The sequence below is a fragment of the Neomonachus schauinslandi genome, chromosome 4 (assembly GCF_002201575.2).
Source record: "Neomonachus schauinslandi chromosome 4, ASM220157v2, whole genome shotgun sequence".
Lineage (NCBI taxonomy): Eukaryota > Metazoa > Chordata > Mammalia > Carnivora > Phocidae > Neomonachus > Neomonachus schauinslandi.
In genome coordinates, this window is record NC_058406.1 from 15,291,195 (window position 1) to 15,360,979 (window position 69,785).

Genomic DNA, 69,785 nt, shown 5'->3' on the forward strand with positions numbered 1-69,785 from the left:
TCCACAGAGTTGAAGGTGGGGCTGGAGGGAGCACTGAGAGGCAAGTGGCTGAAACTTTGGTCATGCCTGGGCTTGAAATAAAATGATCCTTTGAATACAAGGGTCAAAACAGTCAAAGCGTTTCCTAACACCACCCTTTAAATATCTTCCTAGACTTCAGGCCGGGTTTCCCCAGCCCCGGGTCAAAGCCGACTCCTCACCGCCCGCCCCCCACCCAAAACAGACCTGAGTTTCGTCTCTTCTCTCTCTGTTCTTTCTCCTTCCTCCCTCTCCACCATGGCCCGACCCACGTATGCCCTCCATCATAGCATTTCCCACTGCAGGAGGCTCCCCAGGGGCAGTGGAAATGAGAATTAACTCTGGGCCTCCTTGCCTTCTCACCTCAAACTTGGCTTTTTTTTTTTTTAAAGATTTTATTTATTTATTTGACACAGAGAGAGAGAGAGAGAGATTGAGAGAACAAGCAGGGGGAGCAGCAGAGAGAGAGAGAAGCAGGCTCCCCGCTGAGCCCGATGAGGGGCTCAATCCCAGGGTCCTGGGATCGAGCCCTGCATTGGGCTCCCTGCTCAATGGGAAGCCTGCTTCTCCCTCTCCCACTCCCCCTGCTTGTGTTCCCTCTCTCGCTGTGTCTCTCTCTGTCAAAAAAATAAATAAAATCTTTAAAAATAAATAAATAAATAAAAATCTTTAAAAAAAAAAGGCAGGGAGCTCATAGCATGTTCTTAATAGATATGGAATAAATGAATGAGTAGAAAAAAGTAGAAAAAACCCAGCTTTGATCCTGACCTTTAGGTAAATAACATCTTTGGCCTTCAGTTTCCTCATCTCTTGTGGGGATTATTAATACCTGCCCTGTCCACCAAATAAAACTGTTGTCAAGGGGCACCTCGATGGCTCGGTGGGTTGAACTTCCGACTCTCGATTTCGGCTCAGATCATGATCTCAGGGTCCTGAGATCCAGCCCCGCATCAGGCTCCAAGCTCAGCAAGGAGTCTGCTTGAGATTCTCTCCCTCTGCCCCTCCCCTTGCTCGAGCTCCCTCTTTTTCATTCTCTCTTGCTCGATCTAAAATAAATAAGTCTTTTAAAAAAAATAAAACTGTTGTGAAGATCATTAGTTCTTAGAGCAAAGAGAGCTTGGAGGTCAAACAGTCCAATTTGCTTATTTTTCCAACAAGGAAGCAGAGCCCCAGAAACAGGGTATGTATAGCTGTAGAAAGACCTAATGTAATAATTGCTTTCTACCAGCCGAGTAGTCCTGGAATCCTGGACTCTCAGCAGGATTTAGAGATTGTCAGTCCAACCAGCCAGAGGGCATGTGAACCTAGGCAAGGAGAGTGGCTTTCTCAGCTCTCCCAGAAAACTAGGGCAGAGCTGGAGGGTGGGGTTCCTAGTTTCCCATCCAGGCCTCCTTCCTGCTAGGCTGACAGAACCAGGAGGGGAGGTACCCAGGGAGCGGGGGCAATAATGGCTGCTGGGTGTCCCCTGCCCCCCCCCCCGGTGGAAATTTCCCTGTGGGACAAAGCCCAGGAGCAGGACAGGAGAGGCAGGGGAGGAAGGTGTCAGGGCTGCCCAGGCAGCGGTTTCTCTTGTTGATAACCCATCAAAGGACTCCCAAGGGGGGGTGGTACCTTGGGGAAAATCACCCAGACACAGAGGCCTCAGTGCTGGCCATGTGCAACCAGAAGAGCTATCACCATAGCTTTCGGGAGATCGGAAGGCAGGGGCAGGTGCTGGGGGCTCTTGATAGGTGGGATGTGCTTCACCCAACTTCCTGCTGGCTCAGCCTCCCAGCTCTGCCCAGGCTGCGATGGGCAGACTTTCCATGCCCGCAGCTTTGCCCCTGGCTCACTGATGATGACACGATCTCAAGCCTCCTGGTATCACTAAACCCTTCCTTGGCGTTTGTAAGCAGTGACAGAGCCCCTCCCAGATGCTGGGCTCAGTTCTGGACGTTTTTCACCCACAGCGTTTTATGCAAAAGTGTTGTATTTCCTAAACTTCATTCATTTACCACCTCAATGATTTTCACCATAATAACCTAACCCATTAAATACATAAATAAATACTATTTACTCAATGTTTTGATTAACTTTTTAAAAAACATAAACTTATGTCAAAAAGGAAACTTTGTATCATTCCTGTAAATAAAGAAATAGTATCAATTTCTAAAACTAGAGGAAGAAAAACAAATACAAAGACATTCTTGGTTTCTGGTGCCAGACCCCAGTTTTGGCTCCAATCTTATTGATAAGTCATATGCTCTTTCTGGGCCTCTCTTTTCTCTTATGTAAAATGAGATTGTTGGGAGATATGATATGCAAGATGCCAGGTCCTGAGCTGCCGTGGAGCAGATAAGAGACTTCTGGGTTGGTATTGGTTCTGCTGGTGCTGACATGGTCTCCCCTCTGCTCTGGACTCGATCCCCACCTCACCTTCAGGAAAAGGTGGCTGCAGGAAGATTGGGGCTTAGATACTGAGGATGGCAGGGATCTGGGGGACCGAAGATCACTGCCTTCAAATCTCTGGCTATTGTGGGTTAAGACACAAATTACTCCAGGCAGCCCTAAGGGCCACTAAAAATACCCTTTTCTTGGGAGGCAATGAGTTCTTTGTCACTGGAGGCGTTCAAACAGAGTTTGGGGGCTTGGAAGAAGATGGTCAGAATTCAAACTCAGTCTGGTTCTCAGGGAAAGGGAGCAAGTCCTTCCCCCACCCGCCCATGGGGGCTGGTCCCTGGGGAGTAGGGATGGGGCCCATAGCATTCAGCATCTGCTGCTGTCCACCCCCCTCACATTTATCTAGAATTTTAGAGTTTCCTGTATGCTTTTCAACCACTGTTTCATATGACTCTCCCAGCACGTGGTGAGGGAAGCCAGGGGAGACAGCGTCTGCCTGCTAAGCAGGAGCAGGCAGATCCACAGGGGCCAAGTGACTTATCCAAGGTCACCAGGGTGGAGTTTTAAACCCGGGCTGTCTGACTCCATTGCCTAGGAAGTGTGGCTTCCTCCTCTGTCACCCAGGAGGCTTGTGGCTGGGACTCAGGCTGGGACAAGTCAGCATGATCCCTGCTGGCCCCTTCCCTCTCAGAAGAAAAGAGGTAACAGCCCCTGTCCAGCGGAAGCTCCGCTCCGGAAGCCACCCCTCCTAGGTCATCCTCTGCTTCCTTTGGCCCTAGCCAAGGAGACAGTCCAAGGGCAGGGAGGAGAGCTAGCAGAGAAGAGTGCTAGCAGTCCGGTCTGAAGTGGGAGGAGAGAGGGCAGGGAGAGTCAGACACACAGGTGGACAGTAACAGAGGACACGTGGATAAAGATGGTTAGAGATATGGAGAGATCCGAAGAAAGCCAGGTAGACAGACACAGACAGACACACAGAGAGGGGCACACAAGACCGAGGGCAGGAGGAAGACCAGAAAGAGACACAGAACGAAGTTGGAGCCAAAGATAAAGACGGCTGGGATACGCACGCAGAGACCGGATTCCGTCCGACCTCGCAGAGAGGGAGGGACAGAGGGTCCCCGCGGGAAGCCGGGAGGTGGAGAGCGCCCGGGAGCGCGGGGGACGGGGAAAGCGCAGGCAGCTGCCGGGTGTGGGGGGCGGGCGATCGGCCCGCTTCCCGGCAGGGGGCGCCCTGGCCGCGTGGCCCGGTCTGCCGGCGGAGCTCCGGCGGGGGCGGGGCGGGGGCGGGGAGGGCTGGGGCCCCGGCCTGGGCCGGCGGCGGGGGCGGGGTGCCCCGGCTGCTCTTCGGGCCCCTCGGCCGCCTTTATAAGCCCGCGGGGGAGGTGGCCCCGGCAGCGTCGCGCTCCCGCCACTCCGCGCCGTCGGTCTCAGCGCTCCGACCCCACGTCGCTTGTGCCAGGAGACCCTCGCCCACGAACTCTGCTCAGGTAAGGACTTGGTGCCGTCCTCGGCTCTCCGGGACCCCCAGGGACGGGGTCGATCCCGGCCCCTCCTACATCCTCCGCTCGTCCGGGGGTGGCGGCGAGGATGGATGTAAATGTCAGGGCGCGGATCTCCGCACCTCCTCACCACCCAGGGCAGCCCATTCGGGACCCTCAGGCACCTGTCGCGTTCCCGTTCTCGCGCGCATCCGGGGCTCTCGGCAGCGCGCGGGGCCGGGCTGGAGGTTGGACGTGGCGCCCGCGGGGACCGCGAGCTAAGGGGACCGTGCTCGGGACCGCTGCTGTAGTCCTGGGGTCTCCTGCCTCCCGGGTCTCTGCCCGGGACTTACACCTTCCATCTACGCGCCTCTACCGGGTGTCCCGTGACTGAGCAGCCCCGATGATACCCCCTTGGTGGGAGATCAAGAGACTCAGGCTGCCAACCCCAGCACCCAACCTGGTGCCCTGCCATGCCTCCCACCTGGAAACCTCTAGCTCGCGCCACTGCCTCCTGGGGAGGAGGCTGGTGTGTCCATGTGGGGTCCAAAGTAGTTTGGGCCAGAGCTGGGATGAGTAGAGGGAGAGAGGCGCTAGGGTGTCCCAGAGCCACATGGGGTGGGGAGAGGGGACCTCTGGTGAGTGGTTGTTTGTCTGGGAGTTGGGGTGGGCACAGTTGGTGGGGGCAAAGCTCTGGAGCCCTCGAAGCCAAGGGAGCCTATGACTCACCTCTGGCAGTGCTCAGGTGAGTGGGTCACCCAGAGTTGGTTCCCATGCCCAGTTTAAATAAAAAACAGTTCAGTGCCTGGTGACAATGATGGGGTGGAAGCTGAGAAAAGGCCCATCACTGTCCCTTCTGACCCTTTTCCAACATCATGGGGTAGGGGCCTTTACAAAGGCCTCTGGCTGGCGGAGGAAAAAGCTGGAGATCGAAAGAGGGGGCCATTCTCAGGCCAGAGGGGGCTTTGGGCCCCAGGGAAAACTGTAGGTGCGCAGGCTTCCCAGGGAGGCCAGGGTTGGTTCCCACACTAGCCGGGATGAGAGCTGTTCACTGAGTGCTTGCTGTGTGCCGGGTCTGCTCCAACACTTTACATGCATCATCTATCTGGTTTACAGATGGGGAAACTGAGGCTTACAGACATTAACAAGTGATGAGACTAGGATTCGAACCCGGACTCTAACCCACACAACCTTGGCTTCCTGATTCCATTCTCCCGCCCAAGAGCTGAAGGAGCAGACCCTCAGTTCTGGGCTCCATTCCTGCCCACCCTCCAAACTTGCTTTCTCCAGGGGTTCAGCCCTCCCCACCTGCCCATCTTGGCCCTCTGTCCCTTTTTTTCTTCCTGAACTTCATGCCTCTGAATTCACTAAGCAGAAGAGGCCCCTGAACACAGCTCCCCAACTTGCCCGCCCCTAGAGTGAGACCGGAGTGAGTGTCCATGTCCGCGGCACCATCTGTAAATGGGGAGTGTGCCTCTTGCGTAAGACTCTTGTGGGGAATAAAACTGAACTGAGGCCAGAAACAAAATACTATCTTTATTCAACAAATGTGGAGCTTTGCGCCAAGCCCTGTTCTAGGTGCTGGCCAAGGAGCAGTGAAGAGAACGGAGTGATATTTGGACACTCGCATAGAATTGGAATCAAGGAATTCACAAGGGAGGAGATTAAAATGCAATAACACGTGTAAGATTGGTCGGCCAACATTTTGTTCTCACTAATAGAGCAGGCAACCTAGCTGTGTGACCTGGGATGAGTTCTGTCCACTGTTGTGCTTCAGTGTCTTCCTTTAAGCTGAGGACATCAATAAACTACCTACCGGTGGTGAGTTCTGGGTATGACTAATGCGTGCAAGGTGTTTAGCTGGTGTCTGTGCTTAAGAAAATATCGGCTACAGGCGGCTCTAATCTCAGCAAAAAATGCAGCCCTAATCCTGGGTGTACGGTTATGTCACTCAGTGCCCCTGAGCCCTGGTCACCCACCTTCACCCGGGCTCTGCCCAATCTGTGATGGGTTGCCCTAGAGGGTGGCACGGTGCCTTTGCCCATACTCAGAAGCCACCTCCTATCATCCTAGACGCAGCCTTGGTCAGGAGCCTGGAGCTCTGTGCTGGGCACAGGTTTGGGGCTGTTATCTCTGCAGGACCTCATGCCCCCTCTGCCTGTTCTTCTGTCTCACTGTGTCCCAGCTTGGAAATGGAGTGAAAGAGCACTCAAGCCCTGCCTGTCCAGGGGCTTACATATCCGACATTCCCTGTAAGCTAGATGCTGTCCTCGCCTTATGTTTCCTAGGAGGAAACTGGTCTTAGGGGAAGGGATTTGCACGAGGACACACAGATGCTACAGGCGGAGCTGGGGTGAGGGACCAGATGATGAGAATTCCAAGTCTGGTGATCTCTATGTTCTACCCATCCCTGGGGATGAGGTCCTCTTCATCCAGGAGCAGGATCCAGCAGCACAGCCCAGAGTTTTCACCTTGAAATAGGCCCGACTGAAGTTATCGATACAAACCCCAGAGCTGGAAGAGAGCATTTCGGGGAGAGTGAGCAAGCTGGGTTGAGAACCAGCGCTCAGAAATCTGCACGTGGCCGCAGGAATGCTGACTCAGCTTTCCCAAGGCAACGTAGTCGCAGGCAGGCTGGAGCTAGGCTGGGCCGTATGGCTTCATTTTTTTTTTCCTTCTAGAGGTATCCTGACTTTTAGAGGACAGGGGGCAGTAGCTTGCTGGGGGCAGTAGATTGGAGGTTCATTCCCAGCATTCCTATGTGACCCTGAACGAGTCACTTTCCCTCTGAGCCTCAGAAGAGGAAATCATCTGTAATGTGGGTTAATAATGTGTACTTTGCAGCTGCTACAAGGGGCCAGCAAGATCATAAATGGTTTTCCAACACTGGGATGAACCAGTGTTCCCGGGGTATTTTCCTTCACCACTAGCAGGCGATCCATAGGGCCCGAGAGAGGCCCTGTTTAGGTTAAAGGGCCCGGACAGCCTGGGAAATCCTGGCTTCGGGGTGGGCATCTTGGGTTCCAGTCCTTGCTGTGTGACCTGAGACAAATCACTTGGCCTCTCTGAGTGTTGTGTTCACAGTAGGCCCTTAGCAACTTCGGCTTAGAATGTTCAGTGTCCAAAGAACATTCAAGAACAGTCTCTATATTTTCTACCTCCCCATACCACCCCCCAACATTTCATGATTGCTTCCAGAAAAAGTTCATGCTTCAAGTTTTCCATGCTGAAATTCTCAACCTCACTGTGGCATGAAATCAATTGTTTGCATTTAATTTGACTTCTCAAATTAAGGGGTAAAATTTGAGATGAGGGTAGGGGGTTGGGGGAGGAGATGAGGAAAACGAAGTTAAACCAGATGTGTTTTTGTTTAACTGTCGGATGGTGGTTAAACTGCCTGAGTATTACCATGGTTCTTTCTGGATTCCAGTAACCGGGAGTCAGGTTTCACTAAAAATTGTAGTGTTCCTTCCCAGCAAATGTGGGCTTGCCCTCCCCATTATTATTATTATTATTCTTTTATATTCATGTGCAGCCACAAAGTACTACGCAGTGAGAATACCTCACAGATGCCTGGGATTTCAGAGCTGGAAGGTGTTTAGCAGCTGACTTGGTCAGCTGGCTGCTTTGCAGACCAGGGAGACTGAGGCCCAGAGAGGGGAAGGAGCTTGCCCAGGGTCACTCAGCTGCTTAGGGCAGAGTTGGACTGGGAATTCAGTCTCTCAGCTCTAAGGTCCATGACTTTCCTAAAAGTAACCACTGTCTTGAATTTGGTGTGTCTCATTTCCATAGTACATCCATAGTATATCTATCTTTTGAAAAGAAAAGTTGTTCAGGGAGGATGCAGACAGTGTGGACTCGTAGGAAAAGGATCTTCAACTCAGGAGAGCAGGGTTTGAGTCCTGAGCTGTTGATACACTACCCATATGACCCTGGGCAAGTCACTTCCCCTCTCTGAGCCTCGGTGTCCTTGTTGGTAAGCCCAAATACCTGACATCCTCAAGACTAGGAATGGCTCTAATTCGGTCAATTGGCTTTCCCATATTTATGGCCTAGGTTATGGCAGGTCTGTCACAGACTGCCCTCCAAATGGGGCAGGGGACAGCTGTGGCCGATTGTTGACTCCTGCAGTGATTTAAAAACATTGATTTCGTTGTTGCTGTTATTCAGCCAAGTGATTTCATTTTACTTCTTTAGAAAGATCAGAAGACGTGGCCACACTGGGCCGCGTCCCAGCCTGGCCACCATGGCTGGAGCCGATTAGCAGCTGCTCTGTCCACTTGACCGCAGTCCCCACGGCTCCCTTCTCCCTCATGCTCACTTACCTCATGGACGCGATCTGCCTGCCTTCTGAATTTGCAGTTTCTGGGTGAGGTGCTGTGAGGCCTTGGAAGGAGGGCTCAAATCTCATCTGAAGGACGGCATGAGGCTTGGGCCAGCCCTCGGGGGGCTCACGGTAGGAATGTGGGACACATGGACCCTAAGTCCCTCTTCTGTGGCTACATAGAGGGAGCTTTCTTCCTGCTCTGGTGGTCCCCGGGAAGAGTCTAAGGGCTCTAGAGGTCTAGGGGTGACGGCAGCAGCCTGTCAGGACTTAGAGAGCTGGGCCCGGGGCCGACCCAGTTGGGGACAGGCAGCTGTGGGAGCTTCAGGGTACAGGTACACAGCTCCCTCAGGGAAGGGACTCCCTAGACTAGGAGCAGCTCACCTAAATGCTCCCAACAGCCCTGCGTGCTGTTGTCACTCACTTCCGAGACAGGAAACGCCGTCTTGCGCTCTGAACCCAGGGCTCTGTTGGGCCCCCTTTGCTGAGTGCCAAGCCCTAGCCATGACGGGGCAGGCGTCATGGTGGCAACACAGACCTCCAAGTCACTGTGACTGAGCTTGAGGGCAGTGTGGCAGGCCATGAAGCCTCATGGTCAAATACAGGGGGTCTGGAAGCAGCTGCCTGGACGTGAGATTCTAGAAGGTCTCCACAACTGTTCTGGGCGTACAAGATGAACAAGGAGGTCAGTTACCCCACCAGACAACCTGATAGTAACCACAGCCGCGGCCCGCCCCCTCCGCCTTGCACTTGTGGAGGAGCTCAGAAATGTGCCCCGTGTGGGTTTGCATTTTCTAAGTACTTGCCAGGGACCAGGCACCTTCAACATTATCTCTGATCCCTTACCTCCTCCCCATGTCCTGCCCTTTTGCAGATGAGACTGAGGTTCAGAGGGTAGACATGCCGGGTTCAAACCCTTCCCCAGTTCTTCTGACCCAGGGAAGGGAGGGGATGGGAGGGGAGGCTATTTCTGGGAAAAAGACCTCCATGACACCCCCCCCCCAGCCCCGCCGGGTTCCATAGCAGTATCTTCATTCTCCCAGACCTCAGTTTGTGGTTCGGGTGCATGAACTTCACCAGGTCAGGTATGCAGGCTGCCAGGCAAAGCTCAGCAAACATTTTATGTTCTTTAAAAAAGTGTTTAGGTGGCTTTTATTTGAAAAGCCATAAATCCAACCTTTAAAAGGATCTGCCATGTGACTTTTTGTTAAGTCAATCTCTTGCCTTCTTCGATCCACCTTTTCACTTTGTCTGGGAAACAACAAGGTGGGTGTCCTCTCCCAGGCTGAGGCTCCCAGTTCTCTGTCCTGTAAGCCCCCAGGCCTCTTGTAGGCTGTCACTGAACTGTGTCAGGCTTGGCCTTTCTGAGTATTATTTGTCAGTTTCTCCTTCCACCTGTCCCCACATTGACTTACCACCGGCTTCTTAACATAACATACAGGAGTTAATAACTTACCCATCTGCCACCGTTTTGGGCAGAAAGTGTTTCAGCAGATTCTGAGTCTTCCTCCCCTCCCTCACTCCTACTTAGCACTGCTGTAGCTGCTGTTTTTTCTGCCTCCTTAAGTGAGCGCTCCCCCCCCCCCCCGCCTCCGCCAACATGTACCAATGCTAACTAATACCTGCTAATATTACCAGGCCAGGGGTGACCTGCAATTGCTCATTGGTCTTAACAGCAGCCCTGTGTGGTCAGTGCCATTTTCCCCACGTTACAGAGGAGGAAACTGAGGCACGAAGTCACCCAGTTGGGAAGTGGGAAGCAAACACGTTTGTCCCCTACCATTGCCAGTCCACCCACTCAGGGCTGCTTCCTTTTCTGTGACATAAATGATACAATCCATTTTCCTAGAAGAATCTGGTTCCTGGGACGCCTGGGTGGCTCAGTCGGTTAAGTGGCTGCCTTCGGCTCGGGTCATGATCCCGGGGTCCTGGGATCGAGTCCCGCGTGGGGCTCTCTGCTCAGTAGGGAGCCTGCTTCTCCCTCTTCCTCTCCCCCTGCCTGTACTCGCTCTCTCTCTGACAAATAAATAAAATCTTTAAAAAAAAAAAAAAAGAATCTGGTTCCTTATTTATTTGAAATCATCAGATTTGGTAATTCATGTTTCAGTTCAGTTAGCCAGATAGCAAAGATGAACAGGGCTCCTCTCAACAGCCAGTCCAAACCCTTGCCTGAATCACCTGGATTTGTGTGTGTGTGAAAATGATGTGGGTTTTTTTTTTCCTCCTTTAACCTAATCCTGATAATTAACATCTAAGGGCTTCCTCTGCGTCAGGAACACAGAGCTAATCACTTTGAACGGTTGTACTGTATTTTTGTCCTCTTCATTTTACAGAGGAGCAAACTGAAGCTCAGAGAAACTCTGTAACCTTTCCCACGCCACACAGCTGGAAAGGGGCAAGAGAACCAAATCCAGGTCTTGTGCTGTCTTGCTTAATCAGATTAGCATCTGAATTCAAATCTTTGTTTGTATACAAGCCCTCAGGGGATGGTGCTGTCTGCATTTGTTTTCACTGGAACCATCTGCCTCTGGGGTTTGGGAAGTGTGGTAGGAGGCCTGAGGGGTGGGGGTGGGGAGCCAAGTAGGCAGTCCTGTTTGGGCAGCAGCTCCTGTTTTCAGTGGGTCTCAATGGGTCTGGACACCGTCTCTTATAGTCCAGAGGAAGGATGTGACAGTCCTGGCAGGAAGCACCCTCAGAAAGCCAGAGGAGCCTGAGTTTGAATCCCAGCCCTGCCCTTTTTTATGCTGTGTGACCTTGGGCAAGTCCCTTTCCCTCTTGGCTTTCAGTTACCCCACAACCAGGGCTGTATTGAGGCAAGGCCTTCAGGCTTTTCTAGTTCATGTATGGCAAGTAGTCACACTCATCAGGTATCACTAATCAACCACTGCTCTTTTTCCCTCTGAACTTCAGGGCCTTCTAAATGCAGTCCTCCAGGCAGCCCTTATCAACAAATTAAAGTTGGTACACAAGACTGAAAGATACCCCAGATCCAAATTAGATGTTGTCATTGTGTGGAGGGTGGAGAAGGGACAGGCCCAGGGTACCCCTCAGGTCAGTGTCCCCCTGCTCCTTAGTCTCCTTTCCCTTGTACAGGAAAGCAGGAGGCGCTCAGAGCTAGACTGGGCCAGAACTTCCCTCTGGTGCCGGGTGGGGACCTGTCCTGGGGCACACAGTGGTGCACATGTTTAGTCCTCAAGGCGGGGGGGGGGGGGCAGTGCTGGCTTTTGGGGCTGGTGACGACCCAGGCTTTATAGTGAGAGTAGAAAGAGGCTGGTTGCACATAGTCCTGGAGAGTTAGGCTCACCCCTCCCCCACCCTCTATAATAGTATTAATAGTATTAATTAATAATGGTAGAGTAATAATAATAGAGTTATTAACGTTAGGGACGCCTGGGTGGCTCAGTAGGTTAACTGTCTTTGGCTCAGGTCATGATCCCGGGGTCCTGGGATCGAGTCCCACATCAGGCTCCCTGCTGAGCAGGGAGCCTGCTTCTCCCTCTGCCACTCCCCCTGCTTGTGTGCTCTCTCTCTCTCTCAAATAAAAAAATTTAAAATTTTAATTTAAAAAGAATTAATGACTTTTTCGGCTATATTTTGAATATTTCGAATATTTTATTAATATTTATTATGCACCAAGCCATTCTGCTAAGTGCTTTATATATATATATACACTTTTAATCCTTCTAGCAACCCATTCTTGAAGTGAAGGCGATGACTCAGAGGTGAAGCAATTTGCCTGAGTTGCCCGGGCTGGTGAACTCAGTGGGGCTGCCCAGATTTTAATACACGTTTGTGCAACCCTGCAGCTGGCTCCCTCCCTGGCTCTGTGCTCTTTCCCAGCTCAACATCCTCACTTCTCCTTTGTGACCGTGCCACCCCTTTACCTGTGGAGCGTGCTCTTCCCCGTGTGGCACCTCCTACAGACCGATGGGGACGGCACAGCAAATGGCATCTCCGCTTTGGCAGGTTAGAAAATTGGGCCTGGAGTCCCAAGGGAAGAAATGGTAATCCCTGATCCAGGAGATTTAGTGTTCTACCTGTTCCCTGGGCCTTGCTGAACCGATGGCCCCAGGGAGCAAGGGCGGGAGGCGGGAACTCAGGAACAGTGCAGCTGCCTGAGGTGGGGCAGGGCTTGGCCTTCCTAGCTCCTGTTCTAATCAGCCATATGACCGTGGATGAGTCACTATGATACTCCCAACCTCAGTTTACAGGCTCCTATCATACTTTTCCATTTTTAAAGCCCATTCATTTATTTGTTTGAAATCTCTATATCTAACATGGGGCTCGAACCCCTGACCCTGAGTTCAAGAGTCGCATGCTCCTGGGCACCTGACTGGCTCAGTCGGTGGAGCATGCCACTCTTGATCTTGAGGTTCTGAGTTCGAGGCCCCACATTGGGTATAGAGATTACTTTAAAAAAAAGTCACATGCTCCACCAACTGAGCCAGCCAGGTGTACTTTTGAAGCCCTTTTTTTATTCATGAACTAACTGAATCCTTAAAACAGCCCCCCAAAAATATTGTCTTCATTTTGCAAAAGGGGAAACTGAGGCTCAGGTCAAACCGATGGCAAAATCAGTCCTCAAATTCAGATCAGGATCCCAGGCTAATGGTCCTTCCCCAGATGTGTTCCCCAGACTCTTGCAATCTGATTATCTATGGAGTGTCTGCCTCGGAGTATGAATTCCTGGAGGGTAAGAGCACCATCCGAATCCTTGGTGAATTCCAGTGTGTGGCAAGGTGCCTGCCTTCAGCAAGTTCATGTCATCCTTGGGTTAACGAAAGGCTGTCACACCTGGCAAGGCTTTCCCCAGCCCAGCTGGACTCTGTTACGATGGGGAAACCTGTGGAGGCTGTCCTGCTGGGTTTGACACCTAAGCCACCCCAGGATGAGCCCGGCTGCCCTGCCTACATGTCCATTGGCGTCTTCACGTCTCCGCCGATGACACTGACTCATGGTTTGGTGGTGATTTGGTGGTTTGGTGGACAAGCCAGTTTCCTTACTGACAGCTCAGGCCCTTAGTCAGGTATGAGTTCTCCCAACGATTATCTCCGACCAGTCTTTTCATCCGTTTTGTTCAGAGATGTACCCTCAGCGCCAAACAACCTTAATTTCCTTAGTAGGAACGGCCGTCATGCCGCATCGATGTGTAACCATGCTTTTCGGCACATGGTGCACACTTAATGCATATTTGGTGAATGAATGAATACTTGCACATCACACCCTGAGGCAGGGCCTAAACAGAGGTTTCCAGGAAGGGAAACCAACCTGTCACCTCCCCGCTGCCTGGGATAGCCCCAGCGTGTCAGCTCCCTAATTGCCCAGCACTGTCCACAGCCGACAGAAACGGAGACTAGCACCTCTCCAGGTGAGGAAGGACAGTGACCGCTCCGAGGGAGGTACTGCTGTGATCTAGAGCCCGCAGGCAGCAGGGAGGCTCAGTGCAGTGAAATAACTTGCCCAGGGTCACAGAGCCGGTCGGTCGGTGGTGGAGCTGGGATTTAGACCCAGAGCCTGGGGTCTTTCCTCTTTCCCTCCCAGTCGGCTGAGCAGATTGGTTTTGGCTCTGGTGTGTCTTTCTGAAGATGTCTGCTCCAGAGTTCCAGGCCTGGCTCCAATCAACCTCAGTGTATTTAATGATGACAGTAAGAGTGGCCTTTCACCGCGTGCCTATTGCAGTGGGCCCCTGCCAAGCGTTTGACACACCCTTCTCTGTTTGGGCGTCTTAGCCTCCTCACGGAGTTGGTACCCCACGGAGTAGGTACCCCACGGAGTAGATACTAGAATCCCTGGTTTTAAAGGTAAAGAATAGAAGCACAGAAAGGGACTCAAGATCCTGCAGCTCATAAGCAGTTAAGCCAGAATTTGAACCTCCAGAGTATGGGCCCGTAATCATTTAATACTAGATAAATCTCTGGAGGCCAAATGTGTAAACTCCTGAACCTCCTGGTTCTTCTGGAGCCAGACTTGGGGAGGAGGTGAAAGGCAGGAACAGACTGCATGACGCTTCCCGGCCCCCTGAGCTGAGGAGTGCAAAGTTTATCGATCCCCTGTGTGATTCCTGGGGGCAGGGAGAAATGGGGGTGAGGGGCACAGCAGGGCAGTCCCGGTGTTTCTGGGAACCAGGGTCAGGGGGAGGCCAGGGCAATTAGCCTGGCTGAAGCCACTGCTAACTCAGAAATGTCAGTGGGAGATTGGCCCCAGCCTCCGTCTGGATCTGGCCTCAGGCCTGACCTTCCTGGGTTTCTTCAATCCCAGCCTTCCAAGGTCTTCCTGGGTTGGGAAATGTCAGAGCACTGGCTTATCTGAGAACTTGGCATTGAAATTTCCTCCAACACCGAATCCCTGGGCTGGGCTGGCCTGCCTGTCCCACTTCCCCCTTTTGGAGGAAGTGGAACCTTACGTGATTTGAATAAGTGAGTGTTTCCCAACTGGCACCTGGCCACGGATTGCTCAGCTGTGCAAGGCTCCAGCTCAGGCTCTGAGGCAGGCCCACCAACCTCCTCAGCCAGTCATGGAGGGTGAAATATGGGGAGAACGCCTGTCTTGTTGGTTTGGCCAGGGCAGGCCCGAGAGGATTCCTGTGAGACGCAGTGCTGGCCTTCAGCTTTGTCCCCTCGCGGCCCAAAGTGGCTCCTGGGCAAGGGGGGAAGAAAGGGGCTTCCCCTACTTCAGGGTATTCCTGCTGGAGTGGCCTTGCTCATCAACTCACCTGGGTGTCAACTTCTTAGCACCTGTCAGGGTGGAGAAAGGAAGAAGCAGAGTCAGGAAGGGGGGAAAAGATGAATGTGGAGGACACTCACTCATTCATTCATTCATTCTACAAACATTTTCTTAGTCCACCTGCCTGCTGGACCCAGAGCTAGGTGCTGGAATTCATGCATGAATCTGGTCTAGTTTTTGCCTTCAGAGAACATCCAGTGTTTGGGGGAGATGCTTATGTAAACAGACCCCTTCCCAGGTGGTGTAGGATTAGGGAAAGTTCGAGAGCCATGGGACCAGAGGAGGCCTCCCCAGCAAGCCTGGGGCAGAATGACCATAAGGGATCTCTGGAGGAGGTGGCGTTAGGTGTTTTATCTTTTTACCCCTCCAACAAATATTTACTGAGCATCTTCTATAGGCAGGTGTGGTTCTAGGTGCTGAGCATACAGCAGCGACCACCACCAAGTCCTCTAGGAGCTCCATGGTACTGGAAGAGACACACCATAAAGTAATCAAGTTAATTTCAGACAGTGGGAGTGCTGGGAAGAAAATAGGAATGTGAAATAGTGGGGGACTGGGCAGGAGTGGGGGCCTCTTCACCCGGAGGGGCAGGGAAGGAAAGGATGCATGGCCTTTGACCTGAAGGAGGAGTGAGCCCAGCATAGTCTTGGAGGAAGGGCCTTCCAGGCAGAGGATGGGCCAGTGCAAAAGCCCCGAGGGGGGAAAGCAGGGCAGAGAAGGTGTGAGCGGCGAGTGGTGTGGGCTGGGGGCCAGGAGGTGATGTCAGAAAAGTGGGCAGGACCCAGACTTGTAGACCTCTCACCAGCTGTGGAAGAATGAGGGGAGCCAGCCAGGACAAATAAGGGATTGGGTGACCTCCCATTTGCTGGGTGGCCCCGTAGAAAATTTGAGTAGGAATGGCCTTTGGGACTTGACATTGTAGCCTTCTCCAAACACAAATGGGTGGCTGAGGCCCAGAGAGGGAAAGTGACCCTCCCGAGGTCATAAAGGGAGGTGGCGGGACTAGATCTAGGTCCCCTAGCCATCAACCAGTTTTTTGCCAATATGCCCACACAGCCCCTCTGAATTAAGGTGGGCATTTATTAAGCACTTAGTGTTTGCCAAGAAAGTTATGTACGTTGCCTAGTCTGACAGGAGGAAGGTGAGGCTCAAGAGCTGTACAGGGACCCGGTGAAGGGTTATTCAGACCTGGCTTCCATATAATTGGCCCTGGCCAAGTGACTGAGCCTCAGTTTACTCATAAAATAGGGACAGTAATGGTTTCTAGCTCATAGACTGTTGAGGATGCAATGAGATAGTATATGTCCAGCACGGAGCATTTTTTGTTTTCATTTAAGTGATTCTATGGACCCTGGGATCTTTCAATGGCCTAATCGTGATCCTTGTATCAGGCAATCTCATCACTGGTCCACAATGGCCCTCTGTCTATTTTATTATTATTTTTTTTTTTATTTTTTTTTTTTAAAGATTTTATTTATTTATTTGAGAGAGAGAGAATGAGAGACAGAGAGCATGAGAGGGAAGAGGGTCAGAGGGAGAAGCAGACCCCCTGCTGAGCAGGGAGCCCGATGTGGGACTCGATCCCGGGACTCCAGGATCATGACCTGAGCCGAAGGCAGTCACTTAACCGACTGAGCCACCCAGGCACCCTGTCTATTTTATTATTAAAAGTAAATTTAAGCCTGGGTGGTTCAGTCGGTTAAGCATTTGACTCTTGATTTCAGCTCAGGTCATGATCTCAGGGTCGTGGGATCAAGCCCCACGCGCTCAGCAGGGGGGCTGCTTTGACATTCTTTCTCTCTGCTCCTCCCCCACCAGCACTCTCCAATCAATCAATCTTTAAAATAAATAAAAAAGTAAATCGATTTAAAGCCCCTATGAACTATGATCCACTACCAGGACTAGAATATTGACAGTAATTTACATCTTTCTCTGAGCTCCTTCAACCTCCTCCCACTAACTGTCTTCATGTGGGGTAATCTCTCCTGAATCTAGGGTTTCTCATTCCCAGTCTTAAATTTTTATTTTTATTTATTTATTTATTTTTAAAGGTGTTATTTATCTGAGGGAGAGAGACAGTCAGGGAGAAGCAGACTCCCCGCTGAGTGCAGAGCCTGCCCCAATTCCAGGACCCTGAGATCATGACTTGACCCCAAGTCAGATGCTTAATTGACTGAGCCACCCAGGCACCCCTATATATACTTTACAAAGGTGTACCATCCTTTATATAATCTCCTTGGACTTGGTTTTCTCACTGAATCTTATATTGCTGAAATTGATCCAATTGTTGCATGTAGCTGTAATTCTTTTTTCGCTGGTTGTTTAAGTAGGCTCCACGCTGGAGCCAGACGCAGGGCTTGAACTCACAACCCTGAGATCAAGACCTGAGCTGAGATCAAGAGTTAGCTGCTTAAACAACTGAGCCACTCAGGCGCTTCAGTAGTTCCTTTTTTTTAAAAAATTAATTTATTATTTATTATTATTTTTTTAAGATTTGATTTATTTGACACAGAGAGAGAGAGCACAAGCGGGGGGGAGTGGCAGGCAGAGGGAGAGGGAGAAGCAGGCTCCCCGCTGGGCAGGGAACCTGACATGGGGCTCGATCCCAAGACCCTGAGATCATGACCTGAGCCGAAGGCAGGCGCTTGACCATCTGAGCCACCCAGGTGCCCATTTTTTTTTTTTTTTTTTAAACTGCTTGCTGTATATGTGATATATACACCAGGTAATTATTTCACAATTTTATTTAATTTCTTGTTGATGGCATTGGGGTTGTGTTCAGGTTTTTGCTAGTGTAGAAAAAGTACCTATGAATATTTATGTACATGTTCTATAATGCATGCAGAAAGGACTTTTCTCTTGATGTATACCTAGCCACTGATTGTTGGGTCATAGGGTACTGAAAATTTGTTCAGCATTACAAGATAAGAGCAAAATGGTTGAGGGGCACCTGAGTGGCTCAGTCGTTAAGCGTCTGCCTTCGGCTCCGGTCATGATCCCGGGATCCTGGGATCGAGCCCTGTGTCGGGCTCCCTGCTCTGCGGGAAGCCTGCTTCTCCCTCTCCCACTCCCCCTGCTTATGTTCCCTCTCTCGCTGTGTTTCTGTCAAATAAATAAATAAAATCTTAAAAAAAAAAAAGAGCAAAATGGTTGGATCTCTTTGCACTCCCGCTGGTAACGTATAAGAAGTCCTGCTGTTCGTGTCTTCTATAACACATGGTGTCAGACTTCTTAATTTTTCCCAATCCAATAAGTATAACAATTTCTCGTTGTAAACTTGATTTGCATTTCCCAGATTACCAGCGAGGTTGAGTATGTATGAGTATGTGTGAGTCCTCTTCTGATAATGTCTTTTGCCCATTTTTCTATTTGTCTTTTTTTTTTTTGGCATTTTCTTACTGGTTTGTCATAGTTCTTTATATTCCTGAGTCTAATCATATTTTGGAAACTGACATTCTAAAATTGAATATAGGTCAATTTAGCAGTCTTTTATTTATTTATTTATTTTTAAAGGATTTTATTTGTGAGAGAGAGAGAGCACAAGCAGGGGGAGCTGCAGGCAGAGGGAGAAGCAGGCTCCCCGCTGAGCAAGGAGCCTGATGTGGGGCTTGATCCCAGGACCCTGGGATCATGACCTGAGCCAAAGGCAGATGCTTAACCAACTGAGCCACCCAGGCACCCCTCAGCCCTGGTGTTAATCTCAGGGTCATGAGTTCAAGCCCTGCATTGGGCTCCACACTGAGCCTGGCGCCTACTGAAAAGAAAAAAAGGAAAAGAAAAGAAAAGACATGGGGCACCTGGGTGGCTCAGTCGGTTAAGCGTCTGCCTTCGGCTCAGGTCATGATCCCGGGTCCTGGGATCGAGCCCCGCATCAGGCTTCCTGCTCAGCGGGAAGCCTGCTTCTCCGTCTCCTTCTACTGCTCCCCCTGCTTGTGCTCTCTTGCTCTCTCTGTCAAATAAATAAATAAAATCTTAAAAAAAAAGAGAGAGAGAGAAAGGAAGGGAAGGGAAAAAGGAAAAGGGAGAAATTGTATCCCCTTTTCCATAATAGTTGTGTCTTAGCTCTATTTTGTATTTTTTAAAATTAATCTTACTTCAAGTTTTGACTTTTTTTAAAGGATTTGTGGCTTTGATCTTTTCAAATGAATCTTTGTCTTCTGTCGTGTTGATTACTATTCTTTATAATCTTATTTTCTTTGGGTTGCTGTTTTTTCTAACTTCCTAAGTTAGATGCTTAACTCATTAATTTTAAAAAATCCATTTATTTATTTGAGAGCCGAGGGGGATGGGCATAGGGGCAGAGGGAGAGAATCTTCAAGCAGACTCCTCATTGAACGGAGCCCCATGAGGTGCTCAATCCCACCACCCATGAGATCATGACCTGAGCTGAAACCAAGAGTCCAATGCTTAACCCACTCAGCTACTCAGGCGCCCCTTAACTCATTAATTTTTACCCTTTCTTTGCTGTGTTCTATAATTTTTGATACATAAATGTTTTTGTTATCACTCAGTTCTCAGTAATTTCAGATTTCTACTACGACTCTTCTTTGATCCATGAGTTATTTAGAGATGCTTTTAATCTCTGAGTGTATAGGGAATTGTTTGTCCTTTTAAAAACATGATTTCTATTTTTTTTTTTAAAGATTTTATTTATTTATTTGAGACAGAGAGAATGAGATACAGAGAGCATGAGAGGGAGGAGGGTCAGAGGGAGAAGCAGACTCCCTGCCGAGCAGGGAGCCCGATGGCGGGACTCGATCCAGGGACTCCAGGATCATGACCTGAGCTGAAGGCAGTCGCTTAACCAACTGAGCCACCCAGGCGCCCTAAAAACATGATTTCTAAAGAACATAAAACAAAAGAACATGACTTCTAACTTAGTTGTACCATTGTCAGAGAATGTGGCTATGTGAAAACCGGTCATTTAAAATGAGAGACTTAGAGGGGCGCCTGGGTGGCTCAGTCAGTTAAGTGTGACTCTTGATTTCCAGCTCAGGTCATGATCTCAGTGTTGTGAGATTGAGCCCTGAGTGGACCTCTGCGCTTAGCAGAGTCTGCTTCTCTTCCTCTCCCTCTGCCCCTCCCCATGTGCTGTCAATCTCTTTCACATAAATAAATCTTAAAAAAATAATAATAATAAAGCATCCTTTAAAATCCTTTATTCCTTTAAAATAAAATAAAATGAGAAAGTTGGAGCACATGGCTGGTTCAGTTGTAGAGCATGTGTCTCTTGATCTTGCGTTTGAGTTTGAGTCCCATGTTGGGTGTAGAGATTACTTAAAAATAAATAAAAATAAAAGAGACTCGCTTTATGGCCTGGTATGTAATGATTTTTAAACTGTTTTTTGAGTGTTCCTGAAAAGAATGTGTCTATGTACTTTTGTTTCTGCCTTCCTACATTTTTATTTCAATTTATCTTGCTTTTTCTTTCATTTTAATGTTTTATTACTTAAAGATTGCCGGCTATAATTTTTCCAGACAAAGACCAGGTCTCCCTCTTAAGCCCTCATATTCACTGACTTGCCCTTCAGCCCCTGTGACATCACATTTAAAATTTTCCAGATTTTTTAGCACTGAGTTATTTTTAGATATATGTTCCTCGGGGCGCCTGGGTGGCTCAGTCATTAGGCATCTGCCTTTGGCTTGGGTCATGATCCCGGGGTCCTGGGATCAAGCCCCGCATCGGGCTCTCTGCTCAGCGGGAGGCCTGTTTCTCCCTCTCCCACTCCCCCTGCTTGTGTTCCCTCTCTGGCTGTCTCTCTCTGTGTCAAATAAATAAATAAAATCTTTTTAAAAAAAAAGATATATGTTCCTCTTGTTCTTTTCTTTGCTCTGGGAATTTTTTTTAAAACACTAAATTTTATTTGTTATTTGCTCTGCCTTCACATACCTTTAGTATCTGCTTATGTTTGTATTACTTAAGTAGTTACTGAAAAAGGTTTTTAGGGATGCCTGGGTGGCTCCGTCAGTTAAGCGTCTGCCTTTGGCTCAAGTCATGATCCTAGGGTCCTGGGATCAAGTCCCACATCGGGCTCCTTGCTCAGCAGGGAGGCTGCTTCTCCCTCTGCCACTCCCCCTGTTTGTGCTCTCTCCCTCTGTCAAATAAATAAATAGAATCTTAAAAAAACTTAAAGTTTTTTAGAGGGTGTCTTTTTGGACAAATGTGAGCCCTTCAATGTAGACTTTAGTATCTGAATGACAGTTTAGCTGGATATAAAATTCTTTTTTTTTTTTTAAAGATTTTATTTTATTTGCTAGAGAGAGAGAGAGTGAGAGTACAAGCAGGGGGAGTGGCAGGCAGAGGGAGAAGCAGGCTCCCCACTGAGCAAGGAGCCCGATGCAGGACTCGATCCCAGGACCCTGGGATAATGACCTGAGCCGAAGGCAGACACTTAACTGGCTGAATCACCCAGGCATCCCTGGATATAAAATTCTTGGTTCAGATTCTTTTCCTTTGGTACTTTGGTCAATTCAATTTGATACCTATTCCTTTGTAAGTGATCTGTTTTTCTCTAGACTTTAGAATGTTTTTGTTGTCTTTTGATATTCACTGTAATATTTCTAAGTGTGCATTTTTCCTTCTCTGTCCTGTTTGGTATATTTGGGGCCTTTTCAAAGGGAGATCTTTGGTCTTTCTTTAGTTCTAAGGTTATCTTCATTATTTCTTGAAATATCTAGATGTTGGCACTTACACTTCTTTTTGTTAATGTACAATTTCGTACAATAAAATGCACAGATGTTAAGTGTGCAATTCCATGTGTTTTGACAAGCATACATTACCTTGTAACCATAATCCCAAACCAAGATTTAAAAAAGACATTTCTATCTTTCTAGCAATTTCCCTCATGCCCCTCTCCAGTCCATTTTGCCTCCCAAATGCAATCTTTATTCTGATTTCTTTCACTGTAGATTAGATTGGTTATTTCTGGAGTTTCATATAGATGGATTACACAGCATGTACTCTTTTATGTTTAGCTTCTTTCACTTAGCATAATGTTTTTGAAATACATCTGTTTGTTGTGTTCTTTGTTCACACCTTTTTTGCTGAGCAGTTTTCCCCGTGTGTGCATGTGTGTGTGTGTGTAGGAGGGGTGGTTGTTAATCATTTGATTGTCAACTTTAGTAGTTATTTACTGGATACAGTCCTTTGTAAGTTATATGTACTATGCATGTTCTTTTCCATTATATGTCTTGTCTCTTCAGTTTTTTTTTTTTAAGATTTTATTTATGTGTGAGTGGGGGAGGGGCAAAGCAGGACGGGGGAGGGAAGGAGGTAGAAGCGGGCTCAGGGAGAAGCAGACTCCCCACTCAGCGGGGAGCCTGATGCAGGTCTGGATCCCAGGACCCTGAGATCATGACCTGAGCCGAAGTCACACACTTAATGGATGAGCCACCCACACACTCAGTCTATTCAGTTTCTTAATGGCATCTTTTTTTTTTTTTTATGGTATCTTTTGATGGGCAGAAATTTTAACTATTGATGAAGTCCAGTTTATCAGTTTTTTTTGTTTTGTTTTGTTTTGTTTTCCTTTTATGAGGTTAGGACTCTTTGTCTTCCCCAAAGTCACAAAGATATCCTCTTATGTTTTCTTTTAGAAGCTTTATGGTTCTGGCTTTTGTAACTAGGTTTATGATCCATTTCAAATAATGGAGTAAGGTTGGGGTTGACGTTTTAATGTTTAACTGATGTTTTATCCTCTCTCTTTAATCTTTTCTGTTTCTTAATCCTTCCTGGCTTCTTCCTGGAAGTGTCTGTTTCCTATTTCCACTCTACTTCTTACCTTCATTATTTCAACTGGTTTTTCATACAGAATATTTCCACTTGGGTTCTCTAACACTTGATCTGTTTTATATCGCTAATATCTTTCCTTACTTTGTGTGTTTCTAATGCTTATTTAAAATTCTCAGTCCATCTGTTGAATACAGCTGATTCCAGTGGTATCTAATCAGTTTGTTTTGAAGCCATTGTGTTCCTTGGATTCCCTGTTCTTTAACCCGTGGTCTAATTTCTCGGGGGGTCGGGTGTGTGTGTCAGGGGGGTAGGTTCAGCAATTCTATCTGGTGCTGCATACTGGGCTAGGAATCTAAGCCTGACCCTAGTCTCTGTCAACACCAATGAGCCCAAGTAGATGACAGCCTAGAGTGGAGACCCTCAGTTGGGCATTGCCATTCCCCTCCCCAGGTAACCCAGCGCCCCAGGACTGGGCCTCACTTCCAGCACCCCAGGGCGCAGCAGGCAGGGAAGGGGGCTATCTGGTTAGGCCAGAATCCACCAGCCCTGAGGTCTGGAACGGAAGGGGTGGGTGGTGGAGAGACCAGAGGCCTGTTGGTTTCCTCTTGATTCCTGCAACCCCACATTGCCTGCTGCACTGCCCTGATTTTGCTCCAGGGTTGTTGGGTGTGGTTTTCTTTCTTTTTTTTTTTTAAAGATTTTATTTTGGGGACGCCTGGGTGGCTCAGTCGGTTGAGCGTCTGCCTTTAGCTCAGGATATAAACCCAGGGTCCTGGGATCAAATCCCCCATTGGGCTCCCTGTTCAGCGGGGAGCCTGCTTCTCCCTCTCCCTCTGCCCTTCCCCCGCTTGTGAGCGCTCTCTCTCTCTCTGTCTGTCTGTCTCTCTCTCGTTGTGTCTGGCAAATAAATAAATAGAATTTTTAAAAAATATATATATTTTATTTTTAAGTAATCTCTGCACCCAACTTGGGGCTTAAACTCACAACCCTGAGATCAAGAGTCGAATGCTCTACAGCCTGAGCCAGCCAGGCGCCCCTCAACCTGGTTTTGCCCCAGCAGACACTCAGGCCATCTGCCTGAGCAGACACTCAGGTCGAAGCGAGTGGTCCAGGGCAGTGGGTGTGCTGGGGAAGGGAGTGTCTACTGGGGAAGGCCTGATGCAAAGGGGCATCAGGTTTGAGCAGAACTCAAACCTGATTTTCTTTTCTAATGTGTTCCACCACCCTAAAGACTATGTCCCGCTCCTTCTCCTGGCTGCCACACCAACCCCCTCCACACACCAGTTTAAAACCCCCTTGGATCTCCCCAGGAGATTCTGTTTTCTCCATAATTTCCTAGGCTTAGTGATGTTTTGCTGTTTTGCTGTTTTGTTACTCGGGTGTTAATTTGAGGAAGAGGATCCAGGAGCCGGATGTGTTCCCTTAGTGTTCCTTTCAGGACCGTGTGGCATCCCTGCTCCCACTGCACGGCCAGCCACTGCGCCACCACCTGGAGCACGGTGGCTGCCACAGAAAAACAGCACATTGATTAGGGGTACCGCTGAGTCCGTGGTATTAGAACAGATGGGCCAAGAATTTGATTTTATTTATATTTTTTAAGATTTTATTTATTTGAGAGCGAGCGAGCGTGTGCTTTGAGCAGGAGCTTGGTGGGCAGGGGCACAGGGATTTGCTGAGCATGGAGCTGGACTTGGGGCTCCATCCCAGGACCCCGGGATCAGGGATCATGACCTGAGCCGAAGTCAGACGCTTAACCGACTGAGCCACCCAGGCAACCCTGGACCAAGAATTTTAAATAAGCATTAGAAGCGTGCAAAAGAAATAAGGAAAGATGTTGGTAACATAGAACAGAATAAGAAAGTATTAAAAAAAAAAAAAGAACAAGGTGGAAGTATTTAATATGAAAAGCCAACCTCATCATCTGCCCCTGCCCCAACCTTTGCATGCACCTCATAGCTTACTATTCTCCAAAAAAAAAAAGACTTTCATGGTTCCCAGAACTTTGCATGGGCTATTTCAATACTCTGCTGAGACTGCCTTCCTTCCACTTCTGCTGGAAAAATTCTGGTGCATCCATGTTGAGCCACCTTCCCTGATGGCCCCTTATGGTCAGTGTGATACCCAGTGATGGCATGGGGTTCTGGAGTTAGGAAACCTGGCTGCTTGTCCTGATTCTTCAGCTCACTGGCTGTCTGACTTGGGGGCGGTGGAGGGGGGGTCATACTACCTCTCTGGATTTCAGGAACCTGCTGGAAAAAAAAAAGCGAGAGTGTCAGGGTAGATTATTCCTAGAGTCTCTTTTGGCTCTGACAAGCTGATGGGGTAGTTAAGAGTGAAGGCTCTGGAGTGGGGCTGCCCATGATCCCTTTCTGGGTCAGCACTTAATCACTGTATTTCAATGCCTCAGTTTACTCACCTGGCGTAATGGTTGAAAGTTTGTATTTTAGAGGTTCCGGGTTCCTAGTCCCAGCCCTACCACTGCCTGCTGTGTGATCATAGGCAAGTTACTTAACCTCTCTGTGCTTTTTTTTTTCTCTTCTGTAAAACGGGGTTGGTACTGAGGATGCCTACCTCAGAGGGTAGGAGCATAATGAATACAGCTGTTGTTCTGTTGCTGGTGGTGGTTCACCATTATGCAAACTTCTCTATTCAGTTCAACAAATTCTTGATGTTTGTCTGCCAGGCCCTGCTAAATGTTTTCTAAATACGCTTTCTATTGAGTTTTATCTCTTAACAGATACTCTCCTTGGCATCTTATCTTTACAACAACCTTGCAAGACGGGTTTGACTAACCTTGTTTGACAGATAAGGAACCTGCAGCCCCAGATGCAGAGTCACTTTCAAAGTTGCACAAATTCAACCCATGGCCGCCGCCTCCATGGCCAAGGTCTTTCCGCTATGCTCCAGGGTTCAGGAAGATTACACAGGGATTTTGGGGATTCCCGGACAGATCCCAGATGGGAAAGCTCAGTGAGAAGCTCCCCACCCCCTTACACGTGTATTCCAGCTGTCTGCCCGCCCTTGGCCATACACAGGATGTCTTAGGAGGTTTCACACAAATGTGGGTTTAGTGATGGGCCGGAAGTTAATTAGGGGCTCATATGACCTGGGATAGAGAGCCACAGGGGCTCTGGGAAAGTGAAGGGGACTCTTGGAGGACAGGGAATCAGCAAAGAGAAGGCTTGAGTTTCAACAAGCCCAGAGCTTGCGAGTCCTGTGGAAGTAGATGTGGGCCTTGCCCAGAGGCAGCTGCACAGGGTGGCACCGGGGCTGAACCCCAGCCTCTCTGTGCACCTGCGGGCCTGGGCTTGAGGCTTTGCCTCTCAGAGCCTTGCTTGCATCATCTGCAAAAGGGCCTCTAGTGCCATTTGGTAGAGTTGGGGAGAGGGCATCGGGGAGCCCAGCAGCACCTGGTTAGATTAGCATATGTAGGCGGACACCACATTTAATCCTGAAGCTTCCTGAAGTTTCCTTATCTGCAGTTTGGGAATCACATGCTCAGCTGCGAGGGATTACTGCAAGGGCAAATGAGATGATTGCTGCGTGAGCCTTTCTCTGACCTTTCTATTTAAAACTGCTCGCACCATCTCCTGCTCGTCCTCCCTGCCTCCTTTTTCTCCGTCAGGCTTAGCATCACCTGGCATCCTGTTGACTTTATTCCTTCTTTGTTGTCTGCTCACCCCAGCAGGGATTTGGGTGGCTCTGTTCAGTGCGTAGAGTACCCTCCAGCCGTAGTAGGTGCTCAGTAAACAGCGGTCCACCGAATGTTGGTGGAATAACAAATAGGGAAGGCCCTAGTGTGTAGGCGATGCTCAGTCAGTACCAGCTGGATCTTGGAGATGCAGGGTAGAGGCTGGGACAGCTCATTTGGGGTGCCCAGGGCTGCCTGTGAAAGCATCTGGGCCTAGATTTCTGGGTGGTGCCTGGTCCCTCTCTGGCCACAGCCTGCAGGAGGAGAGTCCCATAGGATAGTAAAGCTGGACGGGCCTGAGCACTGGGGCTTCTCACAGAGCCAAGAGCCTCAGGCAAACAGGAAGCCCATGATACTTGGCTTTCTTCTTTAGAATTTTTTTTAATTGCATTTATTTATTTATAATTTTTTTAAGTAATCTCTACATCTGACGTGGGGCTCAAACTCATGACCCTGAGATCAAGAGTCACACTCTACTGACTGAGCCAGCCAGGCACACCCTCCTTTTCAGCTCCTTAAGCCACTCTGACTTCTGAGGGCACGAGCTGCCTCGGAACAATGACAGCCCTGTGCCAACCCTGCACCCCAAGGGCTAGGAGAGAAAGCACTGGGTCTGGAGCCAGGCAGATCCCAGAGCATGGCCTGGCCTGGCCCCTCCTTAGCAGAAGGATCTTGGGCAGGTCACTTCACCTCTCTGCATCTCCGTTTCCTTCTCTGTGAAATGGGAGTAGCAGTATTTCCCCCGGTACTCTGACCTCCTGGGGCTTTTGTATAAAACCCAGTGAAAATGGGTTCACTAGACTGAAGGGCCTACAAGGCAGAGCTTTGCACCTGCAGTGCTGAGCGTAGGGCCAGGCACACAGTAGACACTTGGAACGGGTCAAAGAGTTAAACTCCACTGACAACAGCTGTTGGAAGGGGAGGGTCTCAGTCCTGCCTGTAGTAGGGTTGTTTTTTTTGTTTTTTTTTAAAGATTTTATTTATTTATTTGAGACAGAGAGAATGAGAGAGAGAGAGAGCACATGAGAGGGGGGAGGGTCAGAGGGAGAAGCAGACTCCCCGCCGAGCAGGGAGCCCGATGCGGGACTCGATCCAGGGACTCCAGGATCATGACCTGAGCCGAAGGCAGTCGCTTAACCAACTGAGCCACCCAGGCGCCCTGTAGTAGGGTTGTTAGGTCCTGTTCAAAGACCTCCTATGGTTCCAAGGGTTTATAGATTCCAAAAAGAAAACCTAACTTGTGTTCAGTTGCACTTGAAATGTGTTGACCCATCTTTAGCTTGTTTGCAAGCTTTTTCCTTTGGTAAGAACAGCTGGCTGAGCATGACGTAATGTAGTTGCTTACATTATAAGGGGATCAGAAAAACTTACTGAACTGGAGTTCTGAGGTCAGACTGTGTTCCAAGAAACAGGAAATCCAAGGCAAGCAATAAGGGGAACGAATTGGCTCATGTAACCTGGATGTTCAGAAGTGAGCTTCAGGCACAGCTGCATCCAGGGACTCAAGCAATGTTACCCAAGACTCCAGATTCTAAGGAGTTGCTCCACCTTTAGGCTCCACGCAGTGCTCCCTGCCACTGGCCCCAACCTTAACAACACACCATCCAGGTGGAGAGTCTTCCAGTGTAAGCCAATCAGGGCCCACCTGGAGCTGCCAGGGCTGGGGATCAATCCCATCCAAACCACGGGGCTGAGAGGGGGAGGGCTGCTGTCCAAGGAGACTTCGGTATTGTCAGGAAGGGGGAATGGATTCCGGGTGGCCAGAGATCCCAGCACATACCCACTATGGTCATCAGAAGGGGAGCCATGGAAAGCCGTCGGAACATCTGCACAGCACTTTACAGTTCGAAAAGTTCCTTCCCTCCCAAGAAGCTGATCGTGGAGGCAGAGTGGCATTTATTATCCCTGCTTCACAGAGGAAGAAACAGCTCTAGACTATTTGGCCAGGACCCTGACTTGTACCCCTGGGCTGCCCCTGCCCATCTCAGCCTCTCCGAGGAGTTACAAACCTGGAAAGGGCTGTCCTGGGCGGGAGGGAGACAATGTGACCAAGCGAAGCCCCTCCCCTTATGGAGGCCGCCCAAGGGGAGTTGGCAGGGGGCGGAGGGAGCAGCCTGACTTCAGGGCCGCTGGTGGGGTGGTGAGGCGGTGGGGCAGGGGCCGGGCACACCACAACCCTGCAGCACTCGGGGCCAGGACTGCAGTGCGCACGCATACACAGGCGGAACGAGATCATCCGGCACACTGACGCAGGGCTCCCTGTACCTGGGGCGGCAGAGGCCTCGGCTCTTGCCACCGGTGATGGAAGTTGTCCTGGCAGATGGCTGGGATGGGGGTAGTAGCAAGTACACTGGCTGTGGAGCCAGCCAGGCCTGGCCTAGATCCCAGCTCTCCCACGCGATGGCTGTGTGACCCTGCTCCTCCCTCCTACTTCCCGAGTCTCAGTGTTGTCTCCTGACCCAGAGCTGATAATTCCCACCTCATAGGATCCTTGGAAGGCGGAGCCAAAAGCTCCAGCACATAGTAGGTGCTCCATTAAGAGTCTCTCCCTTTCGGGCGCCTGGGTGGCTCAGTCGTTAAGCGTCTGCCTTCGGCTCAGGTCATGATCCCAGGGTCCTGGGATCGAGTCCCACATCGGGCTCCCTGCTCAGCGGGAAGCCTGCTTCTCCCTCTCCCACTCCCCCTGCTTGTGTTCCTGCTCTCGCTCTCTCTCTGTCAAATAAATAAATAAAATCTTAAAAAAAAAAAAAAAAAAGAGCCTCTCCCTTTCCATCTCCATAGTGTCCTGTTCATAGCTGTGTGACCTTGGCCAAGTTACTGAACTTCTGTGTACCGTGGGAGCATTGATGGCCCATACGGGAGGGTTGCTGTGTGGGTTAGGCGAGTCAGGGCATGTGAAGCGCTTCGAAGGGGCCTGGCATGCTCGTTCTGCCCGTTACTACCAGCTAACGTTGAGTGTTTTAATGTGCCAAGCCTGGGGCATTTATCTCCCGGTTTATTGTATTCTTATGCTTAACAATTGTTCAGCGTCAGGCACACACGATGATGGTCTGCCTGGGACACAGGAGGATCCTGAGGCCCAGAAAGGTGAAGTGACGTGCCCAAGGTCGAGAAACCTGTAAGCGATGGGCACTCTGCTGAGCTGGGCACCCTTCGGGTGGGACCCTCACTTCCGTGGGCTCAGGTTTCCTGCGGGGCGAGGCGGTCTCCCTGCCCTGCCACCTCTGGGGTCCCCAGCAAATGCACTAGGGGCGACTGCCTTCGGCTCAGGTCAGTCTCCTCCTCCTGCTGGAAGGTTCTCCGGGAATGTGAGGGACGTGCTTATCCAGGGCCAGCTGCAGCGTGCTATCTCTGGGAACATCTGTGTACTCCCAGCCCTGACGCCAGCACGGTGCTTGCGAGCCCCCTGCACATGCCACCCAGGGATGCTGCTTGTGTTGGCCGCTGCCCAGCAGGTTACAAGTTCACTGCCTATTTCCCCCATCCCGAGCTGTCGCGGCCTCTCTCAGGGCCCACGTGGGGGCTGTGGAATGGTGGCTTCCTCTCCCACGGAAAGGCTGCCAGGGTGTGTGGGCCTGGGGGGCGGGGAGTGGGGAGAGCCGGGGTGGTCCAGTGATCTGCTCAAGGACCCGCTGGAGTAGGGGTGGGGTGGAGCGGGGAGGAGGCGTGTGTCTAGGCTCACTCACGCCGCGCCACCTTGGGTAAGTCACCTCACCTCACCTCTCTTTTGTAAGTGGGGATAAGGGGAAGTCCTCCCTCAGAGGACTGGGGTGACGTGGGATGAGTGTGTAAGGAGCCCGAGCCCAGTAGTAGCTGCACGTGGTCCATTCATCCACAGACATGGACTACTCACGCTGCAGCTGGAGCAAACGTGCTTCCTTTCTAGGCTCGCCGGCTGCTTAGGGGTTTATGCTTGGCCCCGGGAGACAGAAATATCCACGAGGAATGTTGAGATCTGGCTCGGCCCCTTACTGGCTGTGTAACCTTGCACAAGGGACTTAACCTCTCTGTGCTTCTGCTCTGTCACCTGCAAGATGGGTGTAATAATAGTGCCTACGTGGCAGGTGGTTGTAGGGATTAAATGAGTGGATGGAGGTAAAGTGTTTCCCGAACAATGGTTGGCACATAGTAAGGGCTATGAAAAGGTTTGTTGTGATTAAGAACACAATGACAGGGCGCCTGGGTGGCTCAGTTGGTTAAGCGACTGCCTTCGGCTCAGGTCATGATCCTGGAGTCCCGGGATCGAGTCCACATCAGGCTCCCTGCTCGGCAGGGAGTCTGCTTCTCCCTCTGACCCTCCTCCCTCTCATGCTCTCTGTCTCTCATACTCTCTGTCTCAAATAAATAAATAAAATCTTTAAAAAAAAAAAAGAACACAATGACAAAGTGTGAAATGAGGGCTTTTTTAGAATGGTCTCAGTTTGAATGGTTCTCTTCAGGTGACACACATCATTCACGTCTGGAATTCCAAGACACTGGCACAGCCTAGTAGGCTGTAGACTGCCTTGTGCTTCCAGTCAGAGCCCCCACATCGTAGCTGGTTCCTCTGGAGCCCTGTCCCTGCTGTTGATGCGCTGTGTGACCCCGGGGAGGCGTGCACCCTCCCTGTGCCTGCCTTATCGTGTTGTCGATTGTGAGAACAAGGGTGGACAGTCCGGTGTCCTGGTAGCAGAGGGGCTCCTGCCGCAGGAGTGCTGAGTGTACCCAAGTCTGGAGGTGTCTGTTCTCAGAGAGAACACAGCACATGCCCCCCCGCCCCCGCCATGTACTGTCCGTGGGATGCTGGAAGCCTGTGTGCCCACAGAGCAGCCATCCCTGACCTCCTCTGCCAGGCCCTCAGCCATCTCAGGCCCCAGGCACGGGTTTCGGGGCCCTGCCATCCCCCCCCTCCACCCCCGTCTCAGCTCTCCTCCCACTAGTGGGACCGTGACTGGCTTCAGTCCTTTGCTCACAGAGCCAGTTGGTGGCATCCAGACCATCCAGATGCCCCAGGGAGCCCCAGAAAAGCTTTGGCTCCAGAACCCAGGCCTTTGAGGCCTCTGATTCTAGCTCTGCTGTGTGGCCTCGGGCAAGTGGCACACGCCTGAGCTTCAGCGTCCGCACCTGTAAGATGGGCTGGCATGTCCGTGTGCAGGGACACGCAGGACGTGCTCTCGACCGGGCTGAGCTCCGCGAGCAGAGCCCTTTGTGGCCGGTCTGGGCTGCCCCCTCTGCCCACCTGTCAGGGGCACCCTTGTCTCTGTTTATCTCAACCCCTCCCCCCCAATCCTTCCAGCCTGGCCTGCCTTCCACTCCATCCGTGGAACCTTCCTGGCAGATCCTGGATGTTCTCTCTCTCCCCTTCGAGGAAAAGAACATGTCGGGCTGCGTGGTGGGTTATTTGCTCCCTGTGTGGAGACGTGGAGCCCTTTGACTCGAAGAACTGGAACCTTGCCCCCTTCCCCTTCACTAAATACCCCCCTCCTCCTGCCACGTGGAGCTGTGCAGCGGGCCTCTGGTGGGGCCTTCCAGACAAGCAGGTCTGTGGGAAAGCCCTGAGGGTAACTAGCTGCCTGGCCGAGTGAGCAGGGAACGGTCAGTCCATTTTCTGCTCCAGACCCTCGTGTGCCCCTCTCCCTGCCCGTCCTTGGCGTATCCGTCCATCCTCCCCCGCTCCTAATCCTGGCTGCTGGCTGGCAGTCACCGAACACTTCCCATGCCCTGTGGTCTGTTTTAAGCCCCTTCGTCTATTAACTCCTACAATCCTTAGTTTCTGTGGTTTCTGTTAGTCTCCCACTTTGCAGATGAGAAGCCGGAGACACAGAGGGTGGGATCGGCGGCCCTTAGCTTCCCAGCTCGAGGGGCAGAGGCAGGGTCTGAGCCCGGTGCCCCGGCTCCAGGGCTCGCTCTTCCTGCTGCTGAGCTGCGTCTTCAGCCACTCACCCCTTGACCCCACTGCCCTCTCACCCAGCCACCGACATTCCCTGGCCGCACAGCTATGCGCCCAGCTCTGCCAGCCTTGGGGCTGCCACCATCAGCAGAGCTCACGCCATGGTAAGGGGGTGACGACCAGTGGCTCTCTAAGACTCTGATGGGGTGACCTAGGTTCTGGGAGCTTGGGGAGGAGTCGTACCCACCGCATGGGCTGAGGCGGGGGTGCGGGGCAGCTCTGCAGAGCTATCAAGGTGGAAGGATGATGGGAAGACTTCATGGAGCAGACAGCAGGGAACATTCTAGACCAGGGAACACTGTGTACAGAGATGTTGAGACTGGAAGTGCTCAGGGGACAGCTGGTGTCTCGGCTGAGCCTTCAAGACGCAACGGCTTGGCAGACAGCAGGGCTGACACCATGCCTCCCCGGGCACTTGCACATCTGTTTTCTGCCCACATGGAGTGCTGTCAGCAGCTGGAGGGCTGAGCCTTGCCCTGTCCCCAGCATCTGGCCCAGTGCCCTCTGGGGAAGTCCCTCCTTGGGTCTGACCTGCAGCCCACTCTGACCACCACACATTCCTTCCTGAGCCCTACACCCGGAGGCTGCTTCATGGCAGCCATAAATAACCTACGTCAGTGAATGAATAAAGTCCTGGCCAGCAAGGCTTGCCAGAGACGCCAGGCTTGGCTGAGAGAGGGATTCCGTGTCCCCTCTCTCTGACCCTGCAGCTGCAATGTTCCTCCCCAGGCAGCTGCTGCAGCCCAGTTCGGTGCTCTAGCAGGCCCCCCACCCCCATCCCAGTCCCCAGCCTGCTGGCAGCTCAGGGAACACTCAGCACTTGCTGCCGCCACAGCTCCTTCAAAGAGCCAGGAAGGCCCAGCTTGACAGCCCAGAGGGTGCTGGCTTCCGCCTGTTCTCATTCTGATTGTTCCCTGTGTGTGTCCATGGGAAGGAGGAGCTGGGCAACCGGGGTAAGTCTTTCCTTTTTCGGCCTCAGTCTTCCCATCTGGGCAACGGGACAGTCTGCAAAGCAGTGTTTCCCAAACTCATCTGCTCACAGAATGATTCAGCAGGTCCTGTGGGGGAGAATGGGGAATTTGGGGGTTGGTGTGTCTCTTTAATCTCCTTTTAAATTTGAATCAGCCACACCCTTTTCTTTCTCTATGCTCCCTTCACGCAAAGCTCCTCAGGTCCTCAGCACCTAGCAATACTGTTAGCCCCTGGCTGGAGTTGTACAGATACACAAACATGCACTTTTAACTACCTCCCAATCACTGTAAAGAACACCTCCATGACTCTCATACATTTCCCAGTCTGTCCCCCTCCCCAGGAAACCGCTTGGGAGTAGGACCCCCCCCAACCCCTGCATTCACCCCCAAGTGATTCTTGTGGCCTGGTTTGGGGAGATCTGCTCAAAGGACCCTCCCCAGCCCAGACTTTCCAGGGCTGTGACTTCTAGCCTGGAGGCTCCCTAAGGACAAAAAACTGCCCTCTGGCCCAGCCAAGTAAGGCTAGGGAGCACAAGGTGACACTCTTTGGGTCTCCTATTGATTTGGGAAGCTGGAGGGTGGGGGGAGTCTTAGAGCTGTTCCAGCCCTGGGGAGCTGGCCGGGGCAGGGAGGGTCTCTGGGTCAGCTGTGGTAGAGAGAGCCTGGAGCAGGGGTGACCTCCAGGTAGGTTCCTTGAGGGGTCCTATGCAGGGCGTGGTCAGCATCTTCCATCTGTGTGAGCCTGGATCATCTCCACCACCGTGTCCGCCCCTCCCCCCACTACTGCCCAGGCCTTCCTTCCCTTGCCTGGGAAGGGGGACAAATGATCTAGCTCTCAGGGCTGTTAACGAGGACTAAACTAAGGTCACGTATGTCCCACTCAGTGTCTGATACACCGCAGGTGCTCTCCCGAGCGGGCGATGGCTGTAGGCTCAGAGGTACAGGGACTGACCCAAAGTCACACAGCTGGGAGGGAGGGTGGTCTGGGGCCTGGCCCAAATGTGCTGGCCTTGTGACTTTACTGATGAGCCTCAGTTTCCCTATCTGTCAAGGGGGCCAATAAGCCAACCCTGCCTGTATCACTGGCATGCTGTGAGGGTCTGATGCAATCTGAGTGAAGGGCCTATTGAAAAAGAAGAGGCTTTCATGGAGTCATACCACTGGATTTCCTATTTTCATGGTGAGCCTAGTGGCCCTTCTGGAAAGGGGGAACCTCTTGGCACGAGAGGGTAAAAGCCTCTTCCCCTAACCTTGAATGCTTTGTACCATAGGGTCTGAGGTGTCCCAGGTGACGGGAGGCGTAGCTGGACAAGGCCCGGCCTCATAGGCACAGCTGGTGTTGTGTCAGCTCTGGGTATGTCTAGTGGCTTCCCTTCTCTGAGCCTCAGTTTCTGAATCTGTAAAATGGGAACTGTAACCCTATCCTGGCTTGATGAGATATTGTTGGGACCCAAGAGAGATATGGGGAGGGGACTTCGGAAGCAGAAAGGGACCTTCAGGCAGGCAGTCGCTCAGCCACCCCCAGCCTGTGTGTGCTGACTCTCCGGGGATAGCCGGTGATTTTACTGAAGGCTGCTGTCCTGCAGGGCTGGTGTTATCCCGGTTCTGGGGCCATGCAGGGGTCGGGGTGACCGGCTGTGGAGGCTGGCCGATCTGGGTTCAGATCCCAACTCTAACATTGCAACTCTGAGCTTCTCTTTCCGTCGTCCTGTAAGAGGGGATGCTGATGCCTGTCTTACGGGGCCAGGCACACAGTGGGTGCTCAGTAAGAACAGTTCCTCTTATTCTGGACATAGCTTCCCCCTCTGGCTGGTTCAGTGCAGTCTCATGCCCTGGCTTGTAAATGGGGTCAAGCAGCCACCGTTGCTGCTTCAGACGAATAACGGATCATGATCTTGGCCGGCCGGGGATGCCCTTCCTTCTGCGGCTTTTATCCCACAGGGTGACCAGCACAATGGCTACTGCGTAGTAGGTGCTTTTTTTTTTTACCCTGGGTGGTCAGGAATCTCCAAGAGGACAGAGATCCTGTCTATCCTGTTCCCCCAGTGAGTCCTTAGTACCTAGGACAGAGTACCAGGTACACAGCTGGTGCTCACTCAATGTTTGGGAATGAAGAATGAATGAACAAAGTTGAATGAACAGGCATCGGGTGGAAAAGGCCTGGCTTGGGGGGAGGGGAGCTTCATGGGCTGTTCCCCACCCCCCACCCATCCCGTTTCATCCCTCCAGGGCTAATCCCTAAAAGATTAACCCCAAGGAACAAAGCCAGGTCACTGGCCACTGACTCAAGGCTTTGCAGAGAGCATCCAAGGCTAGTGTGCAGGGGGCTGTGTACAGGGGGCTCTGTGGGGCCCTCTTTGCCCCAAGATGACTCTTCTGTCCCCCACCCTGGACATGGTCCTCACGGCGGTCCTCAGCCTCCTCCTCCTGATGCTGGCCTTGAGCCTCCTCTGCTTCTTCACCTGCCGCCTGGCCAGGCCACTCAGGTAGGAGAACTCGCCTGGGCCTAACTCCCTCCCCTGCCAGATCTCCTGCCCTGAACTCATTTGGCTACAATTCGCTCTTGGCGGGACAGAGAAAGGGTGGGCACTGGTCTCTCTTTGCTCTCCGTGGTGGGGAAACCAAGGCCCAGAGAGGTTAAGAGTCAGCCTGGGATTGAATCACACTTGGCCACGGACTAGCTGAGATCCTTTGCTCAGTTTCCTAAACTGTACAACAGGCTAATGACACTTGCTGTGAAGATTAAGTAAGACCACAGATGTCAATAGTTAGCACAGTGTTCGGTACCACATGAGTGCCCAAGAAATGGTAGTGATTTATATCTGTCAATTGCCCTGGACCTTTTGGGACCCAGCCACTCAGGACGGGCTTTTTGCATGGCTCCAAGGGGCTCCCATGCCCTCTGCCCCAGGATGCTGAGTCAGTCCTCAGGGCCAAGGCTCAGCCCCTCTGCTCCCCTCTCCTGACCTGCCAAGGAGCTGCTCCTTCTCCAGGGACCAGAGCCCAGTTAGGGCTTCTGCATACTTGTCATGAGTAATCAGAGCACGTAGCTGGGAGCCTGGTGGAGACGGTCCAGCTGGGAGGTGGGGGGCAGTGGGGCTGGCACACACTCGAGACTCCGTTCTGAGCTAGTAGAGCATTGGCAGAGGGTGGTGGGCAGCCAGGGCCCCTGCAGCCCCAGACTGGGCCCCACTGAGCCCATCACCAGGGCCAAGAGAGAGCAGGCTTGGAGCCTCTGGGTGGGGGTGGGGGCCAAGAGGAGGAGCCCGCAGAGCAGACTCTGGCTTCTGAAGGGTCTCCTAGATTCCATCCCCCTCTCCTTCTCAGGCAGAGGCAGTGGGAGAAAGCACGAGAAGGCACCTGTCTGTCTCTAGGACAGGGGGTCTCAAAGCCACATCCCTGGGGCCAAAATTCAGAGCATTCCAGCCTGAATCTTTTTTTTTTTTTTTTTAAAGATTTTATTTATTTAATCATGAGAGAGAGAGAGAGAGGCAGAGCGAGAAGCAGGCTCCCAAGGAGCAGGGAGCCCGATGCGGGACTCGATCCCAGGACCCTGAGATCATGACCTGAGCCGAAAGCAGACGCTCAACCATCTGAGCCACCCAGGCGCCCTCCAGCCTGAATCTTGAGGCTTTTCATTAAGTTAGCATTTACAGAGCTGTTTCTGTGTGCACAGGGTTGGGGATTCAACGATGGGGAAAATGATGTTTACTCTCCCAGAGCATCAGGCTGACAGAGAAGAGAAACAAATAAGAATAATCATGCAGGCTGGATGAGCCCTTTAGATCTTCTGGGGCCACCCTTGACTTTTCTTTTTCCTTATTTCCTTGTTTGTATTGGGCCCAAGGGGCAGAGAGGATTAAGTCCTATTTTTCAGTGCATGGTGAACTATCATGAGCCTTGGTTTTCTCACCTGCAAAGGAGATCACAGCCCGCCTCTGTCCACTGTAGGGGTTACTAGTGAGAAATCATGAAGGAAGTCTTCATAAACAGTGACATGCAATACACAGGTCATTTGCATTCTGTGTTTATAGATTGTTTACCTAAGCTCTTAGTATTGTTTTTATCTTCTTGAAATAGAACATACACGCATTCATGCAGAAAAGTATCAATATTACACATCGACCGCTTGTTTGATTTTCAGACGGAATCCACCCATGTAACCAGCCTGCAGATCAATCACAAGTCCCTTGTGCCCCCTTCGGTCTCCACACCCTCAAGTGTAACCTTTGTCTTGTCTTCTAACCCCTCGCTTTGTCCTTATACTTTGTATCTTGGGAATTACTCTCTATGTACTCTTGGATTGGCTTCCTCCAGTCAACTTTACCTTGGCAAGATTCATCCCTGTTGTTGTGTGGAGTTGTCGATCATGATCATTCATCCTAACTGTTGCTTAGATTTCCATTCTGAGAACTCACACAGTGTATTTCTCCATCCTGCTGAAGGTGGAGCAGTTCTGAGGCCAGACGAACAGAGCTGATGCGAATGTTCCCATACTGGTCTTTTGGTGAACGCACGTGTGTACATTTCTGTTGGAGATAGATGGGTCAGAGGACATATGTACGTTTCGGTTTTGGTAGATGCTGCCAGTTTTCCGAAGGGGTTGTACTGATCTACACCCACTCCTGGCAGTGAATGGACACCCTAGTTATACTCTATGCACTTGCCAATGAGTGCATTTCTCGGCACACACAAAGGAAGGATTTGGGGTGGTTCTTCCCTTCCCCCTGCCTCCCTCCTTAGAGCATTGGCTTTCAACTGATGTCAATATTTACCAGTATTGCCAAGCACTGGAGTATGGACAAACAAGGCAAAGTCCCTGCTCTTAGAAACTCCCAGTGTGGTGGGGGAAATGGACCAGAAAAGAATTACTTTCAAAACAGGGACATACACACAATGGTGGAGGTGGTATGAAGTTCAGAGGTAGCAACCTCAAGTGAGTGGCCATCCGGGAGCCTTCCTGAAAGAGGTGACTTCGGTTTTTAAGCTATTTGGAATAATATTGTGATGTATTGACACTGTATATCAATTTAATAGCATTCTTTCTGATGTTACGGTTTACTCTAGAAACATTTGAAAAGGGGGCACCTGGGTGGCTTAGTCAGTTAAGCGTCTGCCTTCGGCTCAGGTCATGATCCCAGGATCGTGAGATCGAGCCCCACATCGGGCTCCCTCCTCAGTGGGAAGTCTGCTTCTCCCTCTCCCTCTACCCCTCCCCACCGCTCCTGCTCTCTCTCTCTCTCTCTCAAATAAAATCTTAAAAAAAAAAAAATTTGAAAAAGGTAGAGTAAAAAGAAATCAGAAATCATGCCTCTTAGAGTTAAGTGCTGGTAGATGTCAGATGTAGTGTTTCCTTTTAGTTCCTGCCTGCCCTACTGCCCCCCATTAAGGAGCCAGGTGGATGCGGAAGCAGGTGGAAAAGCATAAGGGTGCAATTGGATGGTGCTTTTGGTGAATGCTGGGTGTTTTGTGGGTGGAGGTGCTGGTGAGCCCTCACCTCTGGGCACTGAAATGCAGTGTGTACTTTCCCTTAGATTTATTTATTTGAGAGAGAGAGAGGGAGAGAGCGTGCATGCGAGCAGGGGGAGGGGCAGAGGGAGCGGGAGAGAGAGAATCTCAGACTCTCCGCTGAGCTCGGGAACCCGATGCGGGGCTCGATCTCAGGATCCTGAGCTCCTGACCTGAGAGAAACCAAGAGTCGGACTCTTAACCAACTGAGCCACCCAGGCGTCCCCAGCATGCACGTTTTTGAGGTTGAATCGAGATCCTCTGCTAGCAGCAGAGTGGTTTCTTATCTGACACGACACCCAATGGTAGAATGTTGTGCATCACTGCTGTTTCCTGCAACAAATGGAGAGTAATCGTTTTTATTTCAGTTTTGGTGGTAATATATTTTCCTGTGAAACTCTTGCCTTTTTTTTTTTTTAAGATTTTATTTATTTGAGAGAGAGAATGAGAGAGAGAGAGAGAGCATGAGATGGGGGAGGGTCAGAGGGAGAAGCAGACTCCCCGCTGAGTGGGGAGCCCGATGCGGGACTCGATCCCGGGACTCCAGGATCATGACCTGAGCCGAAGGCAGTCGCTTAACCAACTGAGCCACCCAGGCGCCCCACTCTTGCCTTTTGAAATCTCTCCTCTTCCAGCAACATTTATGCACAATGGGGTTAGTACATTCTCAGCTGCAATTGGGGTTGCCCCTTGTGATCCTGACAGGATGACCACAATTTAAAAACTTTCTTATGCCATCGAGTACATGCTCATTTTAGGCAATTTGGAAAATTAAATAATAATAATAAAAAGAAGAGGAAATCATCATTCATAGTCTTACTGCCCAGGGAAAACCACAGCTAATGTTTTGGTGTATTTCCTTCCAGTGTGTGTGTGTGTGTGTGTGTGTGTGTTTTAACAGTTTTTTTTTTTTAATTATAAAGGTAACATCTCAACACAGGAGAAAATTTGGGGAATGCAGAAAAGAGTGAAAAGGCAATCAAGTCCTCCGAAATGTCACCACCCAGAAATGGGCACCCTTAGCAGCCAGTCTTCTTTGGGTCACTCCTATAGCTTTTATATCTCACAGTAAATGCCAAGTTCTAGAAGAGAATGTGGCAAATGTGGTTGTCCCTGTAAGAAAGGGTGGACTCTGTTTTGTCTCAGTTGTGCTTGGAACACGGGTCATTAAAAGGCTGCAGACTAGTCAGGAGCAGGAGTAGCCTCTCCTGGGAGCTTGTTAGAAATGCACTCAGGAGTCTGGGTGAAGGCAGGTGGACCCTGGGCCTATTTCCTTCTAAGAGATTCTGGTGCATGCTGCAGTTTGGGAAGGATTACACAGGAAGACCAAACTCTGATGGGGCTCAGGCTCCAGATAGACCGGAAGTGGGAGTTCACCTAGGAAATGGGGAAGGAACCACTTTGCAGCATGAAGTTCGTTATACTTACATGACCGTTTTTGTGATTGAGCTTCCTGAGGGAGGGACTGCCTGGGTTTGCATCCCAGTGCCCAGCCCCATGCCGGGCCGGTGATCAATGCTCAACAAATAATGAATGAATTAGTGAATGTATAAGTGGATGGATGAATGAATTCTGGAGCTATGGCCCACATGTCTTTTGTTTCCCTTTAATTTCTAGGATTGGAACATCAATTAACATCTGACCACTGCCAGCCCATCCCCTCCCACCCACGTTGATCATACCTCTGGGCCGGAGAGAGAAAGCAGGTCTTGGAGAGGGCACCATGATTTCTCCCTTCTTAGTGCTGGCCATTGGCACCTGCCTTACCAACTCCTTTGTGCCAGGTAGGCTGGAGGACCCAGGCAGAAGAGTGGGGAAACTTGGTGCCGGTGGGGTAGGAGGAGGGCAATATCTCTGTTCAGGGTCATAGAACTATCCAAATGATCTAACAGCTGGAAACACATGTTCCCAGAGCAGGAGGTCCCAGCTCTGCTCTTGCATGTGCTAGTGTTGGACGGGCCACTCTTTTTCTCTTTATATGATCCTATTCCTTAATTGGGGTATAAACTATGCCAAGTCTTGGGATGCTAAGCCTCCTGTTGGTTTTGTCTACTTAATGCTCCCCCGTGGTGATAACATTTCCTTGTAGCTTATAATTTTTGCTGGTGAATTCAACAGGAGTTTTGTTTTTTGTTTTTTTGTTTCTTATTGGAGACTCACATGGAAGTGTTTCCATGGTGCAGTGTTGTTGTGTTTGATTCTTCAACTAATTCTAGACAAGTTTTTATGTTAATTCTTCAGTTAGGGGTTCTTACGCTGTAAATTCAGACCTCCGCGGAGACTGGGCTTAGATTTGGAGTTGCGCTCACATTTCTCAAGACTGGCTTTCTTTCCCCATCCCTTCTGTAGTAACACATGCACATTATCAACCTAGATCTGTGTCTGTTGGGACACCCTGAGGGCCGCCCAGCCTCAGCCCCAGCGGGAGAGGGGAGCCTGCCTTGGCTCAGTCCCTCACGTGGAGGTTCTCTACCTGTCTGGTGGAGAGAGTAAATTCCTCCTCTTTAGGGCTGTTGTGGGAATCCCACAGTATAGTCAGTGTTAGGCAGGGAGTGGGTGCTCTTAGGAAGAATATTTTCAACAGATGAGGAAATTGGGGTGCAGGGAAGGGACTGGCCCTCCCCCGGTGACACAGCAAGTCAGGGTTGGGGATGGAACCCAAGCTGCCGGGGTCTCAGGCCATGCCCCCCTCTCGATCCCATGATGCCTTTCAGTGTGGATCCTTGGGGATCTGCAGTCACTCTGTGGGACCACGTCCCTGCTTTCTCAACACTCACAGCCCACCTGAGTGAAAGCTAAACAGATGGATGAAAAGTGAAAAGGTGAGACAAGCAACAACGTGAAAAATCTTCAGCTATTCAGCATTCAGTCTTTTGTATTTGTTCCTTTTTAGCCATTCTGATGTGTGTGTAGTGGTGTTACATTGTCTCCTCTTTTTTTTAAATTAGGTATAACTTATAGTAAAGTGCACCAATCAAAAATGTATAGCCCTGTGAATTCTTACATATTTTATGCCCATGCAACCACCATCCAGATTAAGAGAGAACATTTGCAGTCATGGGACACTAAGGGCTTTCGTATGCACTCCCCAACCAAGCCCGCCCCCAAGCCGAAGGAAGTGCCCTAGGCTTACTCCTGCCACCACACATGAATTGAGCCTGTTTGGAACTCATGTACATGGAATTATATGGTACGTACTGACAAGTACTCTTCCCCTAGCATTATGTTCTGAGCATTTGTGCATGTCATATAATGTTCTCCAAAAACAATGGCCTCCTGATACTCAGTTGTCCAAGGCCATGATTGCTTAAGCCAGTCCTCTGACAATGAAGTCAGTTTCACATCCACTAACCCCTTCTCAGGGTCAGGCCCTGGGGTGTGGCGCTGGTCCAATAGACAAGGGCTCTCGCCAGTCTTTTCCGGTCTCACGAGGAGCATCCCGAGCAGGGAGTCTGGCAGAGTGGGATCACAGCTGGAAGCAAGAAGAAGGAATGGATGCAGGGCAGGCTGACGTCAGCCCAGCCCCTGGAGGAAGGGGGGTTCTGCCCGGATGATGTTCGGGAAGGGGAGGGAAGGAAAGGACTGGTTGACGGTAAGTCAAGACGGGAAGTAGTGCATCACCACCCAGATCGCACCCAAATGCCCAGAGAAGCTCCTTGACCTACGCCTTGCCACTGTAGTAGGTGTGGAGGAAGGCAGGAGATGGGAACCAGCCCTGATCAAACCACCACCGGCTCTGGAATTTGTTGAGACTCGATCTCAATCCTAAAACTGCCTCTAGGAAGCTATGGACTCCCATTTTCCTGGGGGCAGAAACTCAGATGGTGGGAATCTGCCTCGAGGTGCACAGCTGGTTGGGAGGGCCAAGGCTCCCCAGCCTCCAGCGTGGGGCTCTGCCTGTGAGGCCTGAAATGCGTGAAGTCGGCAGAGCCCTTCATTAGGGCGGTGGCCCCAGAGGCTGCCAGGGGGAGGCGGCGCGGACTAGTCTGCGGGGCCTCGGCTTGTAGGAACAAGGGATTCCAGGTCTGGCATGGAATTATTCCTGGGGGTGCGTGATGGTGATCTCCTGGGGGTCAAGTATGTCATTTATTGAACACGGCCTCCCCCCTCCCCGCACAGTGACCCTGAGAGGAATCTACAAACAACCGCATTTGGCAGGGAAGGAAATGGAGTTTCAGAGAGGTGTGACCTGCCCCCACGGGGGTCCTTGGCACAGCTGTGGTTGTCACTGAGGTCTGTCAGGCACTGCAACTGTGTTCTTTCCATTGGAGGATTGACTGCTGGACACACGGGGGCAGGGTGGAGGGTGCAGTGGGGGTGGGGAAGAAGAGCATTCCTGGTTCCCAGTTTTTCTCAAGACTAAGGACAGGGACATCCTCCTCTTGGCTAATTTCTCCTAACAGGGGTGAGATTGTGCGTGGCTGCTTGAAATCGGATTCGTTAAACAAAAGGCAGTCTTGCTTTCCAGTACTGCTGTCCATGCTGTTGCTAACTGAGGTTTCTGCTGACTTTAATGAATAAGCCAAGCAGAGTTTATAATTGATGGCTGGATACCTCTGGGGACTCCTGCAGGTGAAAGTAGTTTGTTCTCTTGAACAGATTAAACATTACCCTCGTAATTGTGCTTGCACAATTCATTTGCTGCCTTAGCAGAATGTCTCTGTACGGGGTGGAAAGAAACAGCGTGGGCTCCGGGGAGTGGAGCCAGAGCTGTGTGGCCCTGGACACATTGGTTGGTGTCTCTGAGCTGTGGACTGGCCCAGGTCTACAGACCACACAATGGCTGGCGGACGCAGACAGCCCGGCTCCCTCCCCCAAGTCCAGGCAGCCCTGCCCTCAGGCACAAGAAGTTGGGGTATCCATAATGTCTGGGGAGGGGAAGCTGCCCCCCACCCCTGCCAGAAAACTCTGCCTCTCTGTCTCTACAGAGAAAGAGAAAGACCCCAAGTACTGGAGAGACCAAGCTCAGCAGACCCTGAAATATGCCCTCAGGCTTCAGAAGCTCAACACCAATGTGGCTAAGAATGTCATCATGTTCCTGGGAGATGGTGAGGCCTGGGGGTCCCCGAGAACATGGCTGGGTGGCGGCACCTAGGTAGGGGCTCAGGGAGCCAGGCTGTGGTGGAGAGGGCTGTGTTGAAGAGGCTGGGGCCCGGTGGGGGGAGCATGTTTAAGGGGTTGGGGGGCCAGGCTGTGGACCCAACAGGTCTGTGTGCTCTGCCAGGCAGTCCCTGAGGGTCTGGGGAGGGGAGGGAGAAAGGGGCCACAGAACCGTGCTCTGGTGCCCACGCCCCACCCAGCCTTGGCCCCAAACTAGAGAAGTATAGGTGCCCAAGATGAAGAGGCGGGGAGCCCGAGAGACTGAGGCTCCCCTTTCCCCTGCTGCAGGGATGGGTGTCTCCACCGTGACGGCTGCCCGCATCCTCAAGGGTCAGCTCCACCACAACCCCGGGGAGGAGACCAGGCTGGAGATGGACAAGTTCCCTTACGTGGCCCTCTCCAAGGTGAGTTCCGGCCGCCCCGGGCCTAAGCCTCCCACCTCTCAGCTTGGCCACACCGAGGAAGGGCAGGGGAGTCGGGCCTGCGGGTGAGGCGGTCAGCCCTCCTGGGGTCTCCGCGGCCCCACCGTGAAAGGAGGATAGCAACAGCTGCTCACCAAGACTTGATCTTGAGGGTCTTAGTCGTCGATTTAAAAATCGATTGATGTATAACCGGCACAGAGGAAAGCGCACGTGCCCCAGCGGGCGGCTTGAGTTTTCACAGACTGCAACTGTCTGTGTAGCCGGCGTCCAGGCTAAGTGACGGCAGCCGGCAGGCCCCCAGCTCTCCCCCAGCCCCTTGTCCCCCTGACCCCCCTGGCTTCCAACACCACCGAGGAGCTGTTCTGCTTTTGTCCTTGCTGTCCGCGGAACCCCCCCGCCCCCCCGGCGTGTGTGCTTCTGCGCTGGCCCTGCTGCGTTCATTCCCTCCCCAGGCGCCGCCAGGTGGTAGATTAGTGGGGGTAGCTCTTGTGCTGGGGTCCCTGCTGGGGTCCCTGCTGGGGCCGTTATGTACTGAACATCCTCTGGACACTCTGGGTTGGGCCCAGGGCTCACTTCTGGGAGAACGGCAGTGGCTGGGATTTTTTTCTGTGGCTCACAGGCTGGTGGGGAAGGAAGACAGGCAAATAGTTTTAGGATCTCAACTAGAGGTCTGAATGGGGGAGGGAGGGGGGCCTTTTTCCCATTCTAGATCCTGCTGCCCCCTCACTTTTCCTCCCTTTTTCCCCGCCTCCCCCCGTCACTTTTTCAAGGACCCCCCCCTTCTCTAGGACTCACCTGCCTCCCCCACCCCCTTGCTGGCTCCCACAGCCCCAGACCCAGAGAGAGGCCTGAGTGACCCGGCCCCCACCCCCCTGCATGTTGGAGGGCTGCCCTCGCCCCTTCCCGCTGCCCTGGCCACCAGGGCACAGGGAGTGGGGGCAGGACACAGTGGCTAGCTGATACTGTGGCTCTGGGGGGCCCTCAGGAGGTAGCGGGGCTTCGCCAAGGCCACAGGAGGCCTCTCTGTCTCCGTCATGCCCGTCCTCAGGGCGTGAGTGGGGGTGAGGTGGAGGCCACCAGCAAGGCCTGGCCGATGCCTGACGCCCCTTCCCCACCCGCAGACGTACAACACCAACGCTCAGGTCCCTGACAGCGCGGGTACTGCGACTGCCTACTTGTGTGGGGTGAAGGCCAACGAGGGCACCGTGGGGGTGAGCGCAGCGACCCAGCGCACCCAGTGCAACACGACTCAGGGGAACGAGGTCACCTCCATCCTGCGCTGGGCCAAGGACGCTGGTGAGTGGGGGTAGTGGCAGGGAGTGGGGCCCGGCTCTGTGTCCTGTCTGGGCCTCAGTCTGCCCCCACTGGATAATGGGGAGAGGCAGAGAAAGATGCTCTCCAGGGCTTTTCCAGCTCTAGTGGCTGGGAGCCTGGGGGATGTTCGTGGAATCCCTTCCATGCCCGGGAAGGCTAGTGGCTTAGGGGGTTACTCAGATGTGGGTTCCAGTCCTGGCTCATTTCCCTGAGTCTCTTTATTTGACAATAAAATGGGCATGAAAACATGGCCCCCTTATCCGTATGGTGTGAGGAAGGTAAAGAACGTAGCCTGGTGCTGGCCCCGTGGGAGATCAGTATCTGCTTCTCCCTTCCTCCCTGGAAGTGGGGGCCCTGGCTGGTGTCCTGGGAACTTTGGGGTCAGGGTATGAGGTCAACTGACAAGGTGCCAGAGCCACACCACCTGAGAGCCCTTAGGAGGGCCCCTGTGTTCTTGTAGGGCACCCGGAGGGCTTCCTGTTGGGGGGGGGGTTCTGCAGGGTACGTGATGGAGGGGAGGACCCCGGCCCAGGGGCTCACAGCTCAAGGGCCATCAAGGAGGGGAGGGCCACAGAGGTAAAGGGAGCTGTGCTGCCGTGATCTTCAGAAGCCACCGTCCCCCCCACCAACCCCTGCAGGACTGGTGGGGAGACTGAGGCCCAGGCGGTCAGTGGAATGGATGGGAGGCCAGTCTTTAGTCAGGAGAGGGAAGGAGAAGACAGCTTGGACAGCCCCATCCCCAATCGTCCTCTCCCACATGCCAGGGAAGTCTGTGGGCATTGTGACCACCACGAGAGTGAACCACGCCACCCCCAGTGCTGCCTACGCCCACTCTGCTGACCGGGATTGGTACTCAGACAACGAGATGCCCCCGGAGGCCGTGAGCCAGGGCTGCAAGGACATTGCCTACCAGCTCATGCACAACGTCAGGGACATCGAGGCGAGTGTGGGGGTGCAGGCTGCTCAGGGACGGGCGGGCTTGTGAGGCGGGGCCTCTGGTGGGCCTCAGGCCTCTGCCGGCTCAGGAGAAGCGGCCCGGCCTGGCTCCCCACACACCTGGGAGGCTCCCAGCCCATTAGGGGATTTGCGGTTGGGGCAGGGAGCATTGGAGGCTTTCTCCGCGGTGGGGCTGAGGGGTAAGCCCTGATGTGGCTGCCACCACACCCCAAGAATCAGGCGCCCAGGGATTATTCTGTAAGTTGGGATCTGGCGCTGCACCATCAGCCCTGCCCGCCAGCACGGGGAGGTAGGGGTGACCCTGTGGCCATCTGAGGGGAGCACCTGCCCTGCACCTGCCCACAGGCACAGACAGGCCCGTGTCCCGTGCGCCCGACCAGGAAGCCCGGAGAGGCAGTGGTGTGGGCAGTGGTTAGCACGAGTGCCCATGTTGGAACCTCCAGGCTTCCGGTCCTTGCCCTGCCGCGTGCTAGCTGTGTGACCTTGGGTCGGTTAACCTCTGTAGCTTCCCTTTGACAGCCCGTTTGTGACATGTGCCTCCCTCGTCAGCCCACTGCAAGATCCAAATAAAATAAGCCCTTGGAGTTTAGTAAGGCCTGGCGCCTAGTGGGTTCGCAGAAGGTGGTGGCATTCGGTGCAAGCCACACAGGCCGGCCCCAAATCCCAGCTTCGGCACACAGGCCGTCTCGTGTGCGCAGGCGCAAACACACAGCCCAGATACTGTTCCCTTCCCTACTCTGTTCTTAACTGAGGCCCTCCAGCTTGCTCCTTTTTTAGGCTCTTGTTGCCCACTTCTGGGGTCTGGCGAGGGGGCAAGGGGATTTTAGCTCCCTGAAACTAAAATGGGGGTTCAGTGAGGCTCAGAGAAAGCCCCAGGTCCCACCTACCCCTCACCTGTTCCTACCACCACCAGACAAACGGACTGGCTCCCGGACCCTCTGTCCCCCATGTACCACCCCAATTCCCAAGGCCCCTCTCCCCACCCATGACTTCCCTTTTCTAAGCAGTGGACTGAGCACCCCCTTTCAGGACAAACAGTCCCGGCAGCCCCTCCTAGTGAGCATGTATCTGAGGCCAGGCCTCTGTCCTGACTTTGCCTCCACCTGATGAACATCCTGGGGCAAGTTGCTTCCTCTTCCTGAGCCTCAGTTTCCCCACCTGTGCAACAAGAATAGAGAGCCCCACCTGCCCCCTCCCAGGGCTGCTGGAGGCCGAGATGAGGTCATGGATGTGAGAACATTTGTTGTACAAGTGCAGGGTGTAATTATGGGGCCGCTTCTCGGGGAGATGTGCCAGGAACAGCCTGAGAGGGGGACAGGAGCTTAGGGAAGACTTCTTCGTGGGGCGAGGGTGGACTGGGGTGCTCGGGTCACTGGGGGTTGAGCTGGGGCATGAGTGAGGGGGTGGACTGGGGTGAACACTGCCCCCCTTCCCCTCTCCTCTCCCGCTTTGCCCTCCCGTCCGCTCCTGCATCTCCACCACCCCAAAGCCCCCCAGCCCCCAGGCTGCACATGAAACACAACTCCTAGTGTCCGCCCTGAAAATAAATATCTTTTGCTAAAAAAAAAAAAAAGAAAAAGGAAAGAAAGAAAGAAAGACACAAACCCAAACCCCAAAGCCAAACAGCAAGTCTGTTATTTGGGAGTTTAATGAGCGTGTGAAGTCCCTGCTGGGGCTGGAAATGATGAGGCTCCAGGCAAGAAGATTGGGGGCTTCATTTTCCATCTGAAAATGCCAAGGGGTCAGGTTCTGTGGGAACGGGGGTGGCAAGCCGGGGGCCGGTGACCCGGGGTCCCCTCTCCTTCGTCTCACAGCCTGCCCCACCCCCAGAGCTCCTGGCTGGGGCCAGCGGGGAGGAACTCGCCTCTTTGGAAGTACTCTGATATCCGCTACTTCGGCCAGTGAGAACGGCTTCGGCCGGGGCCGCCTGCGGGTGTCCGGACCGCGTTGGAATACTGCATTACTGCATTTCCTTCTGCGGCCATCCTGACCATTTGACAGATAAGGAAACGGAGGCTCAGAGAGGTGAAGTGACAGGCCCTCGGCCTGTAAGTGACAGAGTCGGAGTCAAAAACCCCAAGTCTGACTTCCAAGCCCGTGCCCTTTCCAGTTCCCCATGACCCAGGCTGGCCCCGGGCGCCTTCCCCACCCCCCCATCCGCCTGGACTCCGGGGTTCTCAGGAGGGAGTGAAGCGGAAGGCAGGGCAGGGAGCATAGGAAATGTCAGGCCTGGGGCGGTGGATCTGAGGCCAGCCATAGCTGGGCTCTGCTCTCCCAAGGTGTCCAGGGGCGGCGGCCTGGCCTGGCGCCCGCGGTGACAGAAGGACACCGGTGTGGCGGTCACTGCAGGTGGTGGCTGTTATGCTCTTGGCCCCATTTTAAAAATAGTCAGGACTTCAAACATGGACTCCCAAGGAAAACAAACAGTCCCACGTCCGTCCGCCCACGCACGCCAGCCGTGGTGAGTAAAATTAGCCTGGCGGGGACTACACAGATGTGAACGCTGGCCACTGTTTGCCCCGGCTCCCGGCCGGGCTGTCCCGAGACCTCCCTGGCAGAGGCTCTGGCCTGTGGCGTGCTGCTTCCCACTGGGGACAGGAGGCTCTGCAGATGGACCAGGGCCCCCGTGCTGGGGTCCGGGAAGCCCCGGGTTCGAATCCTGACTAAGGCCATGTGGCCTTAGGGGGAAAAGAAATCACATGTCTGCTCCCATTTCTTTAGTTGGAAAATGGGGACACAGGTTCCCTGGCAGCCTTGGTACTGAAGTTGATTAAGATGATGTATCTGAAGTGTTTAGTGACTGACACGCTGTGAGCGCTCTGTAGATGGTGTTATTCTTACACGAGTGGGAACAGAGTCAGGCTTCTGGAAAGCCAGGTAGGAGAAGTTACCAGTATTTCACCCAGAAGCCCCAAACCACGGTCCTAATATATTCACGATTTCATCTCCCCAAGTGGAAAAGCAGAGGCTTGGGGTGGGCGGTGTGGACCGAAACCAAGACTCTCAGAGCTGGAGAAGCGTCCACACTTGGGGACGCTTATGCCCAGCGCCTCCGGGAGCCCAGCTCTTGAGGCTTGGAACCCTGGGGTACTGATGGCTTCTGTCCCCTGTAGGTGATCATGGGGGGAGGCCGGAAGTACATGTTCCCCAAGAATAGCACCGACGTGGAGTATGAGATGGACGAGAAGTCCAGGGGCACGAGGCTGGACAGCCTGAACCTCATCGACATCTGGAAGAGCTTCAAACCGAGACACAAGGTAACCCATTCAGGGGCCAGGAGGCTACAGGGCTGGCTTGTGGTGGGAGGGGCTGGGCGACCCCTCTCTGAATCTCAGTTTGTTTCCTCCTTTGTGGGGAGGGGGTCGTAATTCTTACCTCGATGGAACCAAATGGTCTAACAGATACATGAATGGCACATAGTAGGTGATCAGTCAGTTCTTCCCTTCAGGGGCGGGCACCCAGGGGAGCTAGGCAGTGAGGAGGGTGGGCCACAGAATCACCTGCATGGACATTCAGGCCACTTGAGCCCCTACTGTGTGCAGGGCCCCTCACTGGGCATGAATTCCAAAGGATGAATCAGATGGTCAAGGGATTGTGGATCACTCTGTGCTTGGATGGCAAGAAGCCCAGGAGCTACGGGAACCCGGAGGGGACAGACCGCAAGCGGGGGCTGACAAGCCCTGAGGAGGAGGAGGGGTGGAGGTGGCAGGGAGGGGAGTGTGCGAGCCCTCCGTGGTGACTTGGTTTGGCCCCCGCGAGGGCACGTGCAGGGGAAGGAAGCCTGGCGCGCTGGACGGGCCTGAGTATTGGCTCCCCGGGGTGGCTCTGGCAGCCGCTGAGCCTGGGGCAGATGGGGTCTGGAAATGACTGTGGTCAGGACTGAAGACAGTGGGGAACAGCCTGGGAGCCACTTTGATGTCACTCTGGGGTTGGGTTTCTGAGGGTTCCAGGACTGGCCCCCGGGGGGAGCCTTGTGGGATGGAGCTGGGCCAAAAGCACGGTGGGGGCAGGGGCCTGAGGGGCCGCCACAGGATGGATGAGGGTGGGACTGCGCTGCTTTGAACCCTTTCCATTCGTCTGAGTCAGCCCCGGCCAGGCCAGAGCCCCTTCCTGGCCCAAGCCCGAGAGACATTGCTTCTCCCAGCCTCAGTTTCTCTACGTGGAACATGGGGCCAGGGTTTAACCCTTCTAGCCTGGGTAGGTGCTTAACCCTGGAGCTCAGTGTAGACTCCAAGAGGGAGAGATTGGACCCTTCTAGAGTCAGACTCCCCTTCACTGCTGAGTGGCTCTGTCATCTGTGTCTCAGGATCCTTGTCTGCAAAATGGGCATAACAGTACTTCCCTCGTAGGGCTGATGTGAGAACCGAATGAGGTAACACAGGAGAACCAGCTCAGCGAAGCAGGACAGGGGAGCCCCACTTCCTCAGCCTTCTCGCCCTCCTTTCCATAACAGCCCCCGAGACTCCAGAACCACAGATCCCGATGTCATTGCCCAAAGAAAGGCAGTTTTCCTCATCCTCATTGCCCTGAGGATGCACAGCTGATTCTTGGCCATGCCATGACCCCCAGCCCAGCGCTGAGTGGTGCCATCTCCAGATAAGTCGGCCAGCTTCTTCCTGTGGCCTCTGTCCTGGGGAAGCCACACTTCCTTTATCACCCTCTCCAGTGGGGTCACTGGGGCAGAGTAGGGCTTTACTTCCTCCTTGGCTCTCCACAGCTTCCATAACACCCCCAGCCCGTGCCTCTTGATGGGCACTCCATAGCTGGGGACCCATAGCTTCCTCTTCTTGGCTCCATGATCCCTCCCTGCTGTTTGAAACTCTCCTTCCTGACCCCAGGCTGATCACTGGCTTCTTGTCCTCCAGTGCCCCATGAGGACATCACCTCCACTAGGAGGCCCTCCCCGATGCTGCCTCTGGGCTCACAGCGCCCCCCAGCCCTCCATTCTCATTCTCCTGCATTAGAATTGTGGAATTGCCTGTTCATCATTTCTTAAAGGCAGATGGTAGATCCTCAGGGAGGGATTAGTAAATGGCTGAAGGAAACAAATATATTCCCTAGACCCTGAGAGCAGCTGGGGTCAGTCCTCCCAACCCCCCAGCCCCCACGTGGCTAACACAGGCCCTTCTTCCTAGCACTCGCACTATGTCTGGAACCGTACCGAACTCCTGACCCTCGACCCCTACACTGTGGACTACCTCTTGGGTAAGTGGGGGTGTGGGGAGTGGAGTGGAGGACACCCAGCTGGGTGCCCTGGGGCTGGGACTGTGAGTCCAGCACCTAAGGGGCCAAGGCCCTGGCCTTCCCCCTACTTAGGGGCCTTGCTCTGAGGTTCTAGGGCCTGGGAGAGGTGAGGAAGGGGTTTGGGTTCATAGAATTGGGCCTGAAATCTGCTGCTTGTGGAGAGCAAATGGTTCCACTGAGCACAAAGGGGAACAGAAGCTCAGGTTGGGGAAGAGACTGCGGTGTGCCACTCGGCCCATTAGCATCCTGGCCCAGGTAAATCTGACCCCTGGCTGGGGCGGGAGACCTGGAGCCAGCCCTGCTGTGTGGCCAGGGCAGAAGCCCGCCAGGCTATCTCTGCTGGTCTTGACTAGGGGTTGTCCCCCAGGGAGTGGGGAGCAGGGGAGGGGCCCTGACTCGGTGGAATGAGGCCCTGAGCCCCACCATGCCAACACCTGGGTCCCCTGTCCCACCTGGCGTTGTGCCCAGTGAGTGGTGGCAAAATCTGTAAACCTGTCCCAAGGGGCACAGCCCCTAGGTCCTGGGTGTGTCATTGGAGGTTATGGGCTCAAAGCTGGGCACCTTGGAGGATCCCCCAGACACACGTGCACACACGCACGCGCGCACACACACACACGCACTGCTTGCCTGGGTCACACAGCAAACACCCTGTGCCACCAACAGGCTGTGGAGAGCCGTGCAAGTCCCCATGTGGCACATCTGGCCCACTCGTGGGTCTTAGAGCCAGAGTGCTGGGTTCAGATCCCACTCTACCACCTGTAAGCTGTCCGACCTTGGGCAAGTGATTTCTCCTCTCTGTGCCTCAGTTTTCTCTCCTATAAAGGAGGAGTGATGACTGTTCTGTAAGATGGGGCTAATGACATCAGGGCCATCATGGGTACACATGAGCCAATGCATTGTATGAGTTGTTATCTCCAAATTACCTCCAAACTTAACAGTTTAAAAGAAGAGTAAACCAAAAATAAATAAAAAGTAAAAATAAAACAAGTAAACATTTATTACTTCACACAGTTTCTTGGGGCCAGGAATATCGAGCAGCTTGGCTGGGTCTCCCGTGAGGTTGCAGTCATCTGAAGGCTTGGTCCCTGCCACATGGAGCTCTCCGTAGAGTTGGTGGGGTGTCCTTACAACATGGCAGCTGGCTTCAAGGCTGAAGCCATAATATCTTATGCCCTGGTCTGGAAGTCATATAGCATCATTTCTGCAGTATTCTATTGGACACTCAGGATCATCTTAGCGTAGGAGGGGACACACAAGGGTATAAATTCCAGAAGGCAGGGATTATAGGGCGCCATCTTGGAGGCTGGTGCCTGTGTGCTTCCAAAGCCCCTAGAAGGGCATGTGGCACACGGCATTCTGTCCGTTGGAGCTCTTGTCTGGCTGTGCACACACTCCCGGAAGGGGCAAGGTGTTCTGGATCCAGAACATCTAGGGCAGGAAGCACCAACCTGGTACATGTGGAATCTTGTGACTTGGGCAAGGAATGGATCGATCGTATTTCGTAAGTGAGAAAACCAAGCTCAGGGAACAGAAGGGACAGTGAGCCAAACCTTCTAATACTTCCCTGCACAGGGCACTATGCCTTTCAAGCCTGACCTGTACATGGCAGGTAAGTATACACCCAAGCTGCCCCACTGCGTCCATGGTCCTCTGCCTGGGGGTTGCAGTGCCGTGTCCGGAGCCCTTCAGACTTGGGACTGCACTGATGGATTTAAATCCCGGATCGCCCACTTAGCAGCTGAAGACACCAAGCTACTGAGCACCCATGCCTCAGCCTCCTCTGCAAAATGGACGTGGTGATCCCCTCGCCATAGTGCGGCTGTGAAGGGGGAATGAGGCAGTGCTCGCAAGGTGCTGGGCACAGTTTGGACCCACCTGTGGGCAGCTTCCTCCCTGCTTGCTCTAACCCCAAGTTGTGTGTGGGGAACCTGTTCCCTGAGACAGCCCAGGCTCCTTGGGGAGGGGGCGTCCCCTGGCAGGGTCACAGGAAAACTCACTGTCCGCATCCTCCTCAGGTCTCTTTGAGCCGGGGGACATGCAGTACGAGCTGAACAGGAACAACGTGACTGACCCGTCACTCTCCGAGATGGTGGAGGTAGCCATCAAGATTCTGAGCAAGAACCCCAAAGGCTTCTTCTTGCTGGTGGAAGGTAGGGCCCCAGGCCTGGCTGCAGGGCCACTTCCCTGGGAGCCTCTGGGTATATAGCCCTGGGATCCAGGGATGGGGTGCTCCACCTCTCAAAGACAACCATCCACTATTGGGGAAGACTGGTTATGCATGGTGTTGAAGCTCCCAGCCCAACAAGCTGTTTTCCTTTGAGCATGAGGATAACCTGTCAGACCAACTAGTCCAGGAAGGCTTCCCAGAAGAGGAGGTGGGAACCTTCCTTTTGGGGGTCCCTCCCTAAGGCCCCTCAGCTTCACTCCTCCCAAAAGACAGGTCCAGGGTCATCCTCAGCAGATGCCTATCAATCTGAGGAGCCCTCAGCTGGTTGGTGGGCATCTGCTGTTACCAGGCCCTTATGGGGCCAAAGTCAGATTCATGACCCTGAGATATCCTGGGTCCCTCAGACTGGGAGAGCCAGCCCCTTCAGGAGCTGGCAGTGCTGTATGCCAGCGTTCATGGGGGTTCCTAGCGCTGTTGGGAGGCCCTGGAGTCAGGCCTGGGTTCTTTGCTGGTGCTGTCCGACCTCTGTCTGTACATTTCTATAAAGTGAGGCCAAAAATGGTCTTTGAAGGGTTATTAACATCCATTATGTTCAGAGACATAAAGTACTTGGAACAGGGCCCAGCAGAAAATAAATTTTCCGTGTTTCTATTATTACCATTATTATGATTACACAATAGCTAAGTCAATAACAGTAGGAAGTGTGAGGAAGTGATAAAGTTTCCAGAATCTTCCAGAGTTCTAACAGCCATTGTCTCCCATGGTTCCAGATGTTGCCTCACTGAACTCTCCCTGTACACACACGCATACACACACACACACACATTTGCACACTCTCACCACACACATACACACTCAGGCCCCTCTGCCTTCCAGAGGCCAGCGGCCACCCGCCTGGCTTGGCAGCTTTCTTGCCAAACCCCGGGGTTCCCACTCAAGCATGGCGGTCTCAGCCTGGCCCGAACAGGCCTCTGATGCCAAGGACCCAGCCAGGAGCCAGTGGTGGTGAGCACGGGCTCCCCCGGGAGCAGTCCTCTTTGTGACTGCTCCCAGAACCACAACAAAGGGAGGACCCACCCTGCCAGCCTGCCAGGCCAGCGTGGTGAGGCTCAGGCCAGTGGGAAGGGAGGACGCCCAGGCCCAGGACCCTCAGAATTGGGAGTCTTCACTCAGGCAGCATCCTCCTGTTAGAGACAAAGAGGGGTCACCTCAGGTCATGCAGCCCTTAGCCATGACCTTGAAGCCAGGTACAAAGCCAGGCCTCCTGCACCCACCTAGGAGAGTGGCGCCTCAGCCTTCAAGGCCTTTATGGAGCCCTGCCATGGGCACTGCCCAGGCATGGAGAATGAGAGTTACGCCCAAGTTCAAATCCCAGCCGTCCCACCTTGGGTACATCACTTGTGCACCCGAGGCCTCAGTTGCTCCATCTGTAAATGGGGCTGATTGTGCCCATCTCTGCCCAGGATTGTTGTGAAGGGGAAATGAGACACCAGCTTGTTAGGCCTGGCACCCAGTAGGCACTTAGGCACGCTGGCTCTGTGTCCACCCATTGGAGGTCTCAGACTCCTTCGAGGAGCTGAGGAAGCTGCTCTGAGAGCCATGCGGGGTGGCGGACAGAGCACCAGCTTTTCAGTCGGGTGGATCTGGCTTCGCTCTTTCCGTGCTTGGGCCCTTGGTCCACAGCCTGTCCTCGCTGAGCCGCCGTAAAGGTCAAATGGCGGCATGACGTGCCTGGCGTGGTACTTGGCACGTGGCTGTTCCCCACCAAAGAATGGTTCCTCCAGCAGTAGTGTGGCAGGACCTGGGGGGCGCAGATCTTCCCCTCCCCCTAACCCAAGGCCTTTGCCTTGGTGTCTCAAGGAGGAAGGATTGACCACGGGCATCACGAGGGCAAGGCCAAGCAGGCGCTGCACGAGGTGGTGGAAATGGACCGGGCAATTGGGAAGGCAGGCACCATGACCTCCCTGGAAGACACGCTGACTGTCGTCACTGCGGACCACTCCCATGTCTTCACCTTTGGCGGGTACACCCCCCGTGGCAACTCTATCTTTGGTAGGTGGGCCTCGGTTGGGGTGGGCACCAGGCACTCCCACCGTCTGCCCATCGGGGGGCAGGAGTAGGGTTGGGAGAGCCAGCAAGCTCAGGGCCTGGCATGTGTGGGATTGTGTGAGAATCGGGTAAGAAAGAGAAGGTACTGTTGTGGGGGGTGGGGGGGCACGGTTACAGGATGAGGGGACAGGGTGAAGTGAGTGCTCGGGTGGGTGGATGCGTGGCTACCTGGATGCTGGGTGGATAGAAGAATGAGAGAGGATGGATGCATGGCCTAGGGAGAAGATGGATGGGTGGATGGACCGACGGACAGGTAGACCAACAGGTGGGAGGGATGTGGGCACAGTGAAAACGGAGGGGTAGTTGGTGGGAAATGAGTCAGGTTTGGAAGGTAGCTTCATGGAGTGGTTCAAGGTTCTTCGCAGGGGATCTAGGGATTGCCAAGCTAGGGCCTGGGGACTGTAGTCTTGGCTCTCCAACGTGACTCCTGGGCCGATGCCTTCCTGCGCAGGTCTGGCCCCCATGGTGAGTGACACGGACAAGAAGCCCTTCACTGCCATCCTGTACGGCAACGGGCCTGGCTACAAGGTGGTAGGCGGTGAGCGAGAGAACGTCTCCATGGTGGACTATGGTGAGATTGCCCAAACCCGGGGCAGGGAGGGTGCAGGGCGCCCCGTGGGGATGGGCCTGGGAACATTGTAGGCTCGTGGCCAAGGTCAGGGGGCTCCAAATAGCCAGGACTGGAGTCAGAACATCTCGAGTCAAATCCCCTTCTGCCACTGAGCGGCTCTGTGACCTTGGGCATGCAGTTTTGCCTTTCTCAGCTTCCCTTTCTTCCGTAAAAGAGTTCTACCTCCCAAGGTTGTCTGAAGGACTAAGTGGGTCTGGAGAACTTAACGTGCCCCGCACCTGTTGCTGTTAGACTGTCATTTTTACTGGCTACATAATTCCCCAAAGCCGAGCCTTCTCGGTGTGCTCATCCAGTTCCATATTGTTGACTGTTCATTGGCTCACGATGGCCCCAGTAGGCCTTGGGGGTCTAGCTATGCCACCAATGGTGAGAGGCTCTCCTGGGTTGACTCTTCAGGGATTTTTCTCTTCTGGGGGTCGAGAGGGCAGTCTTCTGTGTCAGAACAGACCCAGCCCCAAATCCTGTGGCCCTTGTATGAAGTGACAGCCCTGCACTGAGCCTCTGTGTCCTCAATAAGAGGAGAGCCTTCGAGCCAGCCTGGAAGGGCAGGGAGAAGCTGCTGCAGAGCCCAGCCCCCTGGCAAGCTCTCAGCAAGTGTTTCTTCTGGCCCGCAGCTCACAACAACTACCAGGCGCAGTCCGCCGTGCCCCTGCGCCATGAGACCCACGGTGGGGAGGACGTAGCGGTCTTTGCCAAGGGGCCCATGGCACACCTGCTGCACGGTGTCCACGAGCAGAACTACATTCCCCACGTGATGGCTTACGCAGCCTGCATCGGGGCCAACCAGGACCACTGTGCCTCGGCCAGCTTGGCAGGTGGCCCTTCTCCAGGCCCCCTGCTCCTCCTGCTGGCCCTGTTCCCCTTGGGCATCCTGTTCTGAGGCCCCAGGGCCCCAGGCACCCACCAGCCTATGACGGATGGCCAGCCTCCCTCTCTCAGCACGGCCCACCGCCTGGGAGCCCACACCTCAAGGGCCAGGTAGGCAGGGACCTTCACAGCCTCTACAGCTGCCAGAAAGAGGACCCAGGAAACCGAAGTCTGCTGCCCACCTCGCTCCTCTCTGGAATCCTCCACTGGGGCCAGACCAGTTCCTGGCCTCTGGCCTCTGCTCCTTCCCTGCTGCCCCTTTGGCCAACAGAGTAGGTTTCTCTGGGCAGGCAGAGGACGCAGACTGCAGAAATTCTCAAAGCATCTTATTTTTCTAGCAAACACATTTCTTCAGACCTGGAGGCCCTGGAGCTTCCATGGAACATTCCGGATCTGATCTTCCCACTCCCCCTCCCCTTTTGGAACCACCAGGCCCCATCGTGCTCATGTCCGTACACCTGCCGGGAGACCCGGTTCTTCTCCACAGGAGGGGGGTTTGCTCACTCATTCCAGAGCCACTGGGGGCTCCCAGGAAGTGAACTGGGACTGGCCATCTGACCCCAGGGCTTCCTGGGCTAGGAAGAGGAGCCTGGACAGGCAGACATTTCTCAGCTCTTAACACACATGCCCACTCCTCTCTGAAGGAACACTCCTGTTTGGAACGGCAAAAAAAAAAATTTTTTTTTCTCTTTTTGGTGTTGGTTAAAAGGGAACACAAAACATTTAAATAAAACTTTCCAAATATTTCTGAGGACAGAACCGAGTCTTTGTGGTCAGTGAGGAAGAGAAAGAAATAAGCTTGGTTTCTCTGGGAGAGAACTGGACTCTGGGCCCAGGAATGCGGGTGGTGAAGGGCCAGGAGGAAGGGGCTGCCTGCTGACCTGGGGGCTTCACCACTCAGTACCTGCGTGACTTTGGACAAATTGCTTTGTATCTCTGTGTCTCCATTTTCTTAACGATAAAACGGGACACAGCCCTGTCCTGGGTTGCTGTGAGAATCCAAGAAGCCTCTGGGCCCTGAAACCCACAGCAAGAAGGCCTCCAAGGGCCCCACGACACCCTTGCCACACAGACAGAGCCACATGCCCTGGCCCAGTGGAACTCATTCATTCATTCAACATATCGATTTGACCTTTGAACAACCAGGTTTGAATTGCATGGGTCCGCTTACTTACAGATTTTTTTGGATAAATACAGTTCTGTAACTGTATTTTCCTTATGATTTCTTTTTTTAATATAATTTTTAAAAAAGATTTTTTTTTATTTATTTGACAGAGAGAGATCACAAGTAGGCAGACAGGCAGGCAGAGGGAGAAGGAGAAGCAGGCTCCCTGCTGAGCACGGAGCCCAATGCGGGGCTCGATCCCAGGACCCTGGGATCATGATCCGAGCCGAAGGCAGACACTTAACCGACTGAGCCACCCAGGCACCCCTTCCTTATGATTTCTAATAACATTTTCATTCCTCTAGCTGACTTTATTGTAAGAATACAGTCTATATTACATATAATATACAAAATATGTGTTAATTGCTTATATTATCAGTAAGGCTTCCAGTCCATAGGAGGCTGTTTGTAGTTCAATTTGGGGGGAGTTGGCGCCCCTTACCCTCGTGTTCAAGGGTCGACTGCATTGAGCAGGGGCTAGGCACTGTAGCAGGTCTTACGAATATTGTGGAGAACCACACAGACCTACCCCTTGCCTTCACAGAGCTTCAGCCTGGCTTGGCGATTGTGATCTCTTTTCCATTCCTGATTATCAGGCCTGGGTACTAGACTCAGGATTGCACCTGACATTGGGATATACCGGGTCCCCGGATTTGCCCCTTGCCTTATTGCAATGACGGTCCTTATAATGGTAATCATCATAACCATTCACATTGATCACTTAACCATCTGCCAAGCTCTGTGCTTGATGCTTTATATGGATTCAGTTCATTTGACCCTCACTAGGAAGTGGACCCCTGTCGTCCGCATTTGTAGATGAGGAGACCGAGGGTCCACCACGTGGTGTGATTGCTCAAGGTCCCCCAAGTTGTGGGGCTGGGATTTGAGCCCAGGTACATTCTATTCCAAAGCTCCTATACTTAATGACATCCTTCATTTGTTTATAATACATTTCCAACCTCCTGCCAACACGTTCTGACGCAGCCAGTACGAGGGACTCAACACACGGGTCAAGTGTGAACTCAGAATGCCGAGAGACCGTGTCTGAAGGGGGCCCTCCTTCAGGGAGAAAATGCAATCGATCAGGTTTCTCTCTGAACTTCCCGGCAGTGCTGACAAGAAGGGAGGCGCAGCCACGCCGACGCCGGGTTAGAAAATTTAAACTACATGCTCACGTTCTTACCAGGGCAAAGAGACCCCTCATACCACCTTCCCGATTTTTGTCCTCTCTCTACTACTATTTCCTAAACACTTGTTTAAACGCACAGGTGAGCGGTCACGTTTTGAAAGTTCACCAGCACCGCACCTGAAATCAGATTACGTGTCTCAGGGTGCAAACTGTACTTTGTGTCTTAGGTTGGGTTTTCCAAGGGCAGACCCTGAGATGTACGTGCAAGTGTAAAAGGAGCTCAGAAGGCCCCAGGCAGGGAGTGGGGAAGTGGGACAGGGAAAGGAAGGAAGCTGATAAAAGGTAAGTTATGAGGGACACCTGGGTGGCTCAGTTGGTTCAGTGTCTGCCTTCGGCTCAGGTCAGGATCCCAGGGTCCTGGGATCGAGCCCCACATCGGGCTCCCTGCTCAGCAGAGAGCCTGCTTCTCTCTCTCCCACTCCCCCTGCTTGTGTTCCCTTTCTCGCTGTGTCTCTCTGTCAAATAAATAAATAAAATCTTAAAAAAAAAAAAAAAAGGTTTAAGTTACGAAGCAGATTGCCATCAGGGGCAACTAGGGCTCAAGCCCACCCGGGGCCACGGGGAGACCCCGTAGAGGATGCACCTCAATCCGCCCACCGCGGGGCGATGAAGCTGGGACATTTATTCCCCAGCTCCTCCTCCACTGGCTAAGGGCTACTTCCTGGAAAGAGAACACCCTGGCATTTCCCAACCTGCCCTTGAAGGGCTGAGAGAGAGAACCCCCCTCCCCCCAGACACGTGCTGGAACATTAAATGCTCAGAGGATATGAAGAGGGCAGCAACAGCATCTGTTAAACTTTGGGATACACTGAGGGGGTTGGAAAGCAGGGACCATGAGTCTGAGAGATGGGGGAGCACGTCTCTATGAACTAGGGACAGTTCTTTAACTTTCCTACACCTGAATGGAGGGTGTCCAGTGCAGTGTTGAGCACATAATGAGCATTAGCTCCCACGAGGAGCAGGGAGTTCTTCCCACCCAGAATCTGTGCCGTGGGCTTCAAGATGAATCCATGGTGATCGGGCACCCCAGGCTCCCCTCACCCAAGCTGGGCCCCCGCACTCTCAGATAACTTGTCACCTTTATTGTAATGAATCCATGCCAGGGGCCAAGGCAGAGGTCCCAGCCCCACCCACCAGCACCCATTAGAAGCTAAGGGTGACCGTCTGCCTCCAGCACCAGTTTCCAGCGCCCTCAGATGCTTTCTCAGGGAGGAAGAACAAAGAGGGGCTGACAAGTCCACCTCTATTCATCCACATAACCCTGTCTTCTGTTTAAGATAAATCCAGAATGTAACACAATGAGTTTATTTCTATCTCAAACATCTGGTGGTGCCTCTGGTCAGGTGACAGGGACCCAGGCTCTTTCCACCTTGTGGCTCTGCCCTCCTCCAAATCCTGGAAGCTCTGTCTCACCAGAACTACTGAAATCCTGTGAGCAGCACATCAATGGGGGGCTTGAGGGGTAGAGACCCTTTTTAACCACTTCTTCCTGGAAGTGACACACATCACTTCCATTCATGGTCCATTGGTGAAAACTAGTCACATGACCCCACCTAGATGCACAAGAGGCTAGGAAATGAAGTCTCTCTGGCTTTTTTGAAAAAATGGGAAGATATGGCTGGTATTGCCCCACATATCTGCAAGATAATGGCTGATCAGAGCCAAGAGATGGCTGCCCATCCAGGGTACAGCTCTCCCATTTGCCACAGTCCCCAGCACTCGGTACTCTTACACTAAACCCCTTAGGACAGATGCTACCCCTCTGGTCCCGGTGGAGCCCGAGCTCATGGCCCCTGCTTCACTCTGGGAACAGGTGAGGCTCTGTCCTCAGAAAGCTCCTGTCTCATGAGACAGATTGCCAGAAGCCATCCCACTGCAGCGGGGAAGCTAGAAGCTGTGGGGGCAGGGAGGGGGCGCTTAACCGGTGGGGGGCATGGCAGGGCAGGCACGGAGACAGAGAAGGCAACAAGTGAGCTGGGGCCTGACAGGCCAAGGAGCACTGAGGCAGGACATGGGGGTACAGAGGGGACTTCGGAGGACATCGTGGGGACAGATGGGCAGGAAGCTCTCAATGCCATTCCTAGAAGCTGCAGGTGGACCGTGAGCACTTGGGGAGCTGGGGAGTGAGCATCATTTTTGAAAGATCATCTTGGCTGCCCAAGGAAACTGCTAGAGTAGACCAGGCAGAAGAAATAGGGGCCCTGGAGATGGGGAGAGGGGTAACAACCCCCCAATATGGGCCTAAGAGTCCCACTCCTGTTTGTCAAGGAGGCTGGACCAGCACACGAATGAATAGGTCATCAGCAAATTGTCTGCTCTGAGATGGGGGGAAGGAGGGAGCATCATACCTACTACGTACCACACCCCCATCTAAGCACCCAAGACATGGCAGTGAAGTTGCCACCTTGAGGGTACATTTGTCACATATAGTCCCCCAACCATCCTGTGAGGTAGGCAATATCATCCCCATTTTGCAGATGAGAAAGGAGAGGCTTGGCAGAGCACAGTGACTTGCTCAGGGCCCATGGCTTGAAAGGGACAGCTGCAAGTTGCACCCAGGTCCGCCTCACTCCCAACCCGTGTCCCCTCCCTGGCCTCTGGGTGCTAATCTCTCCAAGGAAAACAACCCAGGCCCCATCAGCCGCAGAAGCCCTTCAATGGGGTAGTAAGAGCCCCAAGCCAACGGAGTTTATAATTAGCCCTGGTGGCTAACCCAAGACCTCCCAGCAAGATCTAGCACCAGCCGATCTGGGGGTGGGGGTGGGGGGAGCTGGGGGGATTAAGTTCTCAGAAGGGGATTTGCGCTCCCGAGTTTCTGGAGTTTCTGGGTGGCTTCCTGGGACCTCTTTGTGCTGCCGCCCCGAGCCCAGCCCTCTTCTGGCTCCTCGGCCATCTGCGCCGGCCTCAGGATGGGGTGGACACGGGCCCCACCAGCCAAGGACAGGGCAGGCCGGGGTGGGGTCTGCCATCGACAGGGCCACCTGTCCCTCCTTCCCGTTGGAACAGAGGCCGAGGGTCATTAGAAGCGGAGCTGCGGGCACACGGGCCAACATTTCTACGGTGTCCCCAGAGGGCCAGGCACTGTTCCTAGTGCCTCGCGGTGCACTGAGTCCACTTGTCCTCCCCCCCCCCATTCCCGAAGGGCGGGACTGTGTCTGTCCCCAGTTTCCAGATGAAGAAACAGAAGCAGAGAGAAATTGGTGACTTATGCAAAGCCACACCACTAACAGGGGATGAAGGAGGGCGTGAGGCCATGCACTGCGGCTCCCGGTGGGGAGTTTAATCATCCCGATAGCTCCTTTTGGCAGGGTAAGGAGCGGCAAGAAGGGGTCAGGAATGTAACTGAAAAGGTGGCAGGGGTGGGACCTCACTGTCGGGGATCCTGTCCTGTGGGGCCTGTGTCCTTGTCCTGGTGGGGAGTGCTCGGAGGCCTCCCGCAGCTCCCTTGCCTCCACCTGCCCAGGCCACGGTGGCTGGCTCCAGGGGCTCCGGGGTCAGCCCAGGCTTGCACACTCTGGCCGAGGGCCCTGGAATTGGCCGCCTGCCCACTCAGGTCACCTGGTTGGGAAACAATGGCAGCGGAGAGGCTGTGTCCTGAGGATGGTTGGCCGGGGCAGGGTGGAGGAGGGTCGGGAGGCAGGATCTGGAGGAGCGTGAGATGTGACCATTCACCCCTTTGCCTCCCAGAGCCCTGGGCCAGGCCTGAGCAGCTGCTGCCTGCTTCCCGGGCATGAGCACATTACTGTCTTGACATCCACTCTCATGGCCAGTTTTGGCGCTTCATGGGCCCTTTGCCCTCCACGCCTGAGGGATCTCCTGGGGCACAGGCCTCTTGCCACTGTCCCCCAGACAAAGCTCAGGGCTGGAGGCCAGGGAGGAAGGCAGCCCAGAGAGGGTGAGACGCCAAGGTGAAGTCACACAGTAAAATGGGTTAGACACAGAAGGAGATGTGGTCGGGCTCATGCTTTGGAAAGATTGCTCCGGCTGCTGGGCAGAGGAGGGCCCGGGGACACCAGGAGTGATGCTGGAGGGCAGTCTGGAGGCCTCTCTGTTGCTGGGGCTGGAGGTGGTGGTGGCTTGGACCAGCCAAGTGTGGCGGTGGCGGGAAGCAGCTGGATCCCAGACATGTTTGGGAGTTAAAGCCAACGGGGCTTGCTGATGGGCTCGCTGTGGGGAGCAGAGGAAATAGCGCAACCGGGGATGCCCCCTGAATTTTTGGCCTGAGCACCTGGGTGGAGTACCATTTATGGATATGGGGGAACAGATTTGGAGAGAAAATACAGACGCGGTTTGGATCACTTTAGCTTAGAGATGCCCATTAGACTTGGGGGCGGACATGCCCACAGGTACTTGGGAAGGAAGTCTGGAGTTCAGTGGAGGAGCTCAGCTGGAGACAGAGGGAGCGTCATGACGGCATTTAAAGCTGTAGGGCACAGAATGTGATGTGCCCAAGATCACAGCCAGCCAACGGCCAGGATTTGAACTGGGGTCTATCAGACTCCAAAACCCACAGAAGCCGTTTCCACTCCAGCGGGTGTTCACCTTGGGGTTTCGTCCAAGGTGTGTGTTGGGCAGGGAGGGGGTGGTGCCAGAAGCTTCTGGAAATGAATTTGGGAACTACTGAGATCCTTCCAGCCTGGGCTACCCACCCCCCCCCAACTACTACCTCCCCACGCAGAGGAGCTCTTGTCAAGCATGGATTCCTGTCCCCTTCCCAGTGTACAGCTGGAGACACTGAGGTCCAGAGGAGGGCAGAGCTGGGATCTAGGTCTTCTGCCTGCCACCCTGACTTCTCCATCGGGCTCCTGTCTCAACCAACTCAATGGTTGAGTTGGAACCACCCAACAGAGACAATCCTGGAGGGGGTGAATGTTTCTCTTGAGGCCCTCAGATGGAACCGGGGCCTGGGGCCTTCTCTCCTGGGCTCCCCACAAGGCAACATTTGCCCCACACCTGCCTCTACCCCTCGTCCAGCCATCCCCAGCCTTCAGGACCCCTCCAAGTCCCTGGCAGGGCAGCCTCGAGCCTGGCCCCAGTCCCGGCTCCTGTCCTGCAGCCCGGATCGAGCTCGCTTGGCCCCTGCCCAGACCACCCAGCGCCAGGGCCCGGCAGAGCCCAGTGGGGCTGGCGGGCAGTGCTCCCGGGCTGGCCAGCCATGGTCTGGCTCCACCCGAGGGGCTGTGGCCTGGGAACCGCTAGCTGTCTCCTCAGGGAAGCGGCTGGGATCTCCAGAACAAACAGGGAAACCACAGGCCCCTGCCCCACCCGAGGAGAGGGGAGCTGCCTCTGGCCACGTCCACCAACACTCCGTTCTCCAGGCGCAACCAGCGGGGAAGGAGCAGAATGGCTGTGGTCACATGTGGACAGAAAAGGCTGCGATGCTTGCTGCTCCCGCAGAGCCCCCCCAGGAGGGGGGTTTGACGGAACTGGAGGGGGTGCGTGGCTCCTCAGCTTCAGGCTGAGACAACACCCTGGGAGCAAACAGATCTGGGTTCAAATCCAGCCCCTGCCGCAACCTAGCTGAGCAGCCTTGGGTAAGTGACTACACTTCTCCGTGCCTCAGTTTCCTCTCTGAAAAGTGGTTTCAGCGGCCCCTGCCTCCCACAGATGTAATGAGATGACCCAGAGTCCTCCAGATGGAAAGTGCCTGGCTCAGGGCCTGACATACAGTAGGTTCTTGGGAGACATCGGTCCCTGACCCGTCACCGGCTCCGTGACTGCTAGAACAATCCCAAGGGATTCCTGGGCCTGGCAGGGCAGGTCGGGACAACCTCCCTGATTCAGACCAGCTGGGGGTTGGGGAGCATCTGACTCCACTAAAAGCCGCAATTAGAGCCCAATTTAAAGAAACGCTGTGTTAGTTCTTCCCAGGGCAGATGTGATTACAGGCTGGGAGCTAAACTGTTACTAACAGGATGACACACAGAAAGGCCTCTTCCAGGGCATGGAGGATGTCCGGCCCCACCCCCTCGCCATTACAACTGGGGAAACTGAGACCCAGGGCAGGAAGAGACAAGCTCCAGCTCACACTGCAGGTTAGAGGGGGCTGGGCCCAAGCCCTGCCTTCCTTCCGATGGCCGCTCCAAGCTCCATCCCCACCTCTTGCTTTTCCCCAAAGGATTCATTGCTGCATCTGGAGGCCAGAGGCACCTTGAAAGAGATGACATTCGCTGAGAAGGAGGAATGGGGGCTGCGATGATGATATCTCGGTGTGACACTGGCCATGAAGCCAGGGCCTCAGGGCCAGTGGCGGCTCCCTGCCCGGTATGCAGGGATCTCACAAGGAGGACACTGATAATAACGCTGATCAGGATGGCGCCCCGCATCCTGCAGCACCCGCTGTGGGCAAGCACCACCTTCCGTCTTCAGCTACCCCAGCGGGGAGCTGGGGGCCTCATCCCCGCTGCAGGGATGGCAAAGCCCAGGTCCTCAGCCTCTTGCCCAGGATCGCACAGGCAGCCAGGGGCAGTGTGAACATTGGAACAGGTCTGCTCCTGTTGAGCCCAGACAAGCTGCTGAGGTCCTTTAGCACAAGATCCCAAGCAAGGTCATCTCAGCAAATGGTGACCATGGGTGAGTCAGCAAGTGAATGAATGAATGAATGAATGAATGAATGAATGAATGAAAAGGCTATTTAAGGGACTCTGTTCTTGGGGAGGTGTGGGAGAGCATAGTCATCCCCTCCAGGGAGTCCCCTGAGATTAATAACCCACAGGAAAAGGCCCATTTCAGCTCTCCAGAAACAAGGGTCCCCCAACTACCTGGGTCCCAGGAATTCCCCCTGGCTGTCCGCGTGCCCCCACTAAGGAGCCCTGAGAACACCTCTGTGGCCTGCCCCTCCACCTTAGTCCCAAGCAACCCCCCAATGCCAGAAGCCAGAGGTCACCCTGCCCTAGTCTCCATCCCCCACCACACTCTTGCCTAGGCTGAACCCCGAGTTGAGAGTGGAGTCTGGGGCGGGGGTGCCATAGGGGAAAACCAGCCTCCTCTCTCCATCCCCTTTGACCTTCACCCCCTTTCTGTGCTTACTTTGGGGAGCCCCCAGGATGGGGGCACTGCACACACCAGTTAGCTCCAAGGAGCTTGCGAGCTAGGCTGCTAGAGCCCCCTGCTGGCCAAGCATCCCCATTCCCCATGGGGGTTGGGAGGATTCTTCATTCATTCAGCAAATATTTAGGAAGCCCCTACTACGTGCCGGGTTAGGCCCTGCGGCTCAGCGGGGAGCGTCCACAGACCCTCCCTTCTGATGCCTGTGGCTCAATATGTGGTGCCTGGTGTCAGGGTCACAGGCCCCCGCCCCCAGGCTCCCCAGGATGGTCCCCACCCCCAGAAAATTGCAATCTCCCCGTGCGCAGGAGGTGTGCCCCCACCGTGAGACAGGGCATGGTTGCGCTATCCCCCCCAGGCTGGGGCTCCCACGGGCTATAAAACCTGCCATTCCTGAGAAACCTCTGGACTCACTCCTGGAGCCTCCCAAGGCTAGGGCTGCCAGATAAAATATAGGATGCCCAGTTAAACTTGAATTTCAAATAAACAAGGAATGATTTTTTAGTATAAGTATGTCCCAAATATTGCATGAGGTATACTTAAACTAAAAATTATTTCTTGTTTATCTGAAATTCAAGTTTAACTGGGCTCTGTGTTTCTACTTGCTAAATCTGGGAACCCTACCCCTGGAGCTCATTCCTTCTGCTGGCACCTGGCCTGTCCAGATGGCCCACGTCGTGCCTGGACACGGCCCCTGCCTGCCCCATTATAGCTCCTGTCCGCCTCCAGGACGGCTGTCCTCCCCAACAGGCCCCAAGTTCCCGGGTGGACACCCACTCCCACCTGGTGTGCACGCTCCAGCCCATGGCCTGTCAGGAATGCTGTCTGACCTCCTTCGTGATGGCTCCAGAGAGAGGGGGACAGAGCCGCCCCTGCAAAGAGGGACCTTGAGTGTCAGAGACAGAGAGAGGCAGAGATCCAGAGATAAAGGGACATAGAGAGTGAACAATGGAGACAGTGGGAGAGAGCTGAGACAGAGCCAGAGAGCTGAAGGCCCCCTGCCCAGCACTGCTTCATGGAGACCAGCTCAGAGCCTGGAGGGTCCTGAGAGCCCACCAGGGCTTTCCCTGAGTGGATTGGGGTAGAGGCTGGGCCCCTGAGCCCCAACATCGGACTTGGGACTCTGGGTCCTGGATGGGCGGGCAGGCCCTGAGAGGCAGCTCGGGGTCTCCCGCCCTAACAGTCAGGGGTGGGAGTCCAGCCCCAGCCCCTGCTGCTCTCCCCTCACCCTGCTTCCTAGGGGCAACACAGGGACATTCAAGGCTTCCCAGAAGGGCCCATGGGGCAGCCAGAGTGGCTTTTAAAATTAGCCTCACTAACCAGATCTGGTTATTTCAGGAGGCTCCGTCCCTGGCTGTCCCCTTGGCAGGGCGGGTAGAGGGAGGGAGGGAGGGAGGGACCTCTACATTCCAGGGTCCCTGGCTAAGTACCCCCTGTGGCCTAAGCAGTAGAAAACATCCAGGTCCCAGTCCCCTGGCACTGGGCGGGCCTGGGCCTGCGGCTGTCTCTTTGGCAAAGTCACCTCAGGGTTAGCCATGGATGTCCACGGACACCCCAGCTGCTACGGGACAGGGGAGGACCCCTCTTGTGGGCATGGGTCTTATGCCAGGAACCTTAGAAGCCGTGACAGCCTCTTCACAGCAATAGGTAAGGCTTTGTCCTCCTTTTATAGGTAATGAACCTGAGACCTGGAGGGACAGGTACCAGCTCTAAGGCAGGGGAGATGGGGGTTGGGTCAGCTAGGCACCCAAGTCCCTCCACAGGAGGCCTCTTGCCTCCTGCGTCTGGAGAAACCTCTGGCTGCCATTTCCACCACCAGAGTTATTTCTACGTAGCGTCCACCGCTTCCCGGAGCCCGGTGCCCCCCCACCCAAGCCCTAATTCCAGCCTCGGGTCAGTGTCCTGGCCTGCCCTCCCCACCTCAGAACCCAGAGTGAGTACGGAGCTGGCGCGGACACAAGAGAAACAGCGTTGGACACTTTGATCCTGGAGGCCAGATTCGTCCTCGGCTTCCCCTGGCCCCACCTTGGAGCCTGGGGAGGTGGGGATGGCCTGGGGCCCAGCCTGAAAGAGCCCAGACGCCAACCCTGGCCACAGAGGGGTGCTGGCCCGGGCTGGGCAGGCAGAGGGCAAAGGCAGGGTCCGTGTCTGCCGGGCTCAGCTGTGGAGCGGAGCGCACGCGCAATGCATGGGGAAGCGCACAGGTGAGGGTGCCCAAACCCCTTTATAAAAGGATCGTCAGTCCCAGCAAAGCCAGGGAGCTGAGGCTCAGGGGAGCAACCGGCGACCACACGTTCCCAAGGTCTGAACATCTGTGTCGGGCCAGCACCGGCTACTCCATCTTCCACACCGAAAGCCGACCCCACATCCTCTGATGTGGCTTATGGATATGGTCCCCGTTAACGACTAATCACTGCCCCCGCCACCCAACACGCACAGTTTTTAGAGCACACCACGTGCTGGAGCCGCACCCCTGAATCCTCATGGCAGGGTACCCAAGTCAGAACTATTAGCCCTCCCACTGTGTGGATGAGGAAACGGAGGCCCAGAGAGCCAAAATCATGTGTCCCAAGTCACAGAGAGAGGCGGTAAAGGCACTCAGAGCTAAGCTCTTGACCTTGGTGCTGAACTGTGGCTGCTGGGCCTTCGGTGGGGGGATGGGAGGAGACAGGGCAAGAGACTGAGGGGAGGACAGGAGATGGGAGGGGGGCGTTTGGGCTCGAGGACTGGGGTGAGGCTGTGCACGGGAGGGGGTGGGGTTGGTAGGGGACCCATGGAGCCCAGGGAAACCCAGAGCCAAACCGGGCGGGTGGGGTTAGG

At 53.5% G+C, this 69,785-nt stretch overlaps 1 protein-coding gene across 3 annotated transcripts; it reads left to right on the top strand.

Moving 5' to 3' along the window:
* Positions 1-5,643: 5,643 nt before the first annotated feature.
* ALPL (alkaline phosphatase, biomineralization associated) lies at positions 5,644-58,314 on the top strand. Of its 3 annotated transcripts, none has more exons than XM_044913895.1 (12): positions 5,644-5,696; positions 40,371-40,537; positions 43,682-43,801; positions 44,142-44,257; positions 45,397-45,571; positions 46,354-46,529; positions 49,660-49,803; positions 51,682-51,751; positions 53,806-53,940; positions 55,818-56,009; positions 56,518-56,637; positions 57,312-58,314. In XM_044913895.1, exons 2-12 carry the CDS (start codon positions 40,477-40,479, stop codon positions 57,575-57,577), a joined length of 1,575 nt encoding a protein of 524 aa, XP_044769830.1. In that variant the 5' UTR covers positions 5,644-5,696; positions 40,371-40,476; the 3' UTR covers positions 57,578-58,314. The 3 variants fall into 3 exon arrangements, with proteins under 3 accessions (XP_044769830.1, XP_021539204.1, XP_021539205.1); XM_021683529.2 differs by lacking the exon at positions 5,644-5,696 and adding an exon at positions 38,092-38,214; XM_021683530.2 differs by lacking the exons at positions 5,644-5,696; positions 40,371-40,537; positions 44,142-44,257 and having other exon boundaries at positions 43,692-43,801.
* Positions 58,315-69,785: the final 11,471 nt, after the last annotated feature.

Bases quoted from the DNA above. Each gene is read 5' to 3' on its own strand.
- ALPL (XM_044913895.1), top strand. From the start codon at position 40,477: ATGATTTCTCCCTTCTTAGTGCTGGCCATTGGCACCTGCCTTACCAAC. The intron at 49,804-51,681 runs GTAACCCATTCA...CCTTCTTCCTAG, and splicing joins GCTTCAAACCGAGACACAAG to CACTCGCACTATGTCTGGAA. The intron at 53,941-55,817 runs GTAGGGCCCCAG...TGGTGTCTCAAG, and splicing joins CTTCTTCTTGCTGGTGGAAG to GAGGAAGGATTGACCACGGG.